Genomic DNA, 72,089 nt, shown 5'->3' on the forward strand with positions numbered 1-72,089 from the left:
GATAATGGATCGATCCATTTTTATAGCGATAGATCCATTTTTATAGGGATTGATCTATTCTTATAATGGGTCAATTTATTTTCATAAGGGTTGAATGGTTCTTGTTGATCTTCAATTAAGGGTGATTTTAGTGAATAGTACAGTCGGTAGCTTTAAACTAAATATTATTTTGCACTCTACTTATTAATTTAATCATATATTGAGTTGTACAATTTCAAATCAATATTCATTTGAAGATTTATAAACTAGAATTAATAGGCTTTCTATCTATATAAAATATATCATTTGATTCAATACATAAAAATTATAGTGAATTTCTAAATCTATCCTTAGGTAGTTGTTAGACAACCTACATGGTTTCTAATAAAAATTCCAAATCTTTCTTCATAAAATTTGGATTTTGATTTTGTTTGATCCTTTAGAAAGTAGATTCAAAAAGCTTTCTAACTATATCTAACTTTAAGCATCTGTTAGCTTTATAGGTGAGATGGTGATCCAAGAGGGGGGTGAATTGGATTTCTCCAAATTCTTTCCAAACAAATGATTTCAATATAGTTGAATGAAAAATAAACAATAAGCACTTTTGATGAAAATATAATGCTAACAATAACAATTAATGAACCTAAAATCAAATATAAGCAATAATAAATTGTAAGGAGATAGGGATAGAGAAATCAAACACAATGATTTATAGAGGTTCGACCATTCTCTATAAGGCACCTATGTCCTCTCTCTTGGTTGTCCACACCAAGGCTTCAATCCACTAATTGAAAAACAATTCTTACAAGATACAAACCTATCTTGTACTAAATCTCTATCTTTTTTTGAAGGCCTAGATAGCCTCTACCCTTATAATATCAAGAGGATATACCTCACCTCTTGTTCTTTTCCACCCATATATATCAAAGGTAATTTTACAAACAATAGAACAACCTCTATAAGGCTAAGTGTTTGCTAAGTTTAAGTCCAAGAAAATGATGAATGAATAAAAAATATAATTTGGATACAATAAATACAAAGATATGGAATTTGAAGCTCTTAAAACTCTTGATTCTTTGAGAGAATGAAAATATGGCTTATTGGCTCTTGCTTTCTTGATTCATCAATCTTTTTGGTGTGTTGGAGTGCCTAATTTATAGAGAAATTAAAGGAGTAGCAGTTGGGGATGCTTGGGAGAAGAAAATAGCCGTTGAAAGCATGAAAAAAATAGTCGTTGGTGTGATTTTGCCAAAACCCAATCGATCCCTTCCATGAGGGGATCGATCTTGTCAATGGCTAGGTGGTTGTCTCCTATTTTGCACTCTACTCACTAATTTGATAATATCTTGAGTTATACAAATCCAAATCACAAAATCATTTAAATATTTAGAAACTAGACTTAAAGAGCTTTCTATCCATATAAATTTCATCACGTAATTCATTGAGTACGAATTATAGTAAATTTTCAAAGTTACCCATTGTGCAATTTTTCTGACAACTGCAGAGTGTCTAGAAAAATTCAATATCTTTTCTTAGAAAATTTAGATTTAGATTTTGTTTAATCCATTAGAAAGTAGACTTAAACAGCTTTCCAACCATACAAAATTAAAATATTAAAACCACGTGAATTAATACAGAAAAAAAATAAGTTCAATGTTGGAAAACTTTGTTCTTATAAAACAATTTTCTTAAGTTAATCTATTTCTCAAAACTAATATTGCCAAAATTGTATTAAGTCCAAAATGAATAAGTTCACTTTAAAAACAACAATTGGACTTTCATTTAAGCTCAAATAAATAATCTTTAAAGGTAGATTTGATTTGGGAAATATGAAAACAAAGAAAGGTTTGTTTAAGCTTTGAAAATTATATTATTTATTTAGTACCAAAATATAAAACTTAAGAACATGTACTAAATAAATCTTTTTCAAAATCTTGATCAAGCTTATTTAGATTAATGTTTTGTCATTTCAAAATAAGGATCAATTCAAGGCTAACAATCTCCCTCTTTTTGGTATGACAAAACTTAAAGATAAATTTGCTTGATGAAAAACTTTCCTTGAAACATTTAAGATTTTGAAAGAAATTTTGGAAAACTCCCCCTTAATTTATGCATCCTAATCCAACACAACTTACCAAACATATGTTAGAGCATATATATCAAATATGCACAATCAAACATATACATGTCAAGCACAAGCAAATTTATCAATATGATATTTCTCCCCCTTTTTGTCATAGCAAAAAAGCATGAGCATATTAATAAGCAAATAAACACAAAGAGGCATCATTAACAAATATATTCATGAAATATTTCTCTTCCCTTTTGTTTGTGTTCTTTATACCAAATGTTTAAGCTCCTATATCAATTGCTATAAGCATACAAGAAAAAATATCTCTAAACTCTTTTCCCCTTTTTGTCATTTCAGAAGAAAAAGAGATCAATTTAAGACATGGGATAAAATGCTTGATACCAATAACATCAAGAGTATTTTGAATGCATGTAATCAAGTATAATATGCACAATGAAGTTCACATACATGTATTCAAGCACAAAACCATAAGTGTATCCAATTAAGATGTTATAGCACATGGGATACAATGCTTGATACCAATAATATCAAGAGTATTTTGAATGCATGTAATCAAGTATAATATGCACAATGAAGTTCACATACATGTATTCAAGCACAAAACCATAAGTGTATCCAATTAAGATGTTATAGCACAAAATCATTCATTCAACCTAACTACATGAAATTTATGAGCAAAAGGATAATAAAAGATATGCAACCTATTCATAAATCATGTTATCATAAGATGTGCTTAGAACCTAAAACATCAATAGCAATTAAGAATAAATTCAAGTACATACATACAAGCTCATACCAATTGTTAAAGATATGTCATCAAAAAGCATACCAATTGTTATCACAAATCAAATCAAGCAAAATTGTGTTATAAGATTTCTCCTTATTTTCAAAATAAGGATTAATCAATTTAAGGCACACACAATTTTGCATGAAAAGTATAAGCTATATCAAGGATAGGCACATAAACAAGCGTCTATGAAAGTTAAAAAAAAATCTTTAGTAATTTTGATATCAATTGTTACCAATTGTTAGCAATTTTATTCAACAGCTTTCGTAAAGCACACATACTTCAAGCATGTGAAAAATTCATTCAATACATGCATAAATGATAATAGTAATCTTTCATAAGCTATCTTATCCAAACAAGAACCCAAAAGCTCATATGGATTTAATAAAGCATGAGTACTAATGAGCAATAAGGTTCAATTATCATCATGTCATAAAGATTATTCAAGCAATTTCCAAACATGATGAACACATATGCTATAGCAAAGAAATAATAAAAGTATAATTATTCAAATATATTTCAAATTATTTCAATGCATAGCAATGAACTTAATCTAAACATATGCAAGTATCTAAATATATATTTCAATCAAAATCATACAAGCATATGCAAAAACATTTCAAATCACATATAGCAATATACTAATAAAGATACAAACATTTACACATAATGTGGTGTATGCTATTTCAATGGACTCAATCAATGAACATGTATAAAGAAATCAATCACTTTAACTCTTATCCATGTTCAAGGATTCATGCATTGACCAAATATTCATGCATTAAAACTATCAATCTCATCAAAGCAATTAAGAACTAGGCATGAATATCAATGAAGGTGAGTTAATCAATTCAAGCTTAAAAAATATATTAGAACAATATCTACCAAGTGGCTTGGTGATTAATTTGTGCAATGTATTCATATATTCAACCACAAAATCATATATTTGCATATATTAAAGCAAGCATGTATATGTATTCAAACTTATACATCATATCATAAAGTTGATACATTTACCTCCATCCATGTTAAAGTTTGTTGTTGTGCTCATTTGGCTTTGAATTCTCCAATCCACTTCATTTGAAGAAAACTAGGCTTGATTGATGAGGATGACATGCTTTGCTTGCTATACTTGAAATTTCAAAAATGTAGGCTCATTTATGCTTATTTCAAGTTCTCCTAGCATAGACTTAGAAAAATTTCTTAACAAAGGATTTTCATTAGTAGTACCAAGAAAATCAATTGATAAAAATTATATCAATTGTTAGAAAACAATTCCATATTCTAAGTCATAATAGGCAAAAGAAAATTTATTCACTAAGCGCAAGTTGCCAATTGCAAGAGAGATATATACTTAAGCTAAAGGCCATATATGAAGTTAAGCATCAAACATCATAATATTGGCACTAAAGCTAAAGTTCTCATGTAATGTGCAAAACATGAATCATTTCTAGATCATTTAGAAATATTGAATACAAAGAAGACATATTCAATATTCATATATATTCAATAAATCACTGAAGAATATGCCAAAATAAATTTTAGGCCATATGAAAGCTAGAAACTGAAAGAAGACATTTATCATAAAAAACGTGTTCAAGAAAATTTTAGCACAAAAGCATAAATATGTCTACACAAATTATAGGCCATAATCAATAATGACTTAAGCTAAAAAAATAAGCATCATAAGAAATTCATTTACTTAAGTCATGTTGCAACCATGTCAAGTCAAAAAAATTACATTTATCATATATGCACACACTTGACAAGAATAATAGATGAACCAATAACATATATCATTTACAAGTAAGTAGTTCATCATTATCAAAATCACAAATCAAGAGATATATCAATTGAGCACAAAAATAAAAAATATTTCACAAAATTAATAAAAATTTAAGCATAAAATAAGCATATTTTGCAAAATATCTTTCACAATCAAGAGATAAACAATTCAAGCATTTTAGACCACAAGCATTAAAGTCAAATTGAATCAATCATCATATGAGCACATATCTTGACTAAAAACATAAATGAACAAAGAATCAATATATATCTTTTAAACACATAAAGTTCATCAATTCATCAACACAAGAGAAGAAATAAATCTTGAATAAATAAGGATAAAGAATTAAATCATATTTCAAGATTATTTCATAAGAAGTCAAGAGATGAACAATCAAACATCAATATATATTATTTAAGCACAAGATGATCATCTTCTAAAATCACAAATCAAAAGTTAAAACAATTAAGAATAAAATAATCAAGTTTTAACAATATTTCACAAGATCCAAGCATTATAAACAAGTTAAGCAATTTTAAACATCATGGTCATATAGGCATGTTCAACAATTATGAATCAGTATGTATAAAAATCACAAAATCATTTCCATCATGCCAAAATCATTCAAACAAGTATATTTATGCAAAATACCATAGGATAAATCATTCAAAGCTTAATATGTCAAGGATTTTGATTTTTGCATTTTAAAGCTCATTTTTGTTTGAAAAATACCTAAATAAATCTCAAAACTAGTCAAGCTCATTTTTAACCAACTCGAACCATTCCAACAAATTTCAAATGACAAAACAAAGTTGTTCAAGTGGTCATTTGGCACTAGAAACAAGGAAATAAAAAAGTCAACTCTTAATCCTTATATTTCCTTGAAAAAGGCTATTAAGATAGGCAAATATGTTTAAACACACATTTAAGTTATTCAAACCATTTAGAAAATTTTTATATCACAATTAATTTGAACAAGCAACTCAAACATACTTAAGAGCAAAATAAATGCATATTCAATTCAAGCTCATATATATATATTTTAGGATTATTCAACATATTTCTTGTTATCAATGTCAACCAAATTTTGCATAATCAATCAAGCATTCAAATTTCATCAAGAATAGGTAACTAAGTTCAAATTCTCTTTAAATAAAGTTTAGAGGTTACTCATATCCATTGTGTGTCTAGAGTATTCAATCTTCAATCTCACATTGTAGCTCCTTGCTTTAGCACACCTACAAGAGACATTTTTCATTTGATTTTTGGTACCCAAATTGCTTTGGGTCCTTGAAAGTTAGTCATCAAGTCTCTTGTTCCTTTTGGAACCCTTACTTGCCTAATTTTAAATGTGATTTTTCTTCTAATAGGACAAGTATGTATAGTATGACCATGAAAATTATAAAAATTATATTTAATCATTTTACTACTTAAACTCTTATTTAAAAGCTCTTATTTGTCATTCATCAAAACTTCAAATTTCTTTCTCAATTCTTAATTCTTTTTTTCTAGCATTTCATTTCTCTTTTGACAAGCTTCAAAATTCAGTTTCAATTTATCATTTTCCTTTTCCAAATCGTTCTTCGAATTCATTAAAAATTCATTTTCAACTTTTAGTTTTGAAATCATTTTTTTATGTTTCAAATGCATATTTTCAAACTCAATTACTAAATCATTGTAAGCATCTTATAACTCATCAAAAGTATAAGAGTTTGAATCACAAAAGTTAGAGGTTATCTTTGGTTCCTTAATAGCCATGAGACATGATGGATGTTGGTTGAAAATTTATCTTTCATATAGCTCATCCAACTTTCTCCATATCTCATTTGAGGTTGATTATTTTGAGACCAAGTTGAAGTTGTAATCATCTAAAGCTCCATAGAGAATGCACTTGGCCTTTGCATCATCTATTATTTGCTTCATATATTTTGTATCTTTAGAGGGAGTATTAAGCCCTTTATCCATCACATTCCATGCTCTAAAATCTTGAGCCATAATGAACACATTTATCCTCATTTTTCATTCATAAAATTTATATTTATCAACCATAGGAGCTTTGAGGACTTTCTCACCATCTTGGAACCAAAATTGAGCCATAGGATCTTTATTCAAGGTGGTTAAACCTACAAAAAGAGATTCAATTGTTAGCTTTATAGGTGAGATGGTGATCAAATAGAGGTGTGAATTGAATTTCTCCAAATTTTTCCTAAACAAATGATTTCAATATAGTTGAATGGAAATTAAAACAATAAGCACTTTTGATGAAAATATAATGCTAACAATAACAATTAATGAACCTAAAATCAAATATAAGTAATAATAAATTGTAAAGAGATAGGGATAGAGAAATCAAACACAATGATTTATAGAAGTTTGGTCGTTCTCCACAAGAAACCTATGTCCTCTTTCTTGGTTGTCCACACCAAGGCTTCAATCCACTAATTGAAGAAAAATTCTTATAAGATACAAACCTATCTTGTACTAAATCTTTATATTTTTTTAAGGCTTAGATAGTAATCTCTACCCTTATAATATCAAGAGGATATACCTCACCTCTTGTTCTCTTCCACACTTGTATATCAAAGGTAATTTTACAAACAATAGAACAACCTCTCTAAGGCTAAGTGTTTGCTAAGTTTAAGTACAAAAAAATGATGAATGAACAACAAATATAATTTGGATACAATAAATACAAAAATATGAAATTTGAAGCTCTAAAAACTCTTGATTCTTTAAGAGAATGAAAATATGACTTATTGGTTCTTGCTCTCTTAATTCATCAATCTTTTTGGTGTGTTGGAGTGCCCAATTTATAGAGAAATTGAAGGAGTAGCCGTTAAGGACACTTGGGAGAAGAAAATAGCCATTGAAAGCATGAAAAAATAGCCGTTAGTGTGATTCTGCCCAGACCCGATCAATCCCTTCCTTAAGGGCATCGATTGGTTCAAGTTTTATGGTATTTCATGCTTAAAAAAACATGACTTGATCAATCCTTTCCATGAGGAGATCGATTTTGTCAATGGCTGGGTGGTTGTCTCTTGTTTTGTACTCTACTCACTAATTTGATCATATCTTGAGTTATACAAATCCAAATCACAAACCGTTTGAAGATTTAGAAACTAGACTTAAAGGGATTTCTATCCATAAAAAATTCATCACGTAATTCATTGAGTACAAATTATAGTGAATTTTTAAAATTACCCCTCGCATAATTTTTCTGACAACTGTAGAGTGTCTAGTAAAAATTCAAAATCTTTTCTTAAAAAATTTGAATTTTGATTTTGTTTAATCCATTAGAAAGTAGACTCAAAGAACTTTCCAATCATATAAAATTAAAATATTAAAATTTTGTGAATTAATACAAAAAAATAAAATAAATTCAATGTTGGAAAACTTTGTTCTTGTAAAATAGCTTTCTTAAGTTAATCTATTTCTCAAAACCAATATTGTCAAAATTATATTAAGTCCAAAATGAATAAGTTCACTTTAAAAACAACAACTTTCATTTAAGCTCAAATAAATAATCTTTAAAGGTAGATTTGGTTTAAGAATATGAAAATAAAGAAAAGTTTGTTTAAGCTTTGAAAATCATATTATTTATTTAGTACCAAAATATAAAACTTAAGAACATGTACTAAATAAATTGTTTTCAAAATTTTGATCAAGCTTATTTAGCTTAATGTTTTGTCATTTCAAAATAAAGATCAATTCAAGGCTAACAATATCAAAACTTTGTAAATCAATACAAAAAAAGAAATTCAATGCTAGAAAATTTTGTTCTTATAAAAGCATTTTTCTCTAGTTAATCTATTTCTCAAAACCAATATTGAGTCCAAGATGAATAAATTCACTTCAAAAATAACAATTGAACTTTCATTTAAGCTCAAACAAATAATATTTAAATAGTATTTTTAGTTTGAAAAATATAAAAAATAAAGAAAACTTTTAAGCTTTATAAACATATTTTACAAATCAAATAATATTTTGAAAGAATAATATTTATTTAGTACCAAATAATTTATCATAAGAATAATGTACTAAATAAATTTGTTCAAAATCCAAAACCTTTTTCCAAAATATTTGTTTATTTAAAATATCACTAGTATTTATTTAGTAATAAAAACATTATAATTCAAGAACATATGCTAAATAAATTTTTTTGAAAATCTTAATTAAGCTTATTTAGTTTTATATTATGTCATTTCAAAATAAAAATAAATTTGAGGCTAATAAATTTTCAAAAGTCAAAAACTTTTTTAAGAAATAAAATGAAAAGAAAGCTAAATAGGGATAACATGTGAATTTATTAAGTTAACGTATTAAATAGTATAATGCATATATATAAATATAAAATTAAATGAATAATAAAACATATATTTATATATACCAAGACAAGGTGAAACACCCTAAACTTGCATCTGGCTTGACTTCGATTTTTTGAAGAAAAACTTGATCAGATCCCCAATAAAAAAAAATGCACTTGTTGAATTCGGATGAACCGAAACCCATCAAATACAAGTTCTTTTGTTATACATATCTCTGTTGGCATTTTTTTTCAAATATTTATTTTCTAGTTTTTTATGAAAAAATTATCTAATTCAAAAATTTTAAAAAAAAAAGTGGAAAGAAAAAACGAAATAAAGTACCATGTATACATATTCATTGATTTTTTTCTAAAAAACATTTTAATTTAAAAAAACTAAAAAAAAATAGAGAAAAAAGAATAAGATAAAAAAAACTAAAAAAGACAAAAAAGCAAAAAGACAAAAAGCATAAAAGAAAAAAAATGAGTTGTCACACGATTTTAACAATGATGAGCTTTTCTTTAAAAGAAAATTATATTATGGATTTTTAAAAAAAAATTAAAAAAGATTAAAAAAAGAAAAAAAATAAATTTAGATGTGATGTCAACACATCTACTAATATCTTTTTTTAAAGATATTATCAAATTAAAAAATAACAAAAAAAGAGAAATATATTTTTAAATAATAATATCAAATGGGCCACATAGTAAAAAATTAAAAAATATTTATTACTTATTAAAAAAAGGATAAAAAGAAAAAGTGAATAGGAAAAAATAAAAAGTAAAAGTAAAAAAAAAAGAATCAAATGTGTTGACATGTGACATACCCTTGATATCACGTGATTCTCTCCAAAAATTAAAATCTAAAATTTATTTATTAAATAACTAAAAAATAAAAGAAAGGAAAATATAAAAAAATACACAGCATATCCTTGGTATTAAGTAAGTCCAACAAAAAATTAAAATCCAAAAAAGTTTTATTAAATATTTTTAATAAATGAATAGAAGTAAAAAAAGGTAAAAAGAAAAGAAAAAAAAAGTTTGGTCAAGTGGTCCGACACACAAAACAACTGTTAAATATTTTTTTATAATTTTAAAAATATTTATTAAATATAAAAATAGAAAAACACAAAAAGAAAATAAGAGTGCAATAGCTGACACTCCAACTATTGGCTCAAAATAAAATTTATCTTACAGATAAATTTTACTTTTCGTTGTCTTGGAAAACATATAATTTTATGATGTATTTGTAAAATGTAAGTTATAATTTAATCATATTATTGATTATTTAAGGAGAGAGTATTAATTAATACTAGGATGCAAGCCCAGCTTCGTCAAGCTTTGGAGGAGACAGATGGACCAATCATTTTAATGGCATATATACATAAAGGATTGAGGTGGATTTTTAAGAATGTGTTTGGGCTTGTAGGCTCGGACTTTGAGCAGAGTTAGGATAAGAAAAGTTTTTTTTTTTTTTGGTTGGCTTGAAACATGATGAAGTGTGCAATTAAGATGGCAATAATTTACATGGTTTGACCGTATTATCTATTTAACGCATGTTGTATTTTTTGCTTTTTGTTTTTTTTAAATATTTACAAATTCTAACGATAATAATTTGAGGGTCTGATTAAATCATATGGTTTGATTGAAAACAAATGAATTTTGTTTGTTAAACGATAATAATTTCTCTATTGTTTTTTCTACAGTTAGCATCAAAATTGATAACTCCACTGTGTGATTCAATTTAAGTGTCAACAGGACAGAATGCATTATGTCTCCGGAGATCTAAAGGTTAACATGTACTTACTTTGAAGAACCTCCATCAAATCCTTTAGGTGTTTCTCGTGAAACAGCTTGTGTGGTGGTTTGGGTAGTTTGGGGTCATCTTTGTCTATCAAAACACATTCGACAAGAGTTGCTGGTACGTCCTCAATGCCAAACATAAGAGATTCATTATGGGATAAAGTATCAAAATTCACAATCTTTGATGTTTTATAATGAGAGACTTCAAGGAAAGCAATAATTAAAAAAAAAAAAAAAAAAGATAAGTGAGATCTATGTGGAGTTTTTTATTTGAGATAGCAACAATAATAGACAAAAATAAGCAGACAAAAAATAAATTTAAAAAATGATAGAATTTTTTTTTAAAAAAAAAGGAAGAACAAAAGATAAACAAAAGTTTGATGACCATATGAGTTCTTGTGAACTTGGTCGCAGTTTTCCTTGAAGTGGCTTTAAACTTGTGTGTTTGTCGTATTAATGTCAAGGAAAACTACAATAATTGTACTCTGCTTAGGTTTCTGCTTATGAACATTTTGAGTAACATTGAAGTACCTAGAATGTCTTCTAAAACTAATTTGTAAGTTGTACCTTTTATTTGCATTTGTCTTCTCACAGTGTCTAAAGAATAGCAGGTGAGAGTAGTAGCAGCAGTTGACATCACAACTGTTAGTAGAAATGCTTGAGTTTTCTAACACTATTTTTCTAACAAAGCCTTATTCACACTGTTATAAATATCAGAATTTGCATGAAGGGTTTAACATTGAGCTCTCATATGGTATACCACAAAAAGTAATGTCATTTGGACTCAGGTTAAATATGCAAAAGTTCACAACAATATAAAAAGCAATGCCAATGAGAGAAGGTCCAGAACTATAATAAAATAATGCAAACCTTTCCTCTCGCGACGTTGTCAAGGCAACCTGAAAGCAGTACATTAAGGTTCATTTTCCAATAAAATGGTTATCTTCTTGTTAGTAACAATGAGAAAGGTAAATATACCTGGAACATAGTTTGATACCATGGCTCCATAGCTAAACATAGTCTGAGGACATTTAACAAATATGTTATCTACATAAAAGCAACACAACCAAAAAAACAAAAGATTGCAATTCATAAACAGACACATTGAACAACAAATGAGAAAAATCAAGATTCAAGAGATAAAAATGACAAAATCATAAAATCAAAGTTAATTGGTCATAATTTTTTCCTAAAATGTATAAAACTCTTTCTTGTTTTCCCATTTAATAGAGTAAATAATATAGTTAATAGTCAAATTTCAGGAAGCATAACAGGTAGAACCCTATAAAACTAAAATATAAGAAGGCTCAATCACTATATCATTTGCAAAAGTAGATGTCATGACAGCACAAGCTCCAGTAGCAAGTCTCCCAGTAACATATATTTCACCATCTTTTCGCTTAAAAAATTTCTAGAAATCAATAGGAAATGGAAATCAAATTAATAACTACACTAAAGGATATAATGTAAGTATCATGCTAAGATTAGGTTGTGCATATTTTTTTATGACCTTATAAGTTCCATAAGCAAAGAGCTAGATAGCATTGTAAGGTGTAACTCTTATCACCTAAATCATTTAAGTTTAAATCAAAATCAAAGGCAGCTAAAAAAATCATTGCAATTACATAATTCAATTATATTATAAATTAATGTTTGGAAGAAAAATTGTAATGAACTTGAGGAAGGTTGCCTTTCCAGTACATTTTAATTCCTTCGTCTTTCCCAATCAATACAATTGCTTGTAATTTAGTCTCAAACAGTTAGCAACATTTAAACTATGATAAAATGCAACTGCTTTAATCAGCTAGAATTCAACAAACATATTAAACAATCGTGATCTTTATAATTTGCAAGTCATTGCATTCTTACTATTTGTTTACTGTCCAAATTTGAAAACTTAACTTCATAAAATGCTTTTAAAACAACTTTAAGGCTTTTAGGAAATAAGACAAGAAAAAAAGAAAGAAACAAAAAGAGGGAGGAGGGGGTGGGTTAAGGGGATGCAGAAATTATTGGGTTTTATGAAAGAAACCAAGGTGGTTATGGAAAACCATTGCAAAGCAACACTCACAAGTAAACTTACAGCAAAAATTATTACTCTATCACTAATAGAACAGGAAAATTCATTAAAAAAGGGGGCATCGTAAAGCAGTATCAATAACATAATGCAACAGGCCTAATGAGGCAACCAAATAATTCAACCAAACTAGAAAATTTAGGTTATGACTCATTTAGAAACCGTACAAAAGTTCAGATCTCTTGAATAGAAGTCGCTAATCAAAGAAAATAAAATTGAATAATATTTTAAAAAATCAAATAAGCAACTAAGAAACACCCACGTAAATGAAGTTGTTTTCTTAAGTTTGGCTCCCGTCATCCAACACTATGTTAAACAAATTCAAAGAAAAACTTATTAGTTTCAACAAGAATAACATTGCATATAAGCAAAGCAAAATTTTGTATACGTATTTTTCGTATTCGTATATGTACCATCGAAGGGTCGACGTCAATGCAAGGAACATTTGGAGAAATGAGTACTAGTAAGAAATGACAGATTGAATAGGCAAATGCCAGAATGATGATCAACCACCAAAATGCCATCGTTTTGGAATCTCCAGAGAGAGAGAAAAACAAAACCTCTTTGATCTTGAAGAAGATAGATAAATCACTTGATAAGCAGAAATCAAATATAACTAAAATACACAATAAATAAAAGAAAACAACACATACTATAATTCATACTAACTTGAAAATTTAATATCCAAAGAGCTTTAAAAAACCCTAAGACAAAAAAGAAAAAAATTAATCAGAAACAAAATTACAATTTCATTCAAACAACATGTAAAACAAAATACTCCTAAAAAAGACACAAATTATGCATTGCAAAACTATGTTTCTATAAACAACAATCTGATTTTCATCCAAAATCAGAACATGCACAGAGAAATTCTTCCAAAAAAACAAATACAATCACAATAACATGTAAACCTGAGAATCACAAAACCTAAACCCCATTTAACTATCTAACTCCTTTAAACAAAATGAAAATGTATAACAACAAAATCATCCCAAGAAAAGAAAAAAAAATATATATATATAAATATATTCAATTAAACAATCAAAAATAGTCATAGATTTTACCTAAAAACACCTAAAAAAAATTAGGAAAGAATATGAGAAGTCTCTCTTTGACACCAAAATTTTACTCTTTGAAGCAGTAATAAAAACTAAAAAAAAAAAGTTTCAAAATTGCAGCTAAAACATAGGTGTCAAAGATAAAACAACAAAGAATGACTCCTGTAACCTGTCAAAGAACTTCCTAGCTTTTGTCCCAGTAAAACATCTAGTTCCTCCCAGTCAAATAGCAAGAAATAGTGAAAAAAAAAAAAATACACATGGCAATCTTCGATCCCTTAAGGGATACTTTTTATATAGATGTGTATTGATAATAATTTCAAGACTCAAAAATGTTAAAACCAATTTAATTTTTGTTAAAATTAATTGAAATATAAAGAAAGATATAAGTTGTTTGTTGTCCTCTCTTCTTTGGCTCAATAGCTAAGAAAATTTTAGAAAAATATAAAGGTCCTGGTCAAAACCAAACCTCCTCCTTTTTTCCATGGGCTGTTCCCATTATATATATATATATATATATATATATAAGTAGTTTATTGATGAATCAATATTGTATTCATTATCGTTACAATAAATATTAATATGTATTAAAATCTATATAAAAGATAAAAATTTTAAAAATTTTATTTAAATCAATTTAAAAAATCTATAAACGAACCTTTAAAGAGCTATAGAAAGCCTATTAATCGAACCTAATATTTATGTTTCAAATCTTTTTGAATTTTGAACAAACTTTGGTATTAAAACAAGTAATCCGATCTTTGAAATGTCAAATTATTACAATTAATATTAATATTAATATTAATATGTATTAAAATCTGCATAAAATGTAAAAGTTAAGAATTTTTTTAGTTAAATCAATTCTAAAATATATCCATAAACGAACCTTTGAGGGCGTCTAAAAAGGCCTTTTTAAACTTCGTAATGGATAAAAATTCATTCCAAAATTTGGTGCTCCAACTTATGATCAAAGACTACTAATGGTTCACATGCATGTGCTATGACTCAAAATGAGGAATTATTAATGCACATCTGTCCTGTTTATTCAAAGGATTGGACTTATTTATGAACATGATGATTACTACTAACCAACATCATTTTTTTCAGCATCAAATCTATCTTTAAGTTGAGAGGATTTCATCTACATAATTAAGAATGGAGTATCAATTTTCATTATCAATCAAAATGCCATGTAAGGTAATCTTTACCAAACTTTGGGGGGGACACGTTGATATAATTTCTAGGCCAATAGCTAATATGTTATTTTCATCTATAAGGTTTGAATGTTACAATATAAAAAGATCATTAAATTTTTGTGAGATTGATTTTTTTTTAAATTTTGCTTATTATTTTTTATTATTTATTTTTACAAAAAATAACAAAATTTAGAACCACACAAATATTGAATTGTTGATAAATATGTCCTAGAACCAATCGGATTGGTCAAGAGGACATATATCATATTTACACAAAATCATTGTCTTTGATAATTAAAAGATTTTTCTTCATTAATTAGCTAAAGAATAAATAGTAGTTATTAAGTGCTTATTGGATAAAACCTTTGGGATACAATGATGTTGCAAAAGAATTATAAATAATTATAATTATGAGATTTTTATGAATCAAAATCCTGTACCTAAATTATTCTTGATCATTGTATTGTTAAGACTTGAGGTAAGATATCAACAATGCTAAGCAACTTGTACACACAATAATTATTTCTTGACCCGTTTTAGGTTTAAAATTAAGTCTAATTTATGATCTTATCCTAAATTGGCCCAAATCCAACTGTTGTTGGAGTTGGAATAGGCCTGCCAATCGACCAGAATGATTGCAAATAACCTAGCAAGTTTTGACATGAAAAGCCAACCTTACTAGTAATCTGGATGTAAATTTTGGTGCTTACATCTATCTTTTGTCTAAATGACACACCATGATTATAAAACCTTAGCAACATATATTTGTATATAGGACAAAACATAATTCTAACATAAGCATTTGATCATGCATATCTATATGTACATATGAATATTGATGTAAGCATGCCGTGTCCCATGCCTATCATTTACAAAAGAGTTTCGGATTTTACAAAAAAAAAAAAAAAGTTTTGAATTCAAAATGTTGAATTGGCGTGTGCCTTTGGTTGAATGTCTGGCTCAAAGTTTTGCCTTGGACTGTACTGGGAGTCAAGGACATGTTTGGTCTTCCTGGAATTCTAACTCCTTGGCTTTTGGATCGCCTCAGGAATTCTAGTGATACCGATAGGAAAAGACTAGAAAATAGAGAAGGGAAAATTTTTATTTGAGTTGCGTAGAAATGTGAATGAAAGGGAATATGAAGGGGATAGAATGAATGTCGAGATCAAAAGAAATGAAAAAATAAAAATAAAAATAAAATCCAAGATTTATATTCAACTTTCAAAAATCAAACTAGATTCATCCTTTTCTCTCATTTTCGATCTTAATCAACCTATATATCAATAGACATTGTTGAAACAAAAAAAAAAAGTAGGAAAATTAAAAAAAAAAATTTTAAATGTCCAAATTCATCCTAATTTAAAAAAAATTGCCAGCCGGTTGTTGCGCCTGAAGCAATAATCACAACAATACAGAAGCAATAGACAACAATCAATAATCAAATGCGCAGGAAAAATAAAGCACACCAAGATTTACGTGGAAAACCCTCCAGTGTAGAGGGAAAAACCACGGGCCACCAGAAAAATCTTCACTATCAAATATTAGTTATACAAAGTTTTTATTTAACTAAAACTAGAGCTAATCAACAACTAGAGAAACAATTGGAGAAATCTCACCAAATAAGTGACTCAACAAATACACCCTGGATTTATTCCTAGAGAGCTTCAAACCCGATCTTCACCGTTCAGAATGTATAACTCTGAATCATAAACCTCCTGACAAGGTTCCAACTCAATCGGACCACGGATCGACTTCCGTTTAACCAACTCTCCCTTCTCCTTTTTTTCTCTCTGCTTTTCCTAGCTTTTCTTCTTTCTCTGCTTGGTTGTCGACACACATCTTAAACAACCCCACCTCTTTTTTATTAAGTAGCTAGGGCTCTGTGTAAAATAAAAGATCAAGGCTCATGGCCTTTACTTGGTCCAAAACTACTTACATGGGACTAGACCCCATTTTCCTAACAATCTCCCCCTCCAGTCCCATTAGAAGGAGATTCATCACCATAGCAATTTCATTTGGAACTTACCTTGGCCAGGGAACTCATTCCGGCCAAGTTACTGCAAAGCTCAAGCTTTTCTCTAGGAAGTATCTTAGTCAACATATCTGCCACATTTTTATTAGTATGGACTTTCTTCAATAGTATCTGCTGTTCTTCAATCACTGAACGTAACCAATGATATCTAACATCAATGTGCTTTGTTCTAGCATGGTACATGGTATTCTTACTCAAATCTAAAGCACTCTAGCTATCACAAAATACCACATACTCTTTCTGATTCAACCCCAATTCAAAAAGAAAACGTTTCATCCAAAGCATTTCTTTACATGCTTCAGTTGCTGCAATATACTTAGCTTATGTAGTTGACAAAGCAACACACTTCTGCAACTTAGACTGCCAAGATACAGCTCCTCCTGCAAAAGTGAACAAATACCCCGAAGTAGATTTCCTACCATCAAGATCGCCTGTCATGTCAGCATCAGTAAACCCTTCTAGAATTGGTTGTGAAACTCCATAAGTCAAACACATTTTTGAGGTACCCCTCAAATATCTAAAAATCCATTTTACTGCTTCCCAGTGAACCTTCCCTGGATTAGAAAGAAATCTGCTCACTACACCAACTGCATGAGCAATGTCAGGCCTTGTACAAACCATAAGATACATTAAAGAACCGACTGCAGAAGAATAAGGAATACTAGACATAGCTAGTTGCTCTTCCTTAGACACTGGACAAGATTTCTTACTTAGATAAAAATGGTTGGCAAGTGAACTGCTAACTGATTTAGCATGTTGCATGTTGAATCTACCAAGCACTCGTTCAACATACTTTTCCTGTGACAACCACAGCTTTCCAGCTCTCCTATCTCGGATAATGTCCATACCAAGAATCTGCTTTGCTGGACCTAAATCCTTCATATCAAAGGACTTAGACAATTATTCTTTCAACCTGCAAACCATACTAGCATCTTGTCCTACAATCAACATATCATCAACATATAATAATAGATAATGAAGTTACCATTAAGAAATTGTTTAATATACACACAAGAATTCGCTGCTGTTCTTTTATAGCTATGACTCACCATAAAAGAATCAAACTTTTTGTACCATTGTCGCGGAGCTTGTTTCAAGCCATACAAGCTTTTCTTCAATTTACAAACTAAGTGCTCTTTCCCTTTCACTTCAAAACCCTCAGGCTGATTCATATAAATGTCCTCCTGTAAATCACCATGCAAAAATGCAGTTTTAACATCAAGTTGCTCAAGCTCAAGATTCAAACTTGCTGCCAATCCAGTACCACTCGAATAGAACTCATTTTTACAACTGGAGCAAAATTCTCATCAAAATCGATGCCTGGTTTCTGAGAAAAACCTTTTACTACCAATCGAGCTTTGTACCTCACTAGTTTGTCACCATCCTTTTTCAACTTGAACACCCATTTATTCTTTAATGGCCTCTTCCCTGTTAGAAGTTTAACAAGATCATAAGTACCATTTTTTCGCAATGACTCCATCTCTTCTTTCATTGCTTTTAACCAGTGCTCTCTATCCGGAGTAGCCTGCACATCTTGAAAGCTTTCTGGCTCCCCTTCACTGGTAACTAAAATAAAATCTGAACTTGGATACCTGGTAGATGGCCTGCGCTCTCTAGTAGATCTCTTGAGCTGAGACTCTACATCACTTGATGCTGAAGGTAGCTCTCCCTGCTCAACACTCTCAGGTAGAGAGGATTGCTCCCTCTGCTCAAAACTAATAGCATCTGGCTCATCACCAACTATGGTTGGCTCATTCATATCCCCAAGTTCTGTTTCTGGCTCATTTTCACCATCTGTGGCTCTTTCTTATGAAATCTCTGTCGGTGTTGAAACATCACATTCAACAGTAACTCGTGTAGTCTTCTCATTTTTCTCAAGGTCTGCTATGGTTTTTTTTTCATGAAAGACCACATCTTTGCTTCTGACTGTCTTTCTCTTTACTGGATCCCATACCCGTAGCCAAATTCCTCATCACCATATCCTACAAACACACACTGTGTAGCTTTACTATCAAGCTTTGACCTCTGCTTTTTTGGTACATGCATGAATGCTTTACACCCAAAAACTTTCAAGTGAGAGTATGAAGCATCTTTCCCTGTCCACATTTTTTCTGGAATGTCAAAGCCCAAAGGAACTGATGGTGACCTGTTAAGTAAATAACAAGCTGTGTTGACTGCTTCACCCTAGAATGGCTTTGGTAATTTTGCCATCCTCAACATACATCTGATTTTTTCCACAATGGTGCGATTCATTCTTTCAGCTATACCATTATGCTGCGGTGTTCCAGGTTCTGTCCTCTCATGCCTGATCCCATGCTTTGAGCAATACTCTTCAAAGCCTTTAGATGTGTATTCCCCACCATTATCAGTTCGAATACACTTCAAGGGTAACCCTGTCATCCTTTCAACCATGGCATGAAATTTTTGAAAATACTGCAGTACCTGACTTTTGTATTTCAACATATACACCCAAGTCTTACGTGAAGCATCATCAATAAAAGTAACAAAATATCTACTACCACCTAATGACTCAACCTCAATGGGACCACATACGTCAGAATAAATTAATTCCAATCTATTTTTTTTCTCTGAGAACTTTTACGAAAAGAAACTCTATGATGCTTACCAAACAAACAATAATCACATGAATCGAGAGACATACCTTTAGTCAAGGGAATGAGAGAGTGTCTTGCCAAAATCTGTAACCCTTTTTCACTCATGTGTGCCAACCTCCTGTGCCACAAGTTTGTTGAAGCATCATTTTTAACGGTATTTACCTGGTTACCGTTCAATTGCATCCATGTCTTATACATTGTGCAACATAGTTTTTCCCTTGCAACTACCATAGATCATTTGAGAAGCTTCCACTGTCCATTCTTTTGTCGGCTTTCATATCCCTCCTTATCAAGGACATTAATAGCAAGCAAGTTCATTCTCATATCTGGAATGTGTCTGACATCCCTCAAAGTCAACATGCAGCCTATACTAGTTTGTACAACAATATCACCAATCTCAATAATGTGTGACACACTCTTATTTCCCATCTTGGTACAACCAAAGTCTCCTGCTTTGTAAGTTGTAAACAACTCTCTCTTAGGAACACAATGATATGCCGCTCTTGTGTCAACTATCCACTCAATGCCGGGATCACTAACATGATTACAATCACCATGTATACAAATCAAAGTAACTGAATCACTATCTGAATTCACTGCTGTAACATTGCCATCATCTGAACTCTTGCCTTTCTCATCTTTTCGCTCTTGCTTCAAGATTCTACAGTTTCGTTTTATATGACCCGCCTTACCACAATGGAAACACTTCACTTTACCTCTAGACTTGGATCTATGTTTAGACTTACCACGGCCTTTTGAGTCCTGACCTTTGTCGATGTTTCTACCTCTGTTCTCTGTGACCAGAGCTTGATTCCCAGGGTTTACATCTTTTCGTCTCGCTTTTTCATTAAGCATACTGTCTTTTACCATCTCTAATGTCACTTTATAATCAAGAGCTGAATTAAGAATAGTCACAACTAGAGTATTCCAGCTGTCTGGCAATGAACCCAAAAAAAATAATGCCTTAATTTCATCATCCATCTTAAGTTCCATAGTAGTCATCCGATTAAATATATCTTGAAAATCACTCAAGTGCTCTGTAACAGATCGTCCATCCCTATACTGTAAAGTTGCAATCTTTTTAACAAGCATAACTTTATTCATACCTGTTTTTCTCTCATACAATGCTGCCAATTTTTTCCAAACAATGTGGGCATCTGATTCTTACGCTACATGATGGAACACGCTGATATCAACCCATTTTCTGATTGTAGCCAGCGTCTTTCTACCTAGCTTCTTCCAGCTTTCATCTTTCATATCTGCTGGTTTAGCCGAATCACCCAATACTAGCTCATACAAATCTTTACAGTATAGATGATCCTCCATCATAGGCTTCCAAATTGAATAATTTGATGCTGTCAATTTTATCATGGAACCTGTATCACCCTCCATGATCTCAAACAGAATTTACTTCTATCCTGGGTTGCTTCTGTATCGATGTCTCAAAATAACTCTCGCTCTGATACCACTTGTTGCGCCTGAAGCAATAATCATAACAATACAGAAGCAATAGACAACAATCAATAATCAAATGCGCAGAAAAAATAAAGCACACCAAGATTTACGTGAAAAACCCTCCAGTGTAGAGGGAAAAACCACGGGCCACCAGAAAAATCTTCACTATCAAATAATAGTTATACAAAGTTTTTCTTTAGCTAAAACTAGAGCTAATCAACAACTAGAGAAACAATTGGAGAAATCTCACCAAATAAATGACTCAACAAATACACCCTGGATTTGTTCCTAGAGAGCTTCAAACCCGATCTTCACCGTTCAGAATGTATAACTCTGAATCATAAACCTCCTGACAAGGTTCCAACTCAATCGGACCACGGATCGACTTCCGTTTAACCAACTCTCCCTTCTCCTTTTTTTCTCTTTGCTTTTCCTAGCTTTTCTTCTTTCTCTGCTTGGTTGTCGACACACACCTTAAACAACCCCACATCTTTTTTATTAAGTAGCTAGGGTTCTGTGTAAAATAAAAGATCAAAGCTCATGGCCTTTACTTGGTCCAAAACCACTTACATGGCACTGAATCCTATTTTCCTAACACCGGTCACCTCATAGCTTAATTTTCAGAAAAAAAATTACTGTTAATTACTGGTATTGCGTTTGGGATTCTTATTTCTTATCCTCTGTTTGGTTGCTGAGATGTTTGAGAAAATGTAAACAAAAAAAAAATAAAAATTGAAGGTTTATTTTTACTTTGGGAAAGTTTTCTCCATCAACCCACTAGTTTATTCGGGCACGGAGTTGTATGTAACTCTGTCTATATAATTTTCATGTTTAAAAGCTCTTACAAAATCTTTTTTTTTTTGGAAAGAGAATAATGCTGATATTCATATTTTGAGGAATTATGTTAGTATGTTCATTTCCATGTTATTTTTTCTGCTTTTATTTGATAATGCTTGTGCCGCCTTTTTTTCTGCTCTTTGATTTTTTTTTTGTCAGTAAATTTGATCATTGAAAAAGCCATTTATCAGTAAATTTGCTTGGGTTTATTACACTGCTTGCCGTTGCTTGTTGGTTTGAATCAATTTGGACTCTCCGTAAATAGTTTGAGATACGAAGAAAAACCGGTTGCTTAGACTTGATAGATTCTAATTTTCGTCGGAATGGAGATTTATGTGTACTGCTCGCTGTTGTTTGTTTGTAATGTGTTCTGTAACAAGTTTGAACAGTTGAATGAATTTTTGTCAAGAACTTGTCACAATGGTAAGTGAATGTATCCTGCTCAAAGAGCTAGTTCAAATCCCCCTTCCCTATTCAAAAGACTTGTGTCTTCCAGCAATTTAATGAATTTGATTTTAGGCATTTGGGTTAAGGGTTAGAGGATACTGTTAAAACCTAGGACAACTTTTGAATAATGCTGAACAATATGTTTTTAGCATTTGAAACAATAAGATCGGTGCAGTTACTTTTTTTTCAAGGAAAAGATTTGGGTCGATTATAAACTATTTTCTTAGAAATTACATCTACGTGCAATTCCACAATGCGAAAATCAGTCCTCACTGAAAGCTCTTAAATTTGATAATTATATCAGTTGTATAGATGGGGCTTCTTTCTGGTAGAAGGTTTTTGTTTTCCATGTTTCAAGTTCTCTTGCACTAACTCTCTTTTGCCCGCCTCAAGGTCCTATAGCCAATCCATCTAAGAGAAAACACGCATTAAATGCTGACTTTTTAAGCTTAAGTATTGCCTCTACTTTGGCTCGAACTTGTTGCTATTGAATCATACTATAAGATTTTACATTAAGACGAAATGAAGAATTGACGCTTAACAAATTCTTTTATCTGCTTTCCTTTCTATCATCAGTAGTTGGTAGTTTTTTAACCCTTCTTTTTCTTTGACAACTTAAAGTATCATTGGATTCCTTCTCAACTTTTACTAATTTTATATGCGACATACATATGTCAGGGACAGTAGGAAGTTGTTGAGAATTCAGGATGAGTACAAAGGTTGACCAGACATCTGCTGTTGGACCTCACATTGTCAACATGTCTGCAACAACTACCACATCCACAGCATCAACTACGGGCCCAAAGGTCTCAAGGTTTGCTGCAAAGACTGGCTTTGTTATACCAAAAAAATAAATTGTCAGGTTCATTGGTTCCTATCTTCCGAGGTGGTAAAAAACCCGGAGGAAATGCTACTGCCAATGAAGATAATATGGACCAGATTCAGAGGAAAAAAAATGGGGTCCTGATCTGACACAGGATGCTGCTGTCAGAAGGGGTAGAGCCATAGCTTATGAGGTATTTGGTCAATTCTTTGCAGGTGCATATAAGAGTCATTTTGTTTTTCTGATCCTAATTATTTTCCTAAAAAGTTTCTTTGAACTTCTTCCTCCTTTCACTGTTGAGCTTTTAAGTGTCAAATGTTAGAAGTTCTTTCAACAAGTTTAAACTATCTTGAGTTAGTGAGCTGGAGGCATTTGTAGCCCTGGATTGTGGGAGGAATATTTATATTGCCATGTGATGGCTATTTAACATTTCCTTATCCGATTGGGTGCTAAAATGTCAGTTTCTGAGTGATTTCCTAGCATGGAAACTTCTCCTTCCAGGTGCCATTAAGTGACATTACTGCCTTTATGGTGGTCCAAATTTTGAGCAGACTTGGGTGGCTCAGATTACACAGCAGCTGAAGTCTGGAAATCTGGATGTTGGGGATAACGGAGGCTCACCATTAGCTTCTCAGAATACTGTTAAAAGCTCTTCTGATACTCAACTTATTGAAAGTGAGGTAGAAATATAGTTAATATTGCATCCTCTATTAATTTCTTTTTATTGTATTGATTTATAGGGCATTTTATGTTTCCAACTTACATGGAATTTGTGAATGTAGAAATCAGAACTCTTGGTGATTGAAAGATGGGAAGCTAATGGTAACTTTGACTGCTTTTGCCAGATGATATTTTTTTTATTTTCTCAAATTTATTTAGTTTTTCATCATGCTTTTGTTGGACTTCTAGGTGAAATAGTAAAATTGATTTCAAGTTACAAAGCACCAGCAGATTATAAACCTTTATTGAAAGAGGCAACAATTCCTATTCCTGTAAGCCCATTTTTATACTGACATATTAGTGCACCTAATTCTCTTATGTCACCCTTTTCCTGCATTTTTAATTGTACTGCTGAAAGAAAAATTATTTTTAGGTAATTAATGGCAATCTTGCAGATGAAAGTTTTATTGAAAACTTTGTCGAGATTGACAAATTTGAATTTTTTTTTCCTGGTAAGCATGGATTCTATACATACATCTCCTTTGATCTAAATATCCCTATCTTCTTTATCAGCATGTTAGTTTTAGTTTGGATGATAGATACAGAAAGCAAATTGCATAGAAGTGGAATAAGCCGCGTCAAATAGAATTGAATATAATTGGACTGATTGGTTTTGAATACTTGGAATTAAGATTATTTCTCTTTGTAATATGTCATGGTTAGGCATTGTAAGTTTGACGAAAGAATTAAACATAATTGTTTCAAACCACAGAATATCTGATGATCACTGATGACTTAGTGATATGTGGTCTCAGTAAAAAGCTAAATAGTGAAAGATACATTACTCGGCCCTAAGCGCATGCGAAGCTGTTTCGTGGTTGGTCTTATTTGTTTATGCTGCTGTATAGGTTAATTCTGGCAGAAAATGACAGGGTCATTTATCTAAGACATTGATTGGACATGTAATGTTCGTTTTTTTTTTTTTCTTCTTTTGTTTCCCATCACTCCTTTAGTTTCTTAAAACTTTTGCAACTTCTATCGTACCTTCGAAGAAAAATATTGGTTAGACTTAAAAGTTTTTTTTTAAATCTTTAAAAATACAATATGAATTATAATATTTTTAATGTATATGTTCTTTTACTTGTCAAAAGAAAATCTATATTTTTCATTCAATCAGATTACTATTTCATTTGAATTTATCATGCCTTTTTACTATTTTTTTTAAAGAGGTTTTTGTTATTGTTTTAATTATAATTAAATTATATATATGCGTTATTTTTATCTTGTCATCCACCCGAAGCGAAAAATTTTTGCTTTGACCCTGATTGCACTTGCCCTGTTTGTTCCTTAGTGGAAAGTGGCATGGTGGGACACTTTCAATCTGAATAACCTAATGATAGTATTATAACAGAGCAGGTAATTTGCTGATTAAGAAGGCTGCCATGCTCATAACTCATATGTTATCATCAGAGAAGCTGTGGCATTTTTGTGTCAACTGCTCCAAAATGAAACAACTCTTCCTGGGTTAATTGCTATAATGGATTGTTAACCTTCAAAATTTTCTGACTTTCATAGCAAAGCTTTTTTCTCTCTAAAAATTAATTAATTCCTTCCATCCTCTCCTTATGTGCATAAAACATTTAAATATTATGGTAGCGTATTACCTTTGCAGATGAAAGAATATCCTGGATGCAATTTTGCTGGTCTAATATTTGGTCCTGGTAGTGATACTAAGAAGCGACTAGAAAAGATAAGTATTTGGTTTGTCCTATTTTATTCTATTGATGCTGATATACTATTGAGGTCATTGAGACCAACTGAAGATCTTGCTCTCTACGTTTAGGTGTGCGATGCGGTCGTACATACATATATATGCACATATACATGATATGCTCTTTTTGAGGAGAAAATTTATAATTTACCTTTCACCTTGCAAATCAAGAAACTGGAGCTAAAGTTCAAGTTTGTGGCATTAAAGCAAATGCGGGAGAGAAGGTAATTCCTTGGGCTGGGAGAAAATAGCTCTAAGTTAATTGAACTGAACCTTTTTCTATTTTCTCGCTTAAGAAAGATCTACCTTAAATATATACTTCAAGGCTTAAATGAAGCATTATTGACTTATAGCTAGTCTTTCATTGTCAGTTTGAAATTTCATCACCTGATGGTAATGAAACCCAGGATGCTTATGAAGAGTTTGTATGTTCATCTATCAGCTGACACCTTTAAGAAAGCTGATGGAGCAGTTGCACTGATGAGTTTCATCACTCTAAACATCAACAGAAACTCTCCGTGAAAGGAAATTGATGAAGATCTAGAAACGTTATTTATTTACTGTTACTGCTTACGCGTGGTTTTATTTACTATTTTTCTGTTTATTTTGTCGCTCCTGCTGTTCTCGGCATTGCTACTGCATTATGAAAATAACTATTCATACCTTTTCTGCAGGGAAATTTAGGTACTAGTTCGGTGCCTACAATATCTGGGAGTGATGTGAATGTTCTAAGTCAAACGCAAGCACAGCTGTATCGCGTGTAACTGATGCTGCTTTATATCAGCAAGAGCCACAACTTATACTATAGCTTCTCCGGAAGGCCAATTTCAATACCACAATTCATGGTTCCCTACCGGCCCTACACTGCAAAATTTTTCGGCACCAATTCTCAGTAGTTTTGTACTTGCACATTCCTATTCTTCAAACCTGCCTTCGCTCTTTAGGCCACGACCAGCTCCTGCTGCTGGTTACAACTCAATTATTCAAAACTCATCCCTTGTTCATCCAGTGCACAGGTGCCAAGACAAGTATTATCAAAGCCATATATGCCTCGGATGCATCCTTTGGGTCACATTGGCCTTCCTAGAGATTTTCTTGTTTCGAATCCAAATCCTCCATCAACTCAACCTAGCTTTTTATCTTCACTACCAGTTACTGGAAGCCAGCCCCAAGCTCTGGGGCGTCTCCATGGCACAAGACCATCGATGCCTTTGTTTCCCCAAACTACATTGTGTTTCATCAAGACAGCTACAAGAGCAGCCAGAGGTACCTGCAGGAAGCTCCTCAGGCTGGTTAGGCACTTCTGCATCCCTAGGTCTGAGCAATGTTGGGCAACTGACTCCACCGATAATTCTTGCCTAGGTGCCTCATCCTGGAGTCCCACGACCGTTTGTGGCATTGAGTTCCACTGCCCCTCCAAACATGTTAGCAACTTTTTCAACAGGGCAATCTGGTCATCGGACAACCAGTGTGCCTGTTAACCGTCCTTCCTTGTCTTTTGCTCCTAGTCCTTCACTAGGGTCTTCCCCTGCATTACCAGCCGTTTTACGTCCAACAGTAGTGTCAGCACCTATGTCTGTACCAACACCGATGCAATCCTCTTCACCTGTCATTTTCATGGCGCCATCACCAAGTCCATCTCTAAATCCAGTAATATTATCTAGACTAATTCTCTCACCAGTGCCATCCACGTCGTTAACACCATCTGTGCCAGGAGGAAATTCTGGTTCGATTTCTGGAAACATGGCGAATTTTGCTCCCACAAATCAACCTGCAGCAATAGTTTCAAGACCACAACATTCAAGTTCTGGGGATTTCACTTTTCAACCTCACCAAACACCAAGCCCAGTGTCATGAGCCAACCTTGTATAGGGCCATGACCCGGCATAGGTTGTCATGAGTCACCCATGTATAGGGTCATGATGGGGTAAAGGTGCCAAGGGTAGGGTAGATCTCATGTGCTAGGAAAAAATGTCCCCATTTCAAACATTATAATGGTTCTTGGTAGCATAACTATAAAATCTCATTAGCTCTTTAGAGAGGGTGAGCAATCAGCGTATTGTTGGGCTACCTCACTGGCTAAGATACATGCTAGACCACTCATCTAAGGCTGCCCTTCTAGCCTCAATGATGGTGGAAAGACTCATTGTATTATTCTCGATAAAGATAAAACATTTTTTTATACGAGAACGTCAGGGTTGCCTTGGTGTACTCCCATTTTGCCCCGATATATTGTTGTGTATGCTTAAGATTAACTTGTGGCTTGGTTACCTATTAAGATATCGAACTATCATAGGCTGACTTGTGTGGAAGCATCCATTCAAGTGCCACATGGTCTATTGCTTCATTAAGAGAAAGCTTAGCCCGTGACATATGGTATCAGAGTATGGTTGAGAAGTGCTAGAGAATTGATAAATGGCTACGAATGGTGGATTTAGTGACCAATAGAGGATCGAGGAGCTTGAGGCCATGGTGGCTGCCCTAAAAACTCATGTGGTAACTCATGATCAATTGAGGGAGATCAAAACATTCCAGCAGGAGTTGTTTGATACTCTACATAGCTTAGGTGAAGAAACCAGAGATGCCTTGAATGTCCTCCAAAGAGAGTTTGAGTAGCTTAAGGCCCAAGTGAGTGTGCTACAAATGGATGTGGCCAAGTCGAGTTCTGACTCAATTGAAAAAGAAAAAAAGGCCAAGGTGCCAGAGTTTCGATGTTATGAGGGGTCAAAAGATACCAAAGAACTTGAGAACTTCCTATTTGACGTAGAACAATACTTTGAAGCTGTGCACAGAATTAGAGGAGGATAAGGTTGCAATGGCTTCAATGTACCTTGTCAGGGATGCCAAGCTATAGTGGTGTTCAAAATTTATAAATGATGAATGCCCTATTAAAACTTGGGCGGATCTCAAGTAACAGTTGAAAAGCCAGTTCTTCTTTAAGAATGTGAAGTATATGGCCTGAAAGAAGTTTTAAGAATTGGTGCAAACAATAACGGTGTGAAAGTTTGTGAGGAGCTTTTTACCCTAATGTTGGACATTAGAGATATGTTTGAAAAGGACAAGATGTTCTATTTCCTGAAAGGCCTTAAACTTTAGGCCAGGATGGAATTGTAAAGATAGAAGGGGCAAGATGTGGCCATAGCCATGGTTGCCACCGAACCTCTTCATGATTATAATGATGGCCCCTCAAAACGAAAAAATCCTCCATTAGGTGGTAATAACTCCAGTTTTGTGAATGGATGAAAAATGACCAGAGTCAACTGACCCTTTAGTGGAGGATCAGATAAGAAACCTTCTAGTTGAGTCAATACTCAACCCAAGGTAAACAATGCATTGAATTTCAAGCTAAAGCAATCGTCAACTTGCTTCTTATGCTAGGGGCTACATTAGGTGGCTGAATGCCCACATCTAGATGCCTTTAATGCTATGAGAGCCTCTTCTCAAAAGTTCTCTAAAGTGCCTGAGACAATCAAAGAAGTTGAAAAAGAACTAGCAAGAATAGGCTCAATACGATTATTTAGTGCTTTTCATACCCAACTAAACATGATAAAGAAAAAACCTAAAAAAAGTCTTATGTATATAAACCTAGTTCTCAATGGAAAGACCACAAAGGCCATGGTAGATACGGGTGCAATGATACTTTCATCACAACAGAGAAAACAAAAAGGTGTGGTCTCAAGGTTAATAATGACTATGTGCAAATGAAAGTGGTTAATTACCAGCCTTTAAGATCAGTGAAAGCTTTAACAGTGTGATAACTAAGTTGGGGCCATGGGAAAGAAATGTAGACTTCACGCTTTCCCTCATGGATGACTTTGATGTTGTCCTAGGATTGGACTTCATGATGTTGGCTCAAGTGATCCTAAATCCTTACTGCTAGTTATCTATTATTCTTGGGGGAATGCTCGAGTGTTGTGCTGACCATGATCCTCTCTAAGAGTAAGAAAAAAATGATTTTAGCATTACAATTCAAGAAAAGGTTAAAGAGATGAGAGCTCTTCTATATGGCCATGTCGAATTACAAATAGGGGATTGAGTTGGAACCGATACCTGATGGGTGCAAAAGATATTGGAAGAGTTTATGAATGTAATGCCAGAGCAATTGCCTAAGGTTCTACCTCCTTAAAGATGGGTGGACCATGAGATTTAACTTATCCTAGGAATTAAACTGCCAGCTAAAGCCCCATATTGCATGGCTTCACCAAAGTTGGCTGAATTGAAAAAACAATTAGATGAACTCTTACAAGTCGGGTTTATTAGACCATCAAAAGCACCATTTGGGGTACCCATGCTATTTCATAAAAAACATTATGGGAGTTTGCGGTTATGTGTAGGCTATAGGGCCTTGAACAAAGTCATTACGAGAAACAAATATCCTATTCCCTTTATTGTAGATTTATTTAGTTGACTAAGCCAGGCCAAGTACTTCTCCAAATTGGACTTGAGATCTAGTTATCATTAGATCAAAGTTGCTAAAGAAAATAAGCTAAAAACCATTTGTGTAACGTGGTATGGTGCATTTGAATTTTTTGTTATACCTTTTGGATTGACTAATGCCCCTGTCATATTTTGTACTTTAATGAATCAGGTGTTCCATAACTATCTTGACAAGGTTGTGATCATTTATTTAAATGACATAGTGGTCTATAGTTATACATTGGAAAAGCACCAAGACTACTTGTGTCTTGTGTTTCGAAGACTACAAGACCACCAACTGTATGTTAAAAGAGAGAAATGTGCATTTGCTTAGACACGAATTCACTTTTTAGGCCACATTGTTGAACAAGGCCACATTCAAATGGACATGAAAAAAGTTAAGGCTATTAAAAAGTAGGCAACACTAAAGAATGTCTGTGAACTCTGTTCATTATTGGGATTGGCCAATTATTATAGGAGATTTGTGGAAAAGTACTATCGTAGAATCATGACCCTTACAAAGCTATTGAAAAAAAAAGAATAAATGGTGTTGGACAAGTGAATGTCAAGAGGCTTTTAAGGGATTGAAAGAAGCCATTCTGAAAGACCCTGTTTTAGCTTTTCTGACATTGGAAAGCCTTTTGAAGTTCAAACAGATGCATCTAATTTCATTATTAGGGGAGTGCTTTTACAAGAACAGCACCTAATAGCATTTGAAAGTCAAAAGTTGAACAAAATCGAAAAGAGATATACAGTTCAAGAGAAAGAACTTCTAGTTGTAATCCATTATTTGAGAGCATGGTGGCATTATTTGTTGGGTTCACAATTCATCATGAAGACGGACAATACGACAATTAGTCATTTCTCACCTAGTTGAAGATCATTGCTAAGCAAGCTAGATGGTAAGAATTTCTAGTCAAATTTAAATTTTATTTTGAGCACATAGTTGGAAGAACTAATTAAGTGGTAGATGCATTGAGTAGATGAGCAGAGTTGGTTGTCCTTAGGAGAATTACCCCAATAGTGGCTAGTAAAGTCACAATAGATATCCACAAGCTAATTAAATATAATTTGAGGAAAAACCCACAGGCCAATACCATTCTGAAACTAGTAAAAGAAGAGAAGTCCAAGTACTTTTGGTAAGTAAATGGGTTTTAATGACAAAGGATCCTTGATTGTTTGTGCGAAAATAGGAGGTTTGAGATAAATGCTAATGAAAGAATGCCATGACATACCATAGGCGGGTCACCTTGGTTGGCAACGTATTTTTGTCATGGGCTCTAGTCTTAAGCCTAAATCTACGCAGCCTTAAGCTTGGAAATGAACACCTTAGCCTAAGTTCAGCCTATTAAAAAAGTGTGCAGGTAAGCAATAAGAAGGAAAAACATCATACGCAAGTTAGAAGAGAACGCCATAGAATGCTAGACTATGCTTTGTATATTATTGAAAACAAGTGTTTGATAATGTATAAAGGAGGAAGGGGCAACCTTCTATTTATAGCCCTAGCATTGTGTGGCTACTCCTAAAATCAAAGAGATTACATGATCCCTAAAAATTAGGGATTACACATTAATACACAATATTACATAAGGCTCTTCATAATTCTAAGGGTCAATCATATCCTACATTGAGTGCTGTTGATCTTGGATGCTCTTGGAAGATTTTGGATTAGTCTAATCTTTTTTATCCACCTAGGTGCGGTACGGGCATAATGTATGCTTGGCCTCGGTTATGCAACAGGCTTAAGTGATATGTGAATAGTTAGACTTTTCTACCAAGCTCATTATGCAAACCCTCACAACTGTCCTTGGTGTTTGAGTCTTGGTCGTTAATTCTCAGGCTTAGGTGCCAAGTGCACCCGCCTAAGGCATGACATTCTCCCCTTCATGATCTCATGATGCCCTTGTTGTATCCTTTGCGTGGGATTGCCTGATCTGATCCTAAAACTACCATAGGTCCTCTGTTGGTTCCTAACTCACTTTATTGTTTGGAAGTCCTTTTCATCGCACCAAGTGCTCCTATCTTGGTTGATAATTCTTTTGCCTTAATTTTCAATCAGTAAAAATTTTATGGACCTTTTTCTCATGTGAGGCCCTGGCTCTCAATGGCCACGCTTTAACTCTATCCATCATAAATCCCCCTTGTTCTCATGGAACGGCTTTAGCATGCTAACATGAAACATCGGTTTAGCTTGGATGGCATATCCAGCTTGTTGGCAACCTTGCCTACCTTTTTAAAAACTTAAAAAAGTCCCTTATACCTTCAGACTAGGCCTTTGTGTAGCCTTTTTGGCACACAATGGGGTACAGCTTCACCAAAATCAAGTCTCTCACTTATAACTACACGTTCTTCCTCTTTTAGTTTGCCCATTTCTTCGACCTCTTTGCGATTTTATATAGATAGACTCTAACCAAGTTGGCTTACTCCTGCCAAGCTTTGGCAAACTTGTACACTATTAGATTAGGCCCTATATAGCCTGCAACAATAGAATTGGGTGTTAGTGATTGTTGACCTATCATAAACAAAAAGACTCTAGTTTATTGCTTCACTACTTTGTAGGTTGTATGAGAATTAGGTGACATCAACCAGTTTTGGCTAGTCCCTTTGCGTGGCATTCACATATTGCATAGGGTAGACCTTCAACAGTTCATTCACTCTTTTAGTCTACCCATCGGTCTGCGAATACATGTTGGTGGAAAAGTTCAAGTCTGACTCTAACATCTTGAACAACTCAGTTTAGAACTATCTTGTGAATCGCTTGTCCCAATCACTAACAATGGTCTTTTGTACTTTTCAGTACTTCACCATATTCTTTAGGAACAAATGAACTACCTCATTAGCTGGGCATTCCTCAGTTGCTGGAATGAAAATTCCGTTCTTGGAAAACCTATCCACCACTACCATGATACTCTTAAACCTCTCTACCTTAGGTAGGTCGACTATGAAATCCAGAGTGATGCTTTCTTATAGTTGCTCTGGTACGAGCAAAGGCTCTAAAAGACCACCGATGGCTTAAGCTTTACCTTATCCTATTGGCACATAAGACAAGTCTTCACATAGGCTTCAACATCATCCTTCATGTGTGGCCAGTAGTACTGATCCTTTAACAATGTTAAGGTGTGGTGCATGCCTAGGTGACTAGTCCACTTTGAGTCATGGCACTCTTACATCACCTCTTTACAGAGTTTTTCATGCTGCGACACAAATAGCCTATTACCTTTTTGTGTACAACAAATCATCCTGTAACCAAAATCATCTAGTTTTACCTTGCTTGGCATGCTCAATGAGAACCTTGGCTATAGGATCATATGATAGCCTCTCTCTGATACATGGCACCAAAAACCTTTTGGTTGGCTAATGGTAGCAAGGTTCACTTTCCTACTCAGGGTGTCAGCCACTATGTTCACCCACCCTAGTTTGTACTCTAACTTGTAATCAAATTTTGTAAGAAAATCCTACCAATGGGCCTATTTAGAGGCCAGCTTATTCTGTGTCTGAAAGTAGCTGGTTGTCACATTGTCCATTCTGACCACGAACCTTAACCCTAACAAGTAATGTTGCTAAGTGCTCAAGTAGTACACCATTACTATCATCTCTTTTTCTTAGATGCGTACCTACATTTGATTTCGTTAAGCTTCTGGCTCTCATACGTAATTGGATGGTTTTCGTGCATAAGCACTCCTCCTATCGCAAAGTCTGATGCGTCTGTATGCACCTCATATGGCTTAGCATGGTTTGACAAGGCCAACACTAGCTCTTCGATCATTGCCCATTTCAACCGATCAAAAACTTCTTAGCACTTGATACTTCACTCCCACGTTTTCCCTTTCTTGAACAAATCAATCAATGGTGTGGCTATAGTTGAGTGGCCTTCGATGAAGCTCTCGATCAGCTCAAGGAATGACCTCAACTCAATCACCTTGGCTGACGGTTCCCAATTTAGAATTATATGGACATTGCCAGCATCTACGCGTATCTTGCCACCTCTCACTATATGGCCTATGAATGGTACTTCTCATTGGGCAAATAAGCACTTTTCTTTCTTCACAAATAGTTTATGCACCTGTAACACCTTGAGCACTTTTCTCAAGTGGTCTACATGCTCCCTAATGTTTGGTTATAAATCACAATATCATTAAGATAAACCATAACAAAATGATCAAGAAACGATTGAAGTACCTTGTTCATAAGTGTGCAAAATATGGTCGGAGTATTGGTGAGTTTGAATGGCATGACTAGGAACTCATAAAAGCCATAGCGGGTGACACATGCAATCTTTGGCTACTCTCCCTATGTGATCCTGACCTGGTAATAACCTAACCTCAAAGCCAGCTTGGTGAACCACTTCGCACTTCCAAGTTGGTTGAATAAGTCTGCAATAAGTGAGATAAGATACTTGTCCTTGATGATTAGCTTGTTTAAGGCCTAGTAGTCAACACATAACTATAAGGACCTATCATGCTTGCATTGGAACAGAATCAAGCTCTATACAAAGCATTTAATGGCCTAATATAGCTAGCATCAATCAGCTTCTTGAGTTGTTTCCTTTGCTCCTCTAATTTTGGGGTTGACATTAAGTAAAAGACCCTGACTGGTGGCTTAGCTTCAGGCACCAGCTTAATCTTATAGTCCACCTTTTTCTTGGGTGGTAGCCTTTTCGGTAACTATGTAGGCATCGCATCGCTAAAGGCCTCCAACATCTTTAGCACCTCTAAGGGGGTGTCAAACTTCATCTCCCTCAATTCATCATACTTCAAGGTAGCTAAGAAGTTATCTTCATCTTTACTCACCGCCTTGGCAAATTGAATGGTTGACAACATCTAGACCTATGCCTCAATGGTACAAGGCATTGGCACCGTACATCCAAAATGCATATACAGTTGGCAAAAGGCACAAAAAGAGCAATATTCCAAATAAAGAAATCTAACCCAATCATAAACTCACAATTATGTGAGGGTATTACCTCGATGGTTTTCTTGCCCTTCTAATCTTTAAGCTGTATCTCTACTCTTCATGCCACTCTAATGGGTGAAACCTCCTTAAAGTTCACCGTCTTAATGGTACTAGTCTCTTTGTGCACCTTCAGATCGAGCTTTTGGGCTTCATCACTTGAAATAAACAAATGCGAGGCATCTGTGTCCATCAATGCACTTACTTTCTTACCCGTAACCATCAGATCTACATACATCAATCCTTTTGGTTTGTAGCTTCCTTTACCTTAAACAGCATTAAGCACTATCGACCCAAGCTTTGTTGTCTCAACCTCTGGCTCTTCATCTAACTCATTGTTTACGATAGCCAGCTTACCTGTTTTTGGGTAGTTTCAAGCTAAATGTGATTCTCCACACAAATAGCATGAGATTGGCTCCTAATCTCCCTTTGCCTTTCACTTCTTTGCTAGTGGTTTGCCTTGGCGCCCTTGTCTGAATGGTCTTTATCTTTTTTTTTGGATTACTGGTCACGGTCTCTACCCTTGGACTGTCGTTATTAATCCTTCTTATCCCTGTCCTTCCCCTTGGGCTTGGTAGACTCTGACTTGTTTTACGGCTTGAACTCCATTAAAGACTCAACGGTGGTCATGGCCTTGGCTAACTCACGAACTCCCTTCTTTTGTAACTCATGCTTTACCTATGGCTTAAGCTCATCCATGAAGGCAAACAGACCCTCGGTCTTGCTTAGATCTAAAATCTGAAACATCAATTTAAAGAACTTCTAGACATACTCCCTTATGTCCCTCTACTAAGTAAGTCAGTGTAACTTTGCTTGCACCTCATCATTGGCATACTCTGGGTAGAACTGCTCTTTAAATTCTTTTTGAAACTCCGCCCAAGTCCCAATCAAAACACCATTGCACCTTACATCATCACACCTGTGCCTCCACCACAACAAGGCAACATCAATAAGATATATGGAAGCAGTGTTTACCTTAGTGGCATCATCATGCATGCCAGTGGCTTGAAAGTACTATTCTATCATTCATAGAAAGTTGTCCACTTCCTTGGCAGCCCTAGTCACCTTGAACTCTTTAGGCTTAGGGATCTCCACATGAAACTTTGGCATTCCAACTACCATGCCATTCCCAATAGCTGATTTGAAAGCAATTAGCTCCCTCTTGAGCTCTTTGATCTCTTTGTGTATGGTTTTCACCAAGCCTCTAAGGCTTCATCCTGCTAAGTGAGTGTGTCGATGGTATCATTTAAAATAGCCTGCATCTCACCTTTGAGCTCTTTCTCCCGGGAGTCCAAATCCTCAAAGTAAGCCTCTATCTCATTAAGCTTCTCCTTCACATCATCCACTGTCACCTTTACCTTGGCCAAACGCCCATCTATGGTAGACTAGATGTCTCTCAAACTGGCTTTCATGCCCCTTTGGTAGCCTTGCTCCTAGGCCTCTAGTTGTTGGCTAGCAACATCGCTCTAGGATGCCACCTCCGTAATGCTTTGGATGCAACTTGCACACAAACAAGCAAAACCTACCTGATACCAACTGTCATGGGCTCCGATCTCAAGTCTAAATCTGCATAACCTTAAGCTTGGAAAAGAACTCCTTAGCCTAAGTTCAGCCTACTAAAGAAGCGTGTGGCCAAGCAACAACAAGAAAAGGTAGAATACGTAAGTTAAAAGAGAATACCATATAATGCTAAAATATGTTTTGTATATTACTAAAAACAAGTGTTTGATAATGTATAAAGGAGAGAGGGACGGCCCTCTATTTATAGCCTTAGCACTGTTTGGCTACTTCTAAAATCAAAAGGATTACATGATCCCTAAAAATCAAGGATTACACATTAATACACAAATTACATAAGGTTCATCCTGATTCTAAGGGTCAACTAGATCTTACATTGAGTGTTATCGATCCTGGATGCTGTTGGAAGATTCTAGATCGATCAAACTCTCTTGGGTCCACCTAGGTAAGGTGCAACATAATGCGAGCTTAGCCCTAGTTGTGCGGGCAAGCCTGAGTGATGTGTAGATGGTCTAGACTCTTCTGCCAAGCTCATTGTATAAACCCCTACAATTGTCCATGGTGCTCAAGCCTTGGTCGCTTATGCTCAAGTTGGGTGTCTAGTGCACCAACCCAAAGCGTGACACTTTGGCTTTACTGAAACAAGGTTATTATTGGCCTCACATGCAGCAAGATGTGATGGACTATATGAAGACTTGCCTCATTTGCCAATAGGATAAAGTTGAAAAAAAGAAATCGACCAGCATGCTTGAATCATTACCTGTGCCTACAAGACTTTGGAAAAATATCTCTCTTGATTTCATATCAGGCCTTACTAAAGTTGGTGATCTTGGGTCTATTTTGCTGGTGATTGATCATTTCTCAAAGTATGCTACGTTCATTCCTGCCCAAAAATATTGCATTGTGGAAGTTACGACCCAACTAATATTTAAACATGTAATCAAGTATTGGGGCCTTCCTCAAAACATTGTCAGTGACAAGGATTCAAGATTCACTGGGTCATTCTGAAGGAAACTTTTCAAGATCTTACGATCTCAACTCAACATCTCTTTAAGTTATCACTCGCAAACTGATGGTCAAATTGAACGATTTAATAGGTTGTTGGAGAGGTACTTAAAACACTTTGTTCATGCTAATCAAAAGAATTGGCCTTTATTGTTGGATGTAGCTCAGCTTTGTTTTAATTCCAACAAGTGTTCTTCTACAAACAAAAGTCCATTTGAAGTAGTCACTGGACAACTACCAAGACTACAGCATACGTCCCTTGAGCCTTATCGAGGGAAGAATCCACGAGCCTTCAACCTTAGCAAAGAATAGAGACAAAATACAAAAATTACGTAAGCATACTTAGAGAACGCATCGAAGCACATGAAAAAGTGTGCACATAAGGGTTGAAGGGTACAACAATTCAAAGTTGGTGATCTTATTCTTGTCAAACTAGTGCCCGAACAAACCAGGTTTCTAAGGAAGTGGGATCATTAGCTAATGCATAAATATGAGGGTCCAGTGAAAATCTTTTCCAAAGTGGGGAAAGCCTCTTACAAAATTGACCTGCAAAAATGGATGAAAGTGCATCCAATGTTACCATGCAAACCCCACAGGTTCAAGTCACAATGAATCAACCAGGGCTACCATTTCCATAAAGCCACCATCAAAACGTTGAGTTAAAAAGATTTTAGCTGATAGGGTATTTAGAGTATCTCAAAGAATAGTTCATGAATACTTAATGAAGTGGGGGGGTTTAGGACTAGAAGAAACCAGTTAGGAGAGAGATCATTACTTCCAAGCATTCAAGCAGAATAACGAAGAATTCCAAGCCAACAAGTCAAAAAGGGCATCGATAAAATAGGTGGGGGAGAATGTCATGAGCCAAGCTTGTATAAGGCCATGACCGGGCATAGGTTGTCATGAGCCACCCATGTATAAGGCCATGATCGGGTAAAAGTGCCAAAGGGAAGGGTAGATCTCATGTGCTAGGAAAAAGTGTTCCCTTTTCAAACATTGTAATGGTTCTTGATAGCATAGTTATAAAATCTCATTAGCTCTTTAGAGGGGATGAGCAATCGACGTATTGTTGGGATGCCTCATTGGCTAAGGTACCTTTTAGACCATCTATCTAAGGCACGTGCTAGACCATCTATCTAAGGCTGCCTTTATGGCCTTAATGATGGTGAAAAGGCTCATACTATTCTCGATATTAATAAAACATTGTTTTTATATGGGAATGTCGGGGGTCATCTTGGTGTGTTCTTATTTTGCCCCTATATATCATTGTTTATGCTTGAGATTAAGTTGTAGCTTGCTGGTTGCCTATTCAGATATCAAATTATCCTAGGTTGACTTATGTGAAAGCGTCCATTCAAATGCCGCATGGTCTATTACTTCATTGGTAGAAAGCTTAGCTTGTGACACCCAGCCTCTCCAAGACCGGGCAGTCAGGTTGCAAATCCACAAGCTCTTGACCCCAAATCAGCGGTTCAACTGCAAGCACCTCAAACACCATCTTTCCAGTTTGGTATTTCCAATTCTACTCCCCAACCAGTAATGCAATTGTTTCCAAGGCCACGGAGTGGTAACCAGATGGGTTTGCCGCAAACTCACTTATCTTCTTCACTGCTCACTGCAGAGCAAACCAGATCTACAGCATTCCCAAGTGCCGGTCCTTTTGCTAATACAGCTCCAGTTTCACAAATGGGATTGAGAAACTTTGTTCCATCTCCCCCAACACCTAATATGGCTGGTTCCTTTCCTTCCGGGCCAGGGCATTCTTTGCAACGTCAACAGCACTACCCAGCTCGCCAACTAGGCCAGGAAATTTCACGACTCCAAACCCACAATTTGTCAGCGGTCTTTTCCCGCAATCTGATAGGCCTATGTCTGGTCATTCTACTGGACCATCAAGTTTATGATCCTTTCTCTCCCACTTCTGTTCCTGGGGTATCTCAACACCAGGGAGATGGCCAAGCAAAAGCAAGAAAGCAGGAAAGTGATCCGGAGTATGAATTTGATGGCTTTCAGTAGGAGTAAATTAATAACCATTTTGATTAATTTGTTGTAACTGCCCCAATCGGGAAATAAAATTTCAGGTTTCCTAGAAATTGGTTTAGACTTTCTGTTTGAAGATGTTATATATGGGGAAAAAAAAAGGAATTCTTTTGTTCGATTGCTGATGATTCCTGATTTTATGTTCATCTACTCTCCTTACTCGTCAGGTAGCTGAATCTGACTGTTTGGACCATATAAGCTTTCGGAAAGGCACAAGATTCAGTGGACAACATATGAAAAACAAGATTTGAGGCATCATTTCCCCCAACCCGGCCACCCCAAGTTTCACAATTGTCCGTTCCTGACTATGGAGCTTTAATTTGTCCAACTCAATCGCTGTATGTACCCATAAAGTTGGAAATTTAAAACAGGAGATAATACAATATGAAAAAAATGAAAATGATACCATTTAAAATTTTAATAAAAATTATAAATAAATTTTAAAAAATTAAAAAAATAAAATTTATATTTTCGTATCGATACATGATATTTTTATAAAAAATAATAAAAATATACTATTTTTTAATATCTTGTAAATATATAAATTATCAATATTTTACATGATATCCGGATAAATGCTGATAATCAAAATCCAAAGCTAGACAAAGAATTGTGGTGTCTGTAGCCGTTCCATTTTCGGGTTAGCATGGTAGTCATTGTCACACAAACTCAGCAAAAATGATTGCCTACAATGAAGATCTCTTAATAGAAATTAATCACCACAAAATTCAGTGCATTGCTTTTTCTCATTACCAATCCTAATTGTCGTGTTGTAAAGCACATGAAAAACAACAGGTGAGCATAAGATCCTATGGGTAATTTTAATATGTACACATTACGGACTGGATACATACAAATGATAAACTTACATCTTATAGATACCTTAAATTGAAGGACCTGACCTTAGAATCCTTTCTAATTTCTCAGCCTTGATGTAATCTATTTCAGTGAGAGATCCCGCCGGAAAAGGCGTTATTTCCACTGTAAGGTGAGGTGTAGGAAGCTCATCCAACAGAGCCCTAACATTGTTGCAGCATACACTTTCACCATGAGCACTCTGCCTCCTGATCTGACAACCCTGCAAATAATACAACGTGTCTAAAACATGTGATTCCATGCCACCTCCAAAATATTAAGGAGAAACAATGGAATAACGAAAAAAAAAAAAAGGATACCAATAAATCTGCTGTTCTTATTACCTTGTGGGAAGTGACATCATTAAAATGATCATCATCTGAAAGTAGAGATGCAACTGCTTTAAGTAGTTGCCGTCCTTCTGATTTGGAAGGCACCCTGTAGTTTCTTTTAAGTGTACCTTTTGTGGTTGCATGCCATTTGCTGACAAACTTTCTTTTGTCAGCTGCTTCCTCGTCTGCAAGCAGAAAAAAGCTAGAATTATTCCTTGCAAGGAAAGCAATGCACCGCATTGAGATTATATTTGCAACAAAAAGGACAATGAGAATAAAGCAAATAGTAATGATATTGTTTTATACATCTTGAAGAATAAAACCACTAAAACACCCAAAACAAAGAATCATTTACAGAGAATGATTCCATTTGTATTTCAAAAGATACATAAGATACAGTTCTAGACACAATAAAAGAACATTATAAGGAATATCTTGTTGGAAGTAAAATGCGGTATCATAACGAGACTACATCCCAAATTGGCAAATTACAATGTGTATCAACTGTTTAATTGACGGTTTCCCTCCTTGTGTAAGATGGAAAGACAAACCAACTAAAGCAAATCCTATCAGGATTAAATCCAAACAATTGCCTTCAGTTTACTCCTTAGTATGCTTGTTGCCAAAAATCTAGAGCTAAGCTATAACTAACACAACCTAGGAATTAATTTATCTCATCGATAGACCATGATGAATAACAAGTTATTTTTTGAAAACAAAAATCTAGGCAATAAAAATTTTCGGACTCAGTGGTCCCAATAGTTTTAAGCACACAGGGCATTTTGCAGATCTATTTTCTTCCATCAAGAATTTACAATATAAGACCATCACAACTCAGCCTAATTATTCCTCATGGTTATAAAGAATTATTAGTGCCTAGTTCCTTTACTCCATTAGTTCACAACTCAAAGCAAATAAGGCATGGAACAGGAAACCTGTTTAAACTATTGAAATTTACTAGATTGGAGAAGCCTGATCAATGAGAAATTAACTATAAAGACAAGCTTATCCTCTTTATAGATTGAAATGAAATAGAACTTCGGCAGCCTTGAACCTCGTAAAGTTTTAGATTACTTTTCACAACTGCGAATGAAAAGCAGGGTCTAACATTTAAAATCAAATTAACATCTATCTATTCTAAATGATTCTCCGATCAGCCACAAAAAGGTCTAATAATATATGCAGCATTTATAATGGCTAAGAAGGTATCTTTAATTGGCTATTGTGGTACAAGAATAAACGTTCTGCAATTTCTCATGAACAGGACAATGAGGACAAATAAATTGAAACAAGACGATGATGAGAAAAAAAGCCTTTTCACATATTTGCAAACTAAATTGAAATAACTAACTCTTTTCACAAGTTTAACTATTCCTTACTTTATGATCAGCCATGAAAAAAAAAAGTACACTAAAAACTAAACATCTCCTTAATATTATGAAAGAAATCTTTGGTGCATTGATGAATAATAATTGGACACTGTGTTATATTAATTTAAATGGTTGTCCCAAACCTAAGGGCACACCATGTGCCTAAATCCTAACCTAAAAGATCAAACAGGTCACCTTTCTTTCCCAGGACGGCATCCAAGTGTTTGAATCCAACTTATTTTTCCACATGGATGTTCACATGACTCTGAGTGGTAGATTCTGTAGGATTTTTAATGAAGGTTAGCGAAATGGATGAATTTCAAATATTACGTGGGAAGTGAATAAAAAATTGAGTCTTAAAGATCATTGATAAAAATGAAATATTACAGAAAAATAATCGATGTCTAGTGCAATTTACTCACACAACACTCAATATATTCAGCTGAAAGCTCTTCACAGACACATCAACCACTTGAACCAAAATCTTAATATTGAACCATCACAAATCTCCAAGTGACTCGCTTAGAAGCAATGTTGTTTCTTCCACACTGAACTCAGCCTACCATGATTTTTTTTTTTAATAGACTTCCATACCCCAAAATCAGAGGTAGATCCTAATATAAGCTAGAGGGGGCCTTGCCAGAATCCCCCAAGTCACACTAGGTGTATGTTAATAGAATTAATGAATCTAGAAGCCCTTTCTCCCACTGCTAGGGATGAGCAAAAGTCGGTTTGAACCGATTAAATCGACCGAAATCGAGTGAATTCGGTTGAATCAGTTCGGTTTATTCGGTTTTAGTTATAATCGATTTTTTAAATCGATTAAATTAGTTAACTTGATCGATTTTTTATTTTTAAAATTGATAACCGAACTAATCAAATTAACTGACCTTTTAATAAGTAAAAAAATTTGAGATAAATATTTTTATTTATTTTTTTCTTGTAAAATATCGTTGAAATTATTAAATTCTTTAGTCCTTTTAATTTGAATGATACTTGAGTTTGAATTTTATTGAATTGAATTTGTAGTTAAATAATTATTCATAATAGGAAGAAAAATGATAAAAAAATCTATTATTTAACCGAATCGATTTTGATCAGTTCAGTTATGGTCGGTTATTTAATAATATTCAATCGGTTTGATTATCTGTTAAATGAAAATCGGTTCAGTCGGTTATTAATTTTTTCAAACCGAACTGATCGAACCGGCCAATTACTCAATCCTACCCACTGTGAATGCATTATGCTCGATTGACTTAGTTAAACCACCTAACAGTATTCAGCTAAAAATACTTTGAACTCCAAGTAGCATCGATGCAGGGTGGACCAGTAAAACAGGTCTCCTAGAGGTTTTTCTTAGGTAGCTAAAACCTGACAATTCATGAACGTGTATTGTATACAATATTAATTCGTGTATTTTTTTTTTCTTATTTTAAGTTAGTTTAACAATTGATTTATTTATGCTTTTATGTTTAAAATTGTTCACAATTTCAAGTAAGATTATTTATTTGATGTATTATGTCCGTTTGTACATTTGCTTATGAATTAATAAAATTTATAACTTTGTAAATTAGTTTTAGTATATTTCTTTCATTTATATATATATATTAATAATATAATATTATACATTTGAAAAAAATTAATATAATATTAATTGACGCTCTCAAAATCAAGATCCGCCACTACCCCAAATTTTTAGAAAATTAAACAATTCCATAAAAAAAATTAAACAATTAACTCTATATCTTGATCTTACATTTCCAAATCTTATCAATATGCTTGAAAAAGGAAATGAAGAAAAATAGAGTAAAATTAATTAATGATTGGAAATAAAGAAAAGCCATTAACCTGGTTTCCCTTGTATATTCTCAAACCACTTAAAGAACCCCAAATCACGTGATACACCAACACTACCACCATTCCCAAGCCCTAACCAAAGACAAAAAAAAAAAAAAAAAACCAAAACAAAAACCTCAAATCTTTATAAATATATGTACAACCTGAGATAGATGAGTTAGCCTAAGATCCAGCTAAACCAACCTTCAAAAGAGCATAGCAAATGCAAAGCCTACTAGCCCAAAGTATTGGAGCCTCAAGTAGGGAAGCATGAATTCTAGTAGCTTTTCTTGGTGTCAGCTTGAGTGATGTTTTTTTGGTGGGTTCAATATTGAAGATAGGGAAAAGGGTTTTGGGGAGTAAAAATGTGGGTTTTGGAGGGTTTAAGCAGGTGTGGATTTTGAGATGGGAAGTTGATGATGAAAATAAGCCGCTTTGTACAAGAGAAAGTAGCATTTCTTAATTTCTTTTGTGTTTTTTTTTTTTTTACTTTGAAAGGTCACTTTTTACGAAAATAGAGAGATATTGGATCACCGTTATATAGGTGTTGGTGTAATTTTGAACTAAGAAACGACGTTGGTTTTCCTAAATAAAACAAAGCAATCGGGGAAATTGGGTTTTCACAATTGAGAACTAAATCAAGAGAAAAAAAGAGGAATGGAGCAATTGTATTTTGGTTTAGAGGAGGAAGACGAAGTGGAATCCACAATGTGTTCAAGTAAGGATTAAGATATGGTTATGGCTTATATGCATTGTTAAATCTATTTTTCGTTTATATTTAAGTTAAAGTCATTAAATCTGATAAAAAAAATGAACTATTGTGATAACAAAATATTATTCATAACAAAATAATAAAAACACAAAATACCCAATATCCAAAACTAAATCTATTGATTATAACAAACTCAAAACTAAATGAGTTCTTCAAGTATTTTCTCTTCTTGGTTAGTATGCTTTTGCAAAGTTTTTTTCAATTATTTGGTTTAAGATTAAAGATTTCTCTGTTTTTTTTTTTTTTTTGGTGACTATGTCTTTTAGTGTTGTTTTTGGATTTTTGTTTCTTACATTTTCAATTCATCTAGGGGTGAGTCGAGTCATGAATGTTTGGATTTGAGATCTTATAAGTTTATTACAACTAATTATCCTATCGAATTTGATTGTGAAGGAAAAATCATCTTTTGCCATTGCAATTTGAAGGCACCTAGGTGAACTTCATGGAATACGTTAAACCCTAGTAAAAAATTTTATGGATGCTAACAATACTCAATAATAATATTTTATATTTTCGTGAAAGAACAATATATTGTTGACCAAGCTAAATATGATGATGAAAATTTTTCATATTGATTATAGGAAATTATATGTGGTTTGCACTCATGGCATGATCCAAGATTTTATGATAGAGAAAGGGAGAACTGAGAAAGAGAGAAATGTTGTTGTATGATCAAGTTAAAAAATTGAAGAATGAAGTGTCAAATTTGAAAGAAAATGTTGTGGATTACGTTAAAGGTGAGCTTATCAAAGAAATTTTGAATTGAAGAGAGAAATTAGTATGTTAAAGTTAAAATTGAAAGATAAAGAAAATGGAAAAAGATAAATTTTGGTTTTGTCAGTATTTGTTAATTTTATGTTTTGTTTGTTTATTTTCAATGGTAGAAAACAAGAAGAAAAAATTTGTATGCTTAGTTTAAACATGTAAATCTTGATTATAGTTATGAATCATGATTTAAGTTGTTTGGTTTGAATTATATAAAGCATGTTTTACTGAATGAAAATGTTCTTCTTCCTATAATGGATGTTTGATTTTGAATTGTACAATAAATGTTTTAAAAATGATGAGAATATTCATTCATGTCAGCACATAAAGGGAATAGATATTCTGTAGCATAAATGTTCTATAACATTTTCATTTATTTTAGCAACATAAATGTTCTATAACATAGATGATAAGAACATTTATTCATTTCAACAAAATTTTAAGCAACATAAATGTACTAAACAAAAAAAGAACTTAATTTACATCAATAATATGTTTTGTAAAACATTAAATAGAAGAGTATAAAACAGTTTTACAACTAACATAAAACAACATTGTTCAAATCTTTTGTTTTCCCTTTGTTACTTTTTCATTTGAAACTTAAAGTTGACTCTTTTAAGTAGGAACCACATTATCAACAACCTTCTTTTTTGTCTTGCTTGTCTGACTACCAATTGATATAAGTTTTTGATTTGGCAACACAAGTTGTAACATCAAAAAATGGTTAAAAAACTTTTATAAACCCAATCCTTAATAACTAATGTAACTAAAAGTATATAAAACACAATAACACTTACATTTAAGATTTATCTCCCTATTTACAATCTATCCCCTTCAATGGCTTGTTACTTAATTTTGGAAAAAGCTTTTGAACGTTTCGTGTTCTTCCCCTAGCCTATACCGTTATCTAAAATAGCTCTCTTTTTAATGGTGGTTGAACTAGATCTAGCCTTTGATAATGGACTTTCACTTCTTCCACCAATCATGCCATAAAATCTTTCTTCAGAATATGCAAAACATCTCTTAGGAACTATAGCAAATTGGGATTGATTTTCATTACTAGCAGCAGTAACACTACTTATTTAGACTGATTTGTTTGACAGTCCATAACCATGTTAAAAAACAAATGTAGATACATTCCTAAAGTCAGAAATAGAAGTAGAAGCAAAAGCAAAAGCTAAACTAGATGAAGATACAGAAGCAGAAGCAAATACTAACCCAAATGTAGAAACAAATACTAACATAGATACAAATGCAGAAGTAGAAATAAAAATGGTACAAATAAAAGTAGAGGCAAAAGTAAAGGTATTACACTATCTTTATTTCTTTCTTCTTGCAACCTTAGTTGATGCTACATTTGCATTTATTGCACCAAGTCCCCCAATATCAATGTTGTCTCTAATCATTTATCTTTGAGATAATGGTTGGCATTAAAGGTTAGGTTATGGTTAATACATCTAATAGTGAAATAAATTATAAATGAAATAAATTATTAGATAATAAAATAAAATAATAAGAACTTACCTCATTACCCCTCATAGGACAGCCTTTTTTGTTATGTCTTTTATGACAGAAAGTGCTTGTCATTATCATTTTACTATTTTATTTTTTGGGTTCATTCAAGTTTTTTTTTGTTAGTTTTGGATCTTTTTGGCATGTTTCTATTCTCTGGTGGGTTAATTGACTTTTTTGTCATTAATTAAGCCTATCTTTTACCTCAGGCATAGACTATAAGGCATTACCATAAGCCAACAAGTAAATCTCCTTATAATACCAACTAAAGACATAATTTTTCACATTTCCCATTAAGTCTCTAATTGCACATATAGCAAATGCACATGAGATACCAAAAACTGTAAATCTTTTGACAAAAAGCTTCCTGCCTAGAAGGGGTCATGCTATTCCATATATTTGATAGCCTTTTTAAATCATTCTATTTGAGGAACAAGTAAACTTCTTCTGATAGTGTAGAGATATGATCAGGTGGTAAACAATATCTTTCTTCTTGCTGCTTCTTCTCTGACTCTAGCTTCACATTAGTAGGCAAATCACATTTGAAAAACATAGATAAGGCACAAACCTAACATTTTATAGGGTCCATGAGAGCTTTTGTTGAAATGACTTTTAGGGCAAGAATACTATGCAATCTGTAAGTATGTTTATGAATATGTACAAGACGAAAAGAAATAAAAGAAAACAAGGAAATTAGTTAGTCATTTCAATATTAAAAAAATATAGAATAAGCATCATATACCAAGTAAGATAACAACATGACCTTAGATTTGGGTTAACTACAAAAAGTGAAAGGATAAGGCTTTACCTATGGTTGAGCTTTTAATGTTAACTTTAAAAAGTTCCCAAATTGTTTCTTACATCATTATCCATCATAGACTAGTAAGGTATCTCGATCCTCACCCATCATAAGCTACAAGCAAAAATGGTTCAATTTGAATGGGAGTGTTTCATAAGCCCATATGGAGACATGAATTCTCATAAGAGCATAGGTACTTCATTCCCTCTTAGAGGTAGAGCTCATGTGGAGAGCTTATGTTATGCATATGCAAATGAATGACAAATATATATAGTAAATAATTAATTGAGCATGTATAAGCAATAAAAGAAATAAACAAAGAAAAAAAATAAATGAATAATTAAGCAGGTATAAACAATGAAAAGGAATAAAAAATAAATAATTAAGCAAGTATAAGCAATAAAAAAAATCTCAAATTTATTAAGCAAGACCTGGATAATAAGGAATCATTTACTGGCTTCACTTTCGAGGTCCCCAACAGAGTCGCCAAACTATCATAATATATAGATTCATGGACCTACCGCTAGACATGGGTGAGAGGAATTACCACTAATTTTTTTTTTTTAGGTATGATTGACCACCTAATTGAATCTGATCTACAAAATCAGAGTTTAGATTCGGGACTACGGTTACTCATGGAGAAGGTTATAGCATCCTCACAACATCCATCCAAAAGACAGTACCAGTTTGATTTTAAATTATCAAAGCCTTGATCATATTTGTAATTTACCAAATAGTTTAATATTGAAAATATATCTTAAAATTGTCTCAATAGTTTGGTAGCAATTTAAGATAATTCTCTTACATTAGGAGTATTCATAGAGACTAGTGTCTCATTCTGAAAAGGCTTTATCGTCAGATTTGTTAATTTATTTTATTTCAGAAAAATTAATAAAGTCTCTCAATAGTTTGGTAGAGCTTACTTTGAAACAATCTTCCAATAGTTTGGAAGATAAAATTATATATTATTTTTAAAAATCAATTTATGAAACTTTTCAATAATTTGGTGGATTCCATTTTAAAAATTAAATATATGAAAATTCTTCAATAATTTGATAAAATTCATGAATTTATTTTGTAAGGGTTTTTATTTGAAAAAGATTTTCTTTTTTTGTTTTTTTTCTACTTTTTTTTCATCTTATTTGGAAAAGACTTTTTTCCTTGCTTTTTCTCTTTTACAGAAAGAAAAGATTTTTTTTTATACATATAAATATTGAATTGCTAAATAAAATAAAAAAAGTTAAATAACAACAAGAAAAAGAAGTTTAAATAAAACTTAAAATATGAAATAAATGAAAATCAAAAAATAAAATAAAAATGGAAAAAAAACCTTGCTAAATGGGTCGAGTTTGCACGCAGATCTTCACGCGGGTTGCTAGGTAGACACGTAGATCTGGGGTGTTCAAAACGTTGTCGTTTTGGACCTAGTATAAAAGCCAAGTTTTTGCGTTCAGCTTCAGAAATCTTCTACCCATTCTTTTTTTAACCCAAAAACTCTCTCCCCTCTCTCTAAAAAGCTACCTAAAAATTTAATCAAAATATAAAAACTTTGCTGGTTTCTGAAAATTTCACTTGAATCTCACCTTAGACTTCAAACTCTCATTGAAAACTTCATTGGAAAACTCATGTGTTCTTCCAAAATTCTAGAATTTTCTAGAAAAAAACCTAGAAATTCTCCAACCTTTCTTGCTTCCCTCTAAAATCTTCCATAAATCTAAACCTAATCTTAGAATCCCAAATTTAAACCTAGAAACTCTAGATCAAACCCAGAAATCTCCCAAATCAAAATCTCATAAAGCCAAAATTTCCAAAAAACCTTACTGCCCAATAATAACCCCAGCTTTTTCACGCCCTGTTTCCTTTGTCATTCCTTTGATTTCTTATTCAATTTATAGACCCTCTTAGAATAGATTTTAAGAAATGGACAGAATTAATCCCGAGTTTGAATCCTAGGATTGGATTTTGTCTAAGTGTGATCTCAAAGCTGAATTTTTGCTAATACCCAAGATCCAAATTAAAGACTTCATAAACCTCTTTTGACCATGATCAATTGAATCAATTTTAGTTTCCAAAATTGTCCTCACAGATTGAACATGAAAGGAAAGCAGGATAATAATAATAATAATAATAATAATAATAATAATAATAATATAAGATACTATACTATATCATACTATACTATAGTAAAAAAAATGACACTAATAAAGAAAATTGACTCCGATTTATCTAGACACAGATGGATGCCTATAACTATTATTATTTTTAGTTAAAGAGTGTTTTTAATGTTTATTAGTATGCAGAACAATGATTCACATTATTTTTTTTTGCACATGTAAGCCACAACCATCATGAAACCCTTATTTAAACATATTCGAAAACTTTAAATCATAAATTAAACCAAATTAAAACTAATATTATTAATTGGAAAAACATGCAAACATTAAAACTGTAATTGAGCATTTAACCTTGACAAAACACAAACAGGTTAACTCTCCTCTTTTTATCTTATCCCAAATCCCAATCCCATATCTTAGCATTTTTTTGTCATCATTCTAAGCTCAATTAGTTCAGTTTGAGTCCAAACCTTCTCGTCCAGCCGGTATTTTGGGATTTGTATAAAGTACAAGAAAGTATAACAACTACTACCTTATATGTATATGAGCACTTAGTGTGTAATTTAGACAAATCAAATCCATATATTGTCAGTCTTGAGCTTAGCTCTACTCTTGAAAACTTGAGGTTGTAAGTTTTATTCCAACTCAATCAAAACTTTATTTTTCATATTCTTAATTTAATTAAATTACTCAAACTTGACTTAATAGATTCCATCAGATTCAATAAAAATGTATATATTAACATAAACACAATAATTATCATTTACTCTTATATATATATATATATATATATTAAAAATAAAAACTCAATAAAACTCTAAAATCTCTCAAGTCGAATATTAAATTAATTATTCATTACTCAAATAGTTTGCTCAACTTGACAATAAATCAGTGCAGCTCAAATATTTTTCAAATTAAACCCGAATCACTAACGACTGAATTGCCTCGAGGTAAAGAAAAGTTTTTGATCAATTATTTAAGATTTCAGTTAATAATACATCTGTGTTCTATGCTTTAAAAGGAACTCCGTATGCTTTATAAAATTCCATCATAACTTTGGTACTTAGACATTTGTGCTTCCATTAAAGGCTAGTTATCTATTGCTAATAACATTTACCTCTGCAACTTGAATCCTCTGAATATAAGGAGCATTAAAGATGCTTTCAGGGTCCAGTGCAGGAGGCTTTCGCATTCTTTCAATGCAAGTAATCCTTGAAGCAAAGTTACCGTAATACATTAAATAATAACAGGAAAAAAAGTAGACAAACCTTGGGAAAACTCTTTCATATTTTTACAAACCGAACATCATCCTGACCAAATGCAGTTCCACAGCCAGGGCACTTCGGATGGCATATCTCTAAATTTCTCTGAATACATGGATTGCAAAATAGATGATAGCATTTCACAATTACAACCTGCCAAATATAAAGCAAGAACACATCCATCAGTGCAATCCAAAGCAGATAAAACACGTGAAAGATTAGAGAAGAAATCAGGCCAGCATATCATGCGCACCTCCTTTGGCCTGTCAAAACACACACGGCATTTCTGAATATTCTTGCAACTTTTTATTTCATCCTGGAGCCTCTGTATTGCAGTCTCTCTGGTTTCAGAACTCAACTCAGCAACCTTGCTATTCAATTCACTGAGATCTTCCTCAAGTTTCTTCCTCTGGCTTCTGGGTGTAGAAAATCCCCATTTTATTAGAGAAGAGAGATTTAATTGGCAGGAAAGCTAAACAAATTATTTAAAAGTTGAAGAAGAGGATTGCATTTGGAAAGGGTTTAAGGTAACATTTCTAAAGTTTGAGGGACACAAATTAGAATCTCAGGAAAGCCTATGATGAAATGTGCCAGTACAAATACAGTAAGGGCATAGGTTAAAGAATTGTTATTGTAGCAATTGTTGACAATTATGAGAGCCTGTCCCACATCTTTCTTTGGAGTTAGTTGTGCACATTATATGATAAGTGATACACAACAAAGTAATGCCTTTAGAGCCATATAAAGAGTTTATACCTTTTAATTCCACCAATATATACATATATATATATATATATATTGACTGCTGGGTAAGACATAAAACTATAAACCTGGGAAACCATCAAAAAAGGAGAAAAGACAACCCACCGTTCCTCATCCAACTTCAATTGGAGCTCATCCACCTTCCACTGGAGCTGCTCTTAGTCCTGTTTAGAAGATGCTGCAGCAGATTTAAGCCAGTTGAACTCCTCCTCAGCATCTGCCAATTTCCACTTTGCAGTTTTAAGGCTAATCATAAAATGTTTGTCCTCTTTAGTGAATTTCTTCTGTCAAACAAACCTTCATCTGCAAGGTTTATACTATAGGTTGATAAAAAAACAAATACAAACAAGTAAACAAATTTAGAAGGCAAATTTTGTGAAACAAGGTTTAGTAGCAGACTACTAACTAATTTTACCTGCTCCTCACTGTATGCAATCGTCATTTTCTCGGATAAAATTGATGAATTGACCTGCTGAAGTTGCCTTGCTAACGTCTGCTTCTCAGAGAGAAAGAAACTATGTGCCTGCTTTGTCTTTACACTCTCAGAGACAAGCTGCATAACCCCATCACAATTACAAAGAAATGGCCAAAGCATCAAGACCAGATAATTGAACTACTTGACAATATAAACAGAAAGCAAGAATACAGTCAAAGAAACAAGGTATATAACTATGCAATGGACCTTAATATTGTAGTCATCTCTCTCAGTCATCTGCTGCAACGGATGTTGGTTCTGTGTTTGCATAGCTTCACATGCCTGGCCAATGGTCTGGAACATAATAAAAGAGATTTCTCATCATTGGGACAAAGAAGAGGTAGAAAATGGCAAGAGTGGTACCGAAGGAAAAGGCAGCTCTAGCAATTCAGTAAAAATGAGAGAAAGGTGGCAGGAACGAAAAATGAAAATACTTTTTTCTAAAGGGAAAGGAATTGAAAAGACACTTCAATTTCAGAAATGCATGTCTGTGACTCTCTATTTTCAATAGCCTCTGAGAGCTCCAAAACATCCCTGTGACTCTCAACATAAGATCGAAAATCTATAGGACACTAAATATAAAATCTAAACCAAAAGACCACTCTTCACTAAATGCCACAATTTCATTATCGACCAACCTATGCTTCTTTGATAAAATCTCCTTCATGAATCGAGTGTAGCTAGGCATCTGCTCCGAAGCATCCGCAAAGGGAATGTTAATATGTAGCCTCTTAAATACTCTTCAAAATTTTGAAAATTGTTGATCAGAAGTTCGCTGCTGTTGGGGTATCTAGGGTCTAGAATGGTAGCACCAGGACTAGATGAAATATTGGCATCAGTACCAGCAGGCTGAATGACTACATTCTCCACCTTCTCCTTTACTTAGGCTTCTCTTCTACTGTAGTAGACTCTATGGGTGCAGCTATAAGGGTGGTCCTATCGTTGCCACTAAGTATCTCTTTACCACTCCTAAGGTAGATCACCTTGTAGTGTTCTTTTCCTTTTCTGTTTGGATGGATTTCGTTGTTGCTGGGAAGGGTACCTTGTGAGCGATTGTTGAAGCACTAGCAATCTGTCCCCTTTGCACCTCTAAGTTTTTAATAGCAGCTGCCTGACTTTGAAGGGTAACAGACGAACCTTGGATGAGATTGGCTTGATTCATCAACAAATTGATTTAGTTTTGGAGAATGGAAGAGAACATGTCTTCAAAAGAATTTTTCTTTTCTTGAAGGGTGGGTGGGTATGGTAGGTATTGAGGCAAAGGGTGTTGAGAAAAACTGGAAGGTTATTGAGGTCTAGAGTTGGAGGATTGACCCTGAATGTTTGTCCATGAAAGGTTCCAGTGGTTTTTCCAAGCAGGATTATATCTGGGGGAGTAAGGAATATTTGTTGCCTACTAAGCTGAGCAATAGAATGGACAAGCTCAATCTTAATAGGACAACAATCTACTGAATAACCGTTTCCACGCATCTTACTGCTAGAGAAAGGACTAATCGAATGGATTGGGCTAACATAATGGACTGGGTTATAAGTATGGCTAGATCCCAAAGCGTCCATTTTCATAGTTAGAGCTACTATTTGCGTAGTCAAAAAAGTGATGGCATCAATCTCATACAAGTCGGCGGATTTTCGAGGATTGTACCTTTTAGATGTCCACTAATAATGGTTTGCGGCCATTTTCTCAATCAGCTCAGAAGTGTCTTCAATAGATTTGCTCATCAGAGCTTTCTTGATAGCAGCATCTACAATGGATCGGTGGTGTCCCAAAAATCTAATGCAAAAATCTGAATCTCAAGCCATGGTGGAAATTCGTGACGGGGACACCTCCCAAGCAACTCCTTATACCCTCCAATGCCTCATACAGTGGTTCAGGTTCCTACTGGGAGAAGGTAATAATGTCATTCCTTATTTTTACGGTCTTAGCAAGAGGAAAGAACTTTGCCATAAATTTATACGCTAAATCAACTCAAGTGGTGATCGATACAGAAGGCATCGAGGTAAGCCATCTTTTAGCCATATCTCTTAATTTAAAAGGAAACAACCTAATACGAATGACGTCATCAAAAATGTCATTGTGCTTAAAGGTGTCACAAATTTTAATGAAGTTTTCGAGATACGATTTAGGTCCTCACTAGCTAAACCCCAAACTAAACAGAGTTCTAAATCATCTAGATGATAATGGGCTTAATTTCAAAAGTGTACGCTTGGATAGGTGGCCTTCTAATACCGGCTTGAAAACCATTAATGTTGGGCACAACATAATCTAACAAAGTTCTATGATCAAGTGGGTTGGCCATAGGTTGGGTAAGGGTAGGGGTAGAGGTAAGGTTTTTTCAATTTCAGGATCCAAAGGAACAAGATCTAGGCTCCTAGCCTACGCATAAACTAACCATGGAATCACAGGATAACAGATGAAAAATGAAAATAAAAATATTAACCTAAAAATAAACAAATAAAATAAAAATATTTATGGGAAAAGAAAAAACCACACTACACCCTAGCATGTCTCTATTGATATTAACCCTAACCTAAATACATCAATCCGAGACAATGGTTCCAAAAATTTATTACTTTAGGAGTACCGTAAATGTACAAATCACAAAAGCAATACAGATCAATAATATTCTAGATATCGTCTCTTAAGGGATTTAAAGTTCTAGACCTAGACATAGGAGAGTTTGTGATGGTGGCATCACTTCCATGAACCTCAAGTATGCAGAATTGAATTCTCATTCGTAACTAGATCAATTTTAATTTTAATTAAATTTTGTGTTAATAACTGAATAAGTTTTGGGCAAATCCAACACAATATTGAGTTATTGTGTGGCAATTATCTTAACTTTGGATAGATATAAACACATTATTTTTTTTAAGAAGAAGAAGATATAAGCATGCTACTGAAATTCGTGCTTTCTTCTTGAACGTGGAAAAACTCAGCATTCAATTATCTTCCTACTAAGGCATTTAATATAGAACTTACAATTAACACACAATATGCTATGCACAAAAGAAATTAATAAAAGGCAGTTATTTATTACACTAATTTTAATAGTATCATAGACAGTGAATTTATGCATTTGATTCAGAGACTTTTTTTTTATTTCAGAATATTGTTGATTTAATGTTATATAATTATTTTAATATTTTTAAACAAGTAAATTATTTTAAATATATTTTTCCTAAGTTTATTGTATCATTATCTTAAACTCCAACTATTATACTAAGGATTAGAGAGCGTGTTTAGCAAAATACAAGGAGAGAGGATTTAATTGATTTTTCCGTTAAGATTAGTTTTCTTTTTTTTTTTTCGTACGCTAGTGCATTTTCAAACTTTACGTAAGAATAACCTTTTTTTTTTTTTTTTTTTAAGTTCACACTCTCTCGTTTTATCAATTTAAAATTTTATTTTTGAAATATTTTTTACAAAAATCGAACACTAGTTAATAAGAAAAGAAAATTCCTTTTTTTTTATTAATTGAACTAATTTTTGAGGGGTTTAAGATCACTTGTAGTCGATAAAAAAAGTGTTTGTGTGTATAGATTTATTAGGAATACCAAACTTATCATGCGAAAAAGAAAATATGCCCTTGATTCTGGATATATATTTAATTAAATTTGACATTTTGGTTTAAATGATTTGTAATTTTTATGAAAAACGGAAGAAGAAATCCACGGTAACGCCGGAGCGGCCGATAGTCATTGGTCCGATCAATTTTTTTAATGGTTAATTAAAAATTTAGTTAAGTTTATTTTTATAAATTTTTACAAGTATTAATATTTAATAAATTTATAATTAAATATCAACTTTTATAATTTTTATTTTAAAATTCGGAATTCTTTTATTAAAAAAAGCTCCTTTGACGATCAGTATCATTTTCTTGAGGAGAAATTGGAAGAGGATTATTAGGAAGTAGGGTTAAAATGCATTTATAATTAGAGATGGTTGAGAGTGATTTTTTCGACAACATACCTTCAACTTGTGAAGGAAGCTTCAATATATAGTACATTAATCATGTTGATTGTCGGATACGAATTCGAGGATTAATAGATGATGAGGAACGTGAGGCAGTCTCTCCAAGTGTGAACATGAATTTTCCCACCTATCACCTTGAAAACCAAATGCACCGTCGCTCAAACTTCATAATGAAAGTGATATGTAATTAACAACTTTCTATCCCCTTCTTTCTTTCATTTTTGTAGAAGAAATTAATACCCATTTATATCTTTTTCACTCCCATAAATGTAATCATTTGACACTTTTGCTTTTTATATAAAAAGTTGTAATGTGGGGATAAAGAAAAAAAATTTATAAATACTGTAATTAACATTTTATACTTATTTAATATTATTTTTTAAAAATAAATACATGAATTAATTAACTAACCCCGGATATTACTGTGCAGACTGTTTGTCAACCTTGACAAGCATGAAAGAAAAAATGAAACAGGCATTGGCATGTGGCCTGTATCAAGTATATCTTAATCTCCTGCTTGTGGGAACCTCAAATCTGACCTGTCAATTGCAAGTGGCGTATTATTCTTCCCATATCAACATCGACTTGTTCCCCACTTTTCATTGACAAAAACAATTACGTTATTTATATTTCTTCACATTTATATTTTATTTTATTTATTATTTTCCCATCCAAAGTCATTTTCTAACATATTAGATAGCTTAGAGAGCTCACCAAATTTGAGTTAAAGGCAAGGTGGCAGAATCAGCCTCCTTTCTTCGGGAGAGAAAATCAGAAAAAGATAGGGGTTGTTAATTTTCTTGCTTGTGCAAGTATGTTGAAAAGCTACTGCTTTAAAAAAACACACACACATAGATTCTCTGATTATTAAATTCTTCATTAACATTAGGTGTTAATAACTCAGTTGAGTTCAGTGTATGTTTAAGTTACATGATTGTTTTTAAATGTGATGTGGCTTCAAGTCTGAACAAATAGACAAGGCTGCCTAAATCTAATAAAAATTTCTTGCAAAACAATTCAAAGCGAAACCTTAATTTGTTGCTTTTCAATTTATCATATATAAATTCTTTTTGTCTACTAACTTCTTGTTAAACCTTTAAATATAAAATATAAAATATAATACAAAAATGATATAAAAAATATAAAAATAATACGAATTAAAATTTTAATAAAAATCATATATTAATTTAACAAAAATTAAAAAATAAATTTTAATATATTTTATATTTATATGAATTTTGATATATAATTTTTTTATAAAACATGATATAAATATACAAATTATAATATAATTTTCATATAAAAATAATATAAATATATAAATTATTAATATTTTACAAAATATAAATACGCGAATTAACATATATACTTCATCTACACTTCCAATCACGCTGAAATCACCCTAACTCCAAAGCCCATGAATTCAGACCAAACAATTTCACACCAATTTCTCCCAAACAACACACTTTTTCAAATCCTCTGCCCACGACACATTCTGCTGTCATTAAGCCCCAAATTATTGCAGAGCTTAATTAAAAGGAAGTGGGATTTCCACCAAACTAACTTTGTACACGTACCTAATCGGCACCCAAATTTTTCATTTCTCTTTAATCGACCTTTCTCTGTCCATAGCTGCATAGCCCTTTCCCGTAACAATAAAGCTTTTCGGCTCTCCATATTTGCTCTGCTTCTGAGATTCAACATCATCAGAATCTTCTTCAAGTTCCAGGTCGTCTTCCTTTGTCAATGTCGAATACGTAACCTTTTCTCCGTATAATTTAACCAAAACCAAATAGAAAGCCATCGCAAAAATGGTGAGAGCTATCAAGGCCCAGCTAAATTGAATATTTACTAATGATTTAGCTCGGTGTAGTGCCTCAAGGCTTGAGCACCTAACAACCTGGTGACCCTCTTCAGAGTGGATGAAACAGCCTTTGGGAATCAACCCTGGAGTCCAGAGCATGTACCCCATGACTATAAGCCACACACCTTGAAACAAAATACTGAGAGACCGAATGAAGCTGACCATGAAACTCTTAGAAAGCCCAATTCCCATGAGGGTGGTGGCTAAAGACACAACTATGGCACTCTGTAAAAGCAAGTGATATTGACCCTCGACTCCCATGTGATCAGCTGAATGAAGGTGGAAGAGGAGTAGTTGTTGGGCAAAGGCTACTGCTCCAAGAAACTGTGTTAGGCTATACTTAGCTTTGGGGCTAATTTTATCAAGGAGTATAGCAAAAGCTGCATAAGTAAAGAAAGTCATTGATATAGCAGAGTGCTCAAAGTTGTGGAGATGATTTGATGGGATGGTTCCATCAGGATCAAAAGGTTGGTGTCTTTCAGGGCCAATAAAGAGCTCCATGGAGATGGAGATGGAGGAGCCTATCATGATCAGGAACAGCTCTATGTACCTTAATTTTGATGTGGGGAACCATGGGGAAGATGAGTAGGAATTTCCGTGAAGAGAATGGAGCTTGATGTGATTAAAAAGATGCCAAAAACCAAGTGCAAAGAAGGCAAAACCCGGTGCAACATGCCCCACTAAAGTACCCATGCCTTCCTATATCTGTATCCCAACTCTTCTTTCTTGCCTGTTTTTGTTTTGTTTTTGGAGAACAGAGAGGGAAGGGGCTTCTTTTCGATGGTTTAGGGGACAGAGAAACGTTTTAGGAGGAAAAACAAAATAGATGACTAGTTTTAATGTTGGGCAGGGTTGAATTTCTAAAGACTCCAGAGCCTTCTATCGGGGGTTTGAAAGTTTGAACTTCAGATGAGTTAAGGAATAGGTCAAACAGTTGAGGGTATAAGGCAGTTTGCCAAGGAAATGACAAATCAGCCCATCGCTTTGGGTTCGAGAAAATGAATGACTGACCGCATTGTTTCAATTTCATGGGTTTCTTACTCAGCAAATATGAATTTTATCAGAGGCATGTGGTGAATGCTTTTTTCATTTATGAAAGACGCTACAAAAGAAAAGTAGGGGTTTACTATTTGTAGTCAGGCCGCCGGCTTATCGATACTTATTCCTTCAAATTTTAAATTAATTTAAAATACTTAAAAAGTCTCTTAATTATTCTAATTTTTTTTAAAAAACAAGCCTTATATTTTTATTATACTTAATTAAGTCCTTATGATTGATTTATATTTCAATAAATCCTTATTTTAAATAAAATATTACTTTATGTTAAGAATTTATTTAAATATAAATTAAAAATTAAAAAAATTATTTGAATACAAATTAAAATTTAAGAATTTATTTAAGTATAATAAAAATATAAATACTTATGATATAACTCAAAGATCTTTTTTTATTATTTTAACCCTTATTTTCTTGTGTGTGGAACATAAGATAATTTTAATTTTTGGCTGCTGGACACAATGTATATTATTAATTCTATTAAAAAATTATTTTAAATAATTTTCTTTAAAAATATTTTTATACTTGATAGTATTAAGAATTAATTTCTCATTAAAATTTTAATATTTTATTAATAAATCATATAATTATTGAAAAATATTTAATCTTAATGAAATAGAGAAGAGCAATGAAAGAAATATTACAAAAGAAATTTCCCAAAGTCAAGTAATCCAATCAAAATAAGGAAAATGATTTTTTTTTTAATAATCCGACCTATTCAATTTTTTAAAATACTTTACTTGTTAATTTCCTTGTCATCCAACCAAAATAAGGAAAATGCCGTCATTTTCCTTTTCCCTTAATTTTCTTTAATATTTTCCTTTTCCTTCAAGTTTTACATGAACGGTAAATCAAAAAAGATCTATTTAGAAAATCACTATAACTACGTCTACAGCCAACTCCATCTGAAAAGGGTAGGGGAAACGGAAATTCCTTTATCTTTTGATACAAATGGTTAACATTTGATGACATGTATATATATAAATATTATATATTATTAATAAATTATATAATAATAATTCATAAAAATTAATTTAAAAACTTTAAACAATAATTTCACTTAATCTTAAAAATATGTTTAAAATTAATTTTTTTATAAAATGTTTTGTGTGATTAAAAACAATGTATAACATTTATAAGAGTGCATCAAATAAATATATATAGATAAAAAATTTTGAAAATGATTATTTTGTATAAAATTAATTATATTTTTGAGATTTAAATTTTTTTAAAAAATGCAAATTGATAAAAAAAATGTGATTAACTCTTTAGTAAATAGGGCGATTTCACTGGGTAACGTTATCGTGTCACAGCTTTGCTATCACTGTGATGGCAACGGCGTCTAAGAAATTGAAAATAACCTTATTTATTTATTAATCGCAGTTGTCCTCTTGCATGATCAAATTGATGCAAGTTATGAGAAAGGAAACCAAATCATGGAGTTGTTATTAAGCAATGACTTTTGTTGTAGTCAGCTGCTAAGCAAAATCAAACTTTGCTCATATGAAAAATACTATAGTTTTGAATTGAGTTTGAATTCAAATTTGATTCCAATGTCGGATTGTGTTTGTATTTGCTTCTGCTTTCACGCAATTTCCTTCGCTAATCGCCACCTTTGTTCAATTCTCCCCGGCTACAAGATTATTGTAGAAACCAAAAGTATCAAACGATGCCAGCAGCCTAGTTTTGCTTTTGTTTTTTTGTTTTTTTTTTTTTTCCTGGGAAACTCCTCAACTACTAGATCCGACTATTTAAGCTAACAGAGAATTTTCGTGTTTGATAATTTCAGCCGCATTTGTATGGTGGGTTTGATCTGACTGAAATTTAAAAATTTTTTTATAGCACGTTTAGTTTACGGAATGAAATAAAATGATAATGAAATTGATATTTTATAAAAATAAAAATAATTATTTTAATGTTTGATTCATTAAAATGGAATAGTATTAATATATTTGGTTAATTCAAAGATTATTATTACCATAAGTTTAAAAGACTATTTTACTTTTTTATTATATTAATTATAATTTATTATAAAATAATATTAATCACAATTAATAAATAAAAAGTAATTATTAATTAACTCAATTATCACTCAATATTAATTATTAATTAATTTAAAATAATCATAATTAATTATTAAAAATAAAAAATTGACTAATAGAAATTGAATAAAAATATTAATTAATAAAAAATTCTTTTTTTCTTTTTTCTTTGGTTTTTTTTCCTTTTTCTTCTTTCCTCCCTCCCTTTTCTTCCCTTTTTTTCTCTATTTCCATTTCTTCCCATTTCCCTTTCTATGTCTAAATCCAAAATACCAGAGTCTTTCTCTACAATCTCACCAGCCAAGTTGGCCGTCGTTGACCACCTTTAATCAAAATCGACGACAACCATCCATCACTGTCGATGGTCGTTAACCAATGCCAAATTCACCTACACGTTAATTTCAACCTCTTTTTCACATTTTTTTACTTGGTTTTTCGAAAATGGCCTAGAAAAGCCTAGATCTAGCCTCTAAGCCCATGGTTTCCATCTTAAAAAAACACCACCTTCCATCGTTCCAAACCATCTGAAAATGACCTATGTCACTTCTTTCACCTAGATCTTCCACATGGTAGGCATAACCTTTCAACCATAACTTGCTTCCTCCATTCTTCCTCTCTTTCTCCTTCGTTTTGATTTTTTATTTTATTTTTGCTTTTATGTTGCTTGTTTATTATGGTTGCTATTTGATGATTTTCTAACCATCTATGGTTGTCAGAGTGCTGTCGCTAGTCAAATATGGTGGTTTTGTATTTGGATTTAAAAAAAAAAAATTAGGAGTAAAATGGAGTTTTAAAGATATTTTGGTTTTTTGGGATTTATGGAATTGCAAATAATAAGTGTTGAAGGAGAATGATAACTTCGGCTTTGATCAAAATGGACCAATTGGTCAAAATCTCTTTTGCTTCCTCATTTTTGAACCAAACAGCGAAATAGAATGGGTTGTAGAAAACATATGAAATAGAATCTTAATTCTAATAACTAAACATGCTATTATAATATAAGAATTAATATAGAATAAGTTATCAATTAATCTCATTAAAAATAAAATTTGTAATAAATTGATTTTGCTAAAATGAAAATTTAAGAATTAATATATAAATAGTAAAATAATTTGTGGTCAACATATGATTAGTAAAAAAAAAACATAATGTGTAGTCAAGACTAGAATAATATTAGTACTACTTGGCAAAAGGTCAAAAAAATTATCGAAAAAATTCAATAATCATATAAGCATATGATTTTTTATTACAATAAATCAAACTCTGAATTTTTTATTTGCATTTAGTTGAACCCTTAAACATCTATTTTCGCCTCAATTGAGCTTTTAATTAGATGAAAATAGATGTTGTTAGCTAACCAATTTTCGTATATTAAAGGTTCAATTGATGAAAATAGATGTTTGAGAGCTTAATTAATTACAATAAAATGACAGAGACTTAGATAATTATTGAATTTTTATTTGACAACTTTTTTACCCTTTAGCCTGCTAGATGTAAACTAGATTTTTTTTTTGCCAAAATTGTATAAACTAGTTTCTTTTAATAGTAAAACTAGTTTTGATTTCATCATTGCAATTACAAGTATACACAAATTCTACTTTATGAAGTTATTAGTACAAGGAAAATATAATCATATTCAAGTATTACACATAAGAAATCAATAAATTACACTAAATAGATTGTAGGCACCTAATTTTGTCCAGTTTTTTGAGATGAGCCTTATTTTGTATTCGTTCAGACACCACAAATAAGATAGTTATTTAAGCTCAAGTGGGCTCAATTGTAGGATCAAATTCGATTCAAATCAATTATGCTAAAAGTCCAAAGTCCAATTCAAACTTTGCTTAGGTTCAATCCAATTTAATTTGGGCTTAAAAGCTTGAGGTCCAAATCAAAGGGTTTGTAAGCGCAAAACCTAATTTTCTATTTAAAGACCATTTTCTTCTAATAAGGATTAATTAGTTCATTTAATTAAAAATTAATTAATTAATTAAAAAATACAAAAACAAAGAAATAGAAATCGAAGCATAGCACCTATCCCTTTCAAGCCACACTGCCAAACCCTTCTCAATCCTTGCAAAGCAACCTTATCCTGCGATTTCCACCACTAAGCCACCCTACTTTGCTAAGCCATTTTATCCTCTACAGTCACGTTTGTAGCGAAATTTCAACTACCACTAGACTTGCTTTTATCTGGCCTCTCTCGTTTTTCTTTGGTTTTCTGCTTGTCATCCCAAACCTTACTAGTATCTCAAATTCCTTTTAAAAGTTGAGCAAAAATTAACATAAAATAGGCTAATTTTGGGAGAAGAAAAAAGAACACTACCAAAAGCAAAAAAATCCTAACCACATTCGGCAACATTATCATTGCTTTTCTATAACCAACCATCTTCAAACTCATTATCACCACCAGCTTACATCCTAGAACCAATGATCCAAATGCCAAAACCCATCCTTTATTACCCTTGTTTCAAACCCCAACCATCATTGCCGAAACTTTTGCCCAAAAAAATTCCCAGCAAACACTCTGCCAAAAAAACCTACTACTGCACCCCTATAAACCACCAAAAGCTCCACAACATAGTTTTTCAACAACATCGACCAGCAACATGACCACCTAGACAATCAAACCCCTTACCTTCACCACCTCACCATTAAACTCCATCCCATAGCTAGAAACACTCCCCCCCCCCCGAAAAAAAAATTAAAATGCCTAAACTACTTGAGACTAACAACTCTTAAAAAATTTGAAAAACAACAAATCACAAAAAATATCATCACACATCCCTTAGTGGGGAACACGAGAGAGAGGAAAACAAAAAAATATACAAAAACTTATCAAAGCATAAAAAAGGAAGCTTCGGTTTGGAGGAGTTGTAAGTGGTTTCATGGATTAATTTTAGTTAAAGAAGAAAGTATTAAGCAATAGAAAGACATATTAGGAGGATGACTAGTTTGAAGAGGCGGTGGTCATTATTTTGGAACTCGACAACTAGGATTTTTGGCTTAGATCTAGAAGAATCTAGAAAGTTCCTGAAAAATCCAAGTTGAGAAAAGGAAAGAAGACTAAAAAAAAAGCAAATGGACAAATTTTGAAAATATTCTGGCACTAGTCACTAACGATGATCGGTTGTTATTGTAGTGGCCAACGACTGAAAACTAGGTTTAAGAATGGCGACTGGTTTTTGTTTTTAAAAGTAGAGAAAAAGTTTGGATTTTTTTTTCATGAAAGGTTGAAATGAATTTGAAAAAAAAAACTTTGGTTTTATAGTAAAAATTGGGTTGACCCAAACCAGTGAATTGAATCGAATCAGACTTACGCGACCAACCCGATTGACACCAACCAAGCTTTGAACTGAGTCAAACCCACTTAGACTGGTTTGAATCGGTTTGAACTACCCAAACCACCATTGAATTGGTAAAAAAATGCTTTAGACCGTAGAAAATAGCCTTGAACCAAGTCAAATCAATCGAACTGCTCCTTAGACCATTGACTGACATTAACCAATCTTTTTGGGTAATTTTTTTTATTATTTTTATGTATATTTTTCATGTTAAGTTATTTACTTGCTTACCTATGCATATTTAATTTTTTAAAATTATTTAAAATGTATATACATTTTTAAAAAAAAAAAAGGTATTGATTTTTTACAAAGAAAAGAAAATTTTGTAAAATTAAAAATTTTTCAATAATGAGATATTAAGAAAATATGAATAGTGATTCTTTAAAATCTCTAAATAGAAATATTTTTTCTAAAATATTACCAAAGACTAGAGTATTTAGAAAATTATTTAATACAAAAAGTTTTTCATTTACTTAATTTTCTTAATTACAATAATAATAATAATAATAATAATAATAATAATAATAAAAGAAAATATTTTTTTTAAATAAGGTTACATATAATAATGAATGAATATTAATTGCATTAATTAAGTAAAAAATATGAGCCTCTCAAAGATGGGATTTTAAAGAAATCTGAATAATGATTCTTAATAAATTTTTAAGTGAGAAAATTTATCTTAATATTACTAACATACTGAAACATTTTAAGAGTTCTTCAATAACATGGCTTCGATTTATTTTAAATAAAAATAAGATAATATTTTTAATAAAAAATAGACAAAAGGATTTTGTGAAGAGAATGAAATAAAAAAAAAAACAAAATTTGATGAATAAATAGAGCTAAGGAAATTATTTCTTAAATATCAAAATTTCTAATTTTTTTTTCAAAATTAAAAGATAGCACAATTAATTGGTATCATTTTTAAAATAAACATTGTAGGGGTGCTAATAATTTCCCATGCATAACCGTATTTTCAAACCCAAGCTATTTCATAGGCTAAAAAATTATCTTTTTAATAAAGTTTTAATTAATTTTAAGATTTTATTAAAAAGGTAAGTTTTATTAAGTAACCAATCATACCTAGCCAAAAAAGATTGATGGAGATTCCTTGTGTTTTTAAAATTTATTTAGCTGTTCCAAAACCATTATGACAGCTTAACGACTCTACTAGAGAATCAATTTGTTTAAGAGTTAGCTCAAAATTAATTATTTATTATTCTTAATTTTGATTTAATGGTCTTAATTGGTATTAAACTTAAATTTTCTTGATTTTGATTTTTTTTACAATAACAATAACAATAACAATAAAAAGAAAAAAATTGCATGCATTTCATTTTAATTATATCATTTATTCACTATTTTATTTTATGTTTTTATATATATTATTCTCAATAAATTGTGGGGCATGTAGGATAAAGATTGTGGTATTATTTTCCCTCACATACACAATGACACATTATATTACATGCTTGAGCTCTATACTCGAGTTATGTCCATTATACGAGGAAGTAAAGTACTTGTACTCTCGTGAGATGATAGCTTCCGAAATGGCAAGCAAAATACTTTCATTCAAATTTAACCTTTTCTATTTATAGCTTGTTATGGGTAAGGATTATGGTGCCTTATTAGTCTGGCAATGATGAAAATAAGGAACAATTTAAGAGCCTCTAAATACGTGCCAATCCAAACCAAGTATATAATAAGCCTTAAGGATCCAACCTTAAATAGAGCTATATTATTCTTTGTGTAAGAAATAACCCAAATTATAATGTGTGAGGAAACATCTTTCTTTTTGACAACATTTTTTTTTGGATTAATAATAAAATGGTTATATATTACTACAAAAAATTAAACAAAAATTTCACAAAATAGCTTTTTATTTTTTTTTCAATTTAAATTATTATGTGTTTGTCTAAATTTTGTATCTTCCATGGTTTTTTTTTTTTTTAACTTTTCTTTTTCTTAAAAAATTTCTTTTAATTAGATCTTTTCTTTAAAACTAATAAAAGAAAAAGTGTCATATTCCTTGAAAATGGGTAGAAATACTTTTGTCATTTGTCATTTTTTTTTCCAAAACATAAAATAGAAAAGAAAATTCTTTTGGTTAGACTTTTGAAAAAGGAAAGACAAGAAGCCCTAAAGGAAAAAAGATGGTTGTCATATCCAAGAATGTTAGGAGTTTTTTTTTTTTAATTGGTCATTTTTTTAGATCCTTTTCCTAAGTTAAAAATGTTGCCATTTTTCTATAAAAATGTAATTATTAAGACTTTTTTTTGGATCATGTATATATGAAAATTCATCTCACATAACTCATAAATGATCATGGCATTCATGCATATCATGCATCAACAATGTATTTGAACATAACATTTTCTTTTTACATATAAAAAGGCTTTTGTAAATAAAAAGATTTTAAGTTCTTGCTAAAACTTTTTTCATAAAATAAAAAGACTCTTTTTGTTAAAAATAAATCACAAAGGATCTTGGTTTGAAAATTGTTACAAATAAATCACAAAGGATCTGGGTTTCATAAACAAACCATCAACATGTCAATTGGCAACCACCTGAGCAGGGGATGTTTAAACTCAATGTTGATGCATCTTTCGATGCTTCTAGGAATAACGTAGGAATGGGAGTAGCTCATAGGAACTCAGACAGGAAAATTATATTTTCAATATGTTTTAGAGGAGCCAAGGTCAACAATGCAATATATGCATAAGTGAAACCCATTAAATGGGGTTTGCATATTGCATTTGATTAGGGATGGCAATGGGTCGGGGCGAGACGGATTTTTGCTTGCCTTGAACCCGATCCGATTTTATAACCATAAAATCGATACTCGTACCCGACCCAAAATTTTTTTAATTTTTTTTACCTGAACCCGACATTGTATAAATCGTATCCGACCCGATCCGACCCAAAATTAATAAAATATTATTTTTTAAAATATAAAATATTATTTTTTAAATATAAATATATAAATATATATAAATAAAAAATTAAAAAATAATTTTTTATATAATATCGGGTCGGGTCAGGTTGGGTTTATCTAAAACCCAAACCTGATTTTCACTTATAAATACCCGACCCGAAATTCAATTTTAAAAAAAAAAATCGACCCTATAGGGTTGGGTCAAGTTGAAACCCGTCGGTTTCGAGTTGGGCTGCCAATCCTACATTTGATCATGGGGTGAAGAATATAATGGAAGAGAGTGACTGCCAGATGGCCATAAGGGAGATTGCTAAAGCGGCTAACTTTTATTTCGTAGGAGGTAATATCATTCATGATATTAAGGCTTTAGCAACAGGTTTTCAGAAATGTTATTTTCAACACATAAATAGAAAAGCTAATAGTCTAGCTAATGAGCTTCCAAAAAGTATTAATTTCCTTTAGGGAATAGAGGCTTTGGCTGAACTCTCTTCCACCAACCTTATGTAATTTGTTTTATTTGAACAATGAATGAAGTAACATCTATTTAGAAAATAAAAAATAAAAAATTCAATTATTTTTGCAAGTCTCTCAAATTGAATATTAAATTATTTACACTAAACTCTAAGTTGTTTCTTTAATGGTTCAAGTTAAAGCTGAACCCAATCAATCATTTGAATTCAAACATTCACCAAGTCAAATTTGAGTATTTAAAATGACAAAATTATTTACCCTTCCAATAAAGGCATCAAGCACCATAATTAACCCCTAACTAGGGACGTATTGTTATAGACGTTATGCATTTGGCATAAACTAGTAGTATATTCATCAAATGCTAAAAGGTCCAAACTTTTATTGAAGATTTGAAAAGGATATTATTAATGTAACTTTTGGTCAAGTAGTTGAGAAGCTAAATGGAGGCTCAAAAGAATGATAGGTATAACCAATCACAAAGAAAACAGTCAGAGGTGTCAAAAATTGTATTTCAAGACACAGTCTGATGTTTAAGTCAACAAAGTATACTAGAAGAAAAGAAAATAAGGGAGACCAAAAGAACAGAGAAGGTAGAGAGATCTTGGTTGTGAATGTGTTACCAGTATAGTCTGACTCTGTCTTTTGTACCTTATACATGATAATATGGCTAGTTGAACTACCAAATGTTAAGCCATTGTAATATTACCAAAGAATAATGTTTTCTAAAGTAAGAACATTGTTTTTAAAGCATGTAGATTGAATGTGTATTGAAGATAGTGTTTTAGAAGCAGGAATTCATATATGAGATTTATGAAATTCCCAATGCATTATTCTTGGAATAGTAGGGGTAATTAAAATGCTATTCTTTGGAAAGTCTCATATCTAGATGCATAGCTATACCACAACAATATGGTTGGACATATGTCCTTAATGTTAGGAAAATGGGGTCCAGTCCCATGTAAGTGGTTTTGGACCAAGTAAAGGCCATGGGCCTTGATCTTTTATTTTACACAGAGCCCTAGCTACTTAATAAAAAAAAGAGGTGGGGTTGTTTTGTGTGTGTGTCGAAAACCAAGCAGAGAAAGAAGAAAAGCCAGGAAAAGCAGAGAGAGAAAAAGGAGAAGGGAGAGTTGGTTGAACGGAAGTCAATCTGTGGTCCGATTGAGTTGGAACCTTGTCAGGAGGTTTATGATTCAGAGTTCTACATTCTGAACGGTCAAGATCGGGTTTGAAGCTCTCTAAAAACAAATCCAGGGTGTATTTGTTGAGTCACTTATTTGGTGAGATTTCTCCAATTGTTTCTCTAGTTGTTGATTAGCTCTAGTTTTAGCTAGAGAAGAACTTTGTATAACTATTATTTGATAGTGAAGATTTTTCTGGCGGCCCGTGATTTTTTCCCTCTACACTGGAAGGTTTTCCACGTAAATCTTGGTGTGCTTTATTTTTCTGCGCATTTGATTATTGATTGTTGTCTATTGCTTCTGTATTGTTGTGATTATTGCTTCAGGCGCCTTTTGTAGGACAAAACCGTGAGGCCACGGGGGCCAGAGCGGACAATACCTCACAAGGGTGTGAACCGTGGCGGTCAGGCTGATCCGAGACGTCGGAAGGGTGAATGCCCGGGTCCCGGAGCCGCGCGGGTTCGGAGCTTGAGTCTCGACCCGTGACAAGTGGTATCAGAGCGAGGGTTATTTTGAGACATCGATACAGAAGCATCCCAGGATAGAAGTAAATTCTGTTTGAGATCATGGAGGGTGATACAGGTTCCATGATAAAATTGACAGCATCAAATTATTCAATTTGGAAGCCTATGATGGAGGATCATCTATACTGCAAAGATTTGTATGAGCCAGTATTGGGTGATTCGGCTAAACCAGCAGATATGAAAGATGAAAGCTGGAAGAAGCTAGGTAGAAAGACGCTGGCTACAATCAGAAAATGGGTTGATATCAGCGTGTTTCATCATGTAGCGCAGGAGTCAGATGCTCACATTGTTTGGGAAAAATTGGCAGCATTATATGAGAGAAAAACAGGTATGAATAAAGTTATGCTTGTTAAAAAAATTGCAACTTTACAGTACAGGGATGGACGATCTGTTACAGAGCACTTGAGTGATTTTCAAGATATATTTAATCGGATGACTACTATGGAACTTAAGATGGATGATGAAATGAAGGCATTATTTCTTTTGGGTTCATTGCCAGACAGCTGGAATACTCTAGTTGTGACTGTTCTTAATTCAGCTCCTGATTATAAGGTGACATTAGAGATGGTAAAGGACAGTATGCTTAATGAAGAAGCGAGGCGAAAAGATGTAGACCCTGGGAATCAAGCTCTGGTCACAGAGAACAGGGGTAGAAACATCGACAGAAGTCAGGACTCAAAAGGCCGTGGTAAGTCTAAACATAGATCCAAGTCTAGAGGTAAAGTGAAGTGTTTCCATTGTGGTAAGGCGGGTCATATAAAACGAAACTGTAGAATCTTAAAGCAAGAGCGAAAAGATGAGAAAGGCAAGAGTTCAGATGATGGCAATGTTGCAGCAGTGAATTCAGATAGTGATTCAGTTACTTTGATTTGTACACATGGTGATTGTAATCATGTTAGTGATCCCGACATTGAGTGGATAGTTGACACAGGAGCGGCATATCATTGTGTTCCTAAGAGAGAGTTGTTTACAACTTACAAAGCAGGAGACTTTGGTTGTACCAAGATGGGAAACAAGAGTGTGTCGCAGATTGTTGGGATTGGTGATATTGGTGTACAAACTAGTACAGGCTGCATGTTGACTTTGAGAGATGTCAGACACATTCCAGATATGAGAATGAACTTGCTTGCTATTAATGTCCTTGATAAGGAGGGATATGAAAGCCGACAAAAGAATGGACAGTGGAAGCTTCTCAAAGGATCTATGGTAGTTGCAAAGGGAAAACTATGCTGCACAATGTATAAGACATGGATGCAATTGAACGGTAACCAGGTAAATACCGTTGAAAATGATGCTTCAGCAAACTTGTGGCACAGGAGGCTGGCACACATGAGTGAAAAAGGGTTACAGGTTTTGGCAAGGCACTCTCTCATTCCCTTGACCAAAGGTATGTCTCTCGATTCATGTGATTATTGTTTGTTTGGTAAGCATCATAGAGTTTCTTTTCGTAAAAGTTCTCAGAGAAAAGAAAATAGATTGGAATTAATTTATTCTGATGTATGTGGTCCCATTGAGGTTGAGTCATTAGGTGGTAGCAGATATTTTGTTACTTTTATTGATGATGCTTCACGTAAAACTTGGGTGTATATGTTGAAATATAAAAGTCAGGTACTGCAGTATTTTCAAAAATTTCATGCCATGGTTGAAAGGATGACAGGGTTACCCTTAAAGTGTATTCGAACTGATAATGGTGGGGAATACACATCTAAAAGCTTTGAAGAGTATTGCTCAAAGCATGGGATCAGGCATGAGAGGACAGAACCTGGAACACCGCAGCATAATGGTATAGCTGAAAGAATGAATCGCACCATTGTGGAAAAAGTCAGATGTATGTTGAGGATGGCAAAATTACCAAAGCCATTCTGGGGTGAAGCAGTCAACACAGCTTGTTATTTACTTAACAGGTCACCATCAGTTCCTTTGGGCTTTGACATTCCAGAAAGAGTGTGGACAGGAAAAGATGCTTCATACTCTCACTTGAAAATTTTTGGGTGTAAAGCATTCATGCATGTGCCGAAAGAGCAGAGATCAAAGCTTGATAGTAAAGCTACACAGTGTGTGTTTGTAGGATATGGTGATGAGGAATTTGGCTACAGGGTATGGGATCCAGTAAAGAGAAAGACAGTCAGAAGCAGAGATGTGGTCTTTCATGAAAAAGAAACCATAGCAGACCTTGAGAAAAATGAGAAGACTAC

At 32.9% G+C, this 72,089-nt stretch overlaps 1 protein-coding gene and 3 pseudogenes across 3 annotated transcripts; 1 reads left to right on the forward strand and 3 right to left on the reverse strand.

Annotated features, from left to right (window-relative positions):
• The first annotated feature begins 23,151 nt into the window (after positions 1 to 23,151).
• On the forward strand, positions 23,152 to 26,389 carry LOC149514709 (uncharacterized; annotated as a pseudogene).
• Positions 26,390 to 40,362: 13,973 nt separating this feature from the next.
• LOC111301814 (uncharacterized) lies at positions 40,363 to 46,880 on the reverse strand (annotated as a pseudogene). The gene is made up of 4 exons (XR_016328222.1): positions 44,208 to 46,880; positions 44,056 to 44,136; positions 40,850 to 41,022; positions 40,363 to 40,728 (listed from the first exon to the last, which is right to left on the reverse strand). The product of XR_016328222.1 is annotated as an uncharacterized LOC111301814 (transcript).
• Positions 41,021 to 55,527, reverse strand: LOC111301813 (E3 ubiquitin-protein ligase BRE1-like 2; annotated as a pseudogene). Its single transcript, XR_016328221.1, has 7 exons — positions 53,547 to 55,527; positions 52,712 to 52,798; positions 52,445 to 52,582; positions 52,135 to 52,346; positions 51,521 to 51,683; positions 51,274 to 51,420; positions 41,021 to 41,039 (listed from the first exon to the last, which is right to left on the reverse strand). The product of XR_016328221.1 is annotated as an E3 ubiquitin-protein ligase BRE1-like 2 (transcript).
• Positions 55,528 to 57,674: 2,147 nt separating this feature from the next.
• Positions 57,675 to 59,440, reverse strand: LOC111301815 (uncharacterized). Its single transcript, XM_022897797.2, has one exon. It carries the CDS (start codon positions 59,032 to 59,034, stop codon positions 58,075 to 58,077), a length of 960 nt encoding a protein of 319 aa, XP_022753532.2. The 5' UTR covers positions 59,035 to 59,440; the 3' UTR covers positions 57,675 to 58,074.
• Positions 59,441 to 72,089: the final 12,649 nt, after the last annotated feature.

The sequence above is a fragment of the Durio zibethinus genome, chromosome 15, assembly GCF_047325235.1.
Source record: "Durio zibethinus cultivar Kanyao isolate XHJ-2024 chromosome 15, ASM4732523v1, whole genome shotgun sequence".
In the NCBI taxonomy this organism is placed as follows: domain Eukaryota; kingdom Viridiplantae; phylum Streptophyta; class Magnoliopsida; order Malvales; family Malvaceae; genus Durio; species Durio zibethinus.

What these genes read in the sequence shown, in the direction of transcription:
- LOC111301815 (XM_022897797.2), bottom strand. Translation starts at nt 59,034, where the DNA reads ATGGGTACTTTAGTGGGGCATGTTGCACCGGGTTTTGCCTTCTTTGCA.